Genomic DNA, 72,089 nt, shown 5'->3' with positions numbered 1-72,089 from the left:
TCTGTATATCAGACGCCTTTTTAGCAAGTGACATTTCACTCTCCAGACCTTGACGAAGAACCTCTCCTCTCTTGAATTTCAACCTTAATTTCATTACTTCTTTTTCACAGAGAGAGATCTAGAAAATAAATATTTTGGAAATTGAATTCATAGCTGCCATCATATCCCGTCTGAATTTGAAATACCTACAGTATTGCAGTCTTGAAACTGCACATTGTAGGTACTTTTTTTTTTTTAAATGCAAACTGATCCTGTTCCTAGATCATTTTTCATGCACCTTAAATATACCCCTCTGTTTTTCCAAACATACTCTGCCTTAAGAAAATAAAAGTTATAATTATATTCCAAAGGCAATTTTCTGGTAACTGTATTTAACAACTAGAAAAACATTGCGTTGGGATACTAGATTATCAGACACCTAGTAACTCATTACGTAAACACAAACTTCAGTTCAATGATGTTCAGCAGTCATCATAGCAGTTAAAAGCAGAATGCTATTAAACACAACAAACAAAAGGCTTCAAAGAGTTCTTATCTGTTGTAAGAAAGATAGTCACTGGTGCCAAAAACTGGACCCAGGAAACCACCCTTAAGCAATTTAAATGCAAGAAGGTGGAAAGTAAAACATGCATTTCTTCAGAGCATCTACAAAGCAGTAGCATCCTTATTAACAGGAGCTCCATTCATAGGAAATAATTTAACCCCATTACAAAGATTTTCCCTGATGCTCTTGTGCCAAACTAGTACCTAAATGAAGTAGCAGTGAGAAAATACTTCATCAAAATTTTCTTTAGTTTGAATTTTTATTCCTGCTACAAGTAAAAATTCTGCTCTTAGCAGTTGAGAGGCAGCTGGTGTGGGTGATCATTCATCTGTTTTCAACTAAATACAGGCAATAAACCAAGTCTGTTGATCCCTGTCCATTGATTTAGTGATTCCTGCTTCTTACACAGTGACTTGCTCTTGTCATGCTCCCATTGTTCCATCAATGGTAGGATAATTCTGTAAAATGTAACCCTGGAATTAACTGGGATTAAAACACTCAAAGAAACAAACACATCTTACATTGAGAATTCCAAAGCTAGAGGTGCAAACTATTCTTCTGCATGACTCTGCTCTTGTGTAGTGCTCAAGTTTCTCACACACACCTTTAACTATTAGCAATGACACTAAAAATTATATCAGTTCCTGTTGACAGGCATGAGATGTCTGTACAATGCTACTATTTTGTGATTTTCCAACTGGTGACTGTGATTTTGATTCACCCTACAAGAGGACTATTTCAAGGAAACAAATTACATGTATTCTAAGGGCAAAATGAAGCAAACAAACAAACATAAAAAACTCCTTACCTCTTGCTTGTGTTGATTGTTTAATTCCAAATTATTTTTCTCAAGCTTAAGAGCTTTCTGTCTCAGATGTTCAACAGGGTCCATTTTTGATTGATTTCTATTCTAAGGTAACCGTGACCCTTAGATATCATTACTAGAGCTGAAAAATGCATTTTGAAAAAACATGAGCATTCCTTTGAAGTTTTAAGGCTTCTTTACTTCAGTCACCCAAACATGGGCCCAGAGTTTTAAACATTCACATAAACAAAATTACTTTATGCAGTTTTCACTTTACGATTGCTCTTTGAAGAAAGGATTGCATAGAATTCCTTATTTTGCAAGATATGAGAGACGTGGCAGCAGGAACTTAAAAGAGAGATTCACTTTGGAAAAACAAGTTGATTTCGGCATATACATTTGTTATTATTTTTCATTATCTTTGTTTCAATAATGAACTTCCATAATTTTTGATAATTAACTTCCAGGAGGCTTAAAAACATAATTCCAATCATGCAAGTTTAAAAAACTGGCAAGCTTTTTGTGTCCACAACAAGTCTCATTTTTTAACATGAGTTATCATCTCAAAACCATCTCTGTCATGAACAAATGCAGGTGTGATAGAAAAACCTCTCTTTTACACACTTTCTCTTCTGAGATACATACCTTCAAACCACAGACATGCAACTGATCACAAACATAACACAAATTGAAGGTTTAGTCCTCCAAACTACCCTGTTTGTTCATAATTTTCACTACTATTTCAGTTAAAACAAAATCTACTTGGCAATTAGCAGAATCAGCCCTCGAGCACCACACACAACAACAAGAGAGTCAACACCAAGTTCCTATATATAAAGTGAAAAATTATACATAGAATATACATATCTTTATATATACACACATATAATATGTATATATACATATACATATATATGTATATATAGCATATGCATATAAATAGTATATTTTATAAGTATTTATTGACCATTAAATAATTTTCAGTTAGATTATTATAACTTCAAACTGGACAACTTTTCAATTCATTTCAGTTCTTGAAAATCAATGTTTACATTATTTGATATGTTCGTTTTCACATTGTTTTAATATGTAAGACTGCAACAATTATTTTATCCAGACAAAATTGCAAGAGTTTATGGGCAATAAATGTGAAATACACCGATAAAAGAAACATGATAGAATTAAGCACTAAACTGGTATCATATAATACAGGAAATGTAAATACCAAAATACCATACCTTTGTCTACATGAAGTATTTTTTACAGAAATACATGCATGGTACTGGCATTTAATTATTAGATCTTTCTAATAAAAAGTGACCACTTTACCCCTAGATTTGTGTATAGGCACTATTAACAATTTTCATCACCAAAAATTTACCTGATGACATATTTTTCTCACTTTTTTTTTTTTTGACTGGCCACAGAGACACAAATACTAGCAATAAGGGGATCTGTAACTTAGATTAAATCTTGCCTTTAAAGACATTGCCTGTCTTAAAAGATGAAATTTCAGTTTTTTAGCGCAGACTGTAAATATTTTATAATTGAATAAATAGTAATTATATCCCTATTTAAAAAGAAGACTTCATCTGTCAGATCACAACTAGTATATGTCATCAGAAATTGTTCCACAAGGTGCCATGTTCTTAACACATTTTATGTATTTAAAAAATGTAGGAGATAATAATGATTAAAACCTTCATGCACTGCAAGAAAACCACAAGGTCATTGTTAGTTTTCAGTACTTACTACCAAAGTCCTACCCAAAGCAAGCAACATGACTCAAAGTGCAAGAGATCAGCAGCAATGAAAATCACTATTTTTAGCACAACTCAGCTCCTGCAGTAAGAAGATTTGGAAATAAGTAGAACCTGAACAGCCAGAGCATCTGTAAGCTGAATAAAATCTTGTTTGAGGACATCATGTAATAGGTTTGAGTGACCCTTTTTTCTCCCTTTCTGGGGAAAGTACAGAAGAAATAAAGGCAAGTAATATTATTCGGAGAGGATGAATGAAATATCAGTGTCAGCTGAAAACAGCTGAAAGCCAGACAGCACCAAGGGGGAAAAATGAAACCCAAAATGAAAACTGGGGAGTATTTGGTCCAAGAAACAAGGGTTATGGAAAGGGTAACCATTTCTTTGGTTTGTAGGCAGCAGTGAAGTAATTTGCCTTCTTTAAACTTGGTGAGATGTAATGTTATTTTCATGGAGACCACACAGAATAGAAGCAAGAGAATCACTGCTTCCTGTAAAAACCTTTAAGGCTTTAATTAAATTACATTGGTTTTTAGTCAGAGCTAAAGAAATCAGTTTCTTTCAGCTCTTCTATGAAATATCCACCGACAAAAATCATAATGGAAAGACACATTAAAACTTACTCAAAGGAGAAACTAACTATGCAATTAACTATTCTGCTTAATTGAATCTGTGGGGGACTGTGGGGGAGAATAAAAAAACCAAAACCATACCATGCACAAATTATGTGACACCACAAGAATTAGCAAATTAAGGACGCTATGGAAATGAAAAATATCTATTAGAGCATTAAAAGGGATAACATAATACTAAGTACTGGCAAAATAAGCATTAGACACCTTTTGAAATAGCATTTTATGCACAGCTGCTGAAGTCACAATGCAATTGGTGGAAACTTAAAATATATATATATCAAAAAACCCTAATTTTTTTCTTAGTATAGAACAAAAATAACCCCAACCCAACAAAAACAAACAATTGAGCAAAAAAATTCCAGCCAACCAGTGTCAGAATTGTTGAACCATTACTTGTGTTGCCCACTTCATTTTGGTCTACTTACACATTTTCAAATAAAATGGAAACTAGCCTTAAGAATTTTTGTTTCTGTGATATTTTCTTTAATTGTCACAGCAATTAGGTGGTACTGCATTTGTAGTACTTTCATAAAGTACTGCATTTGGCCAGCAAATGCAGTACTTTATGAAAGCTTCCTACTACCACTTCTAGATTTTGCCTCCCATCTTCATATAACAGCTAGAAGTGTTACAACTGTAAAGCTGTCAGAAAATTCAGTCAAAGACAAAACCACACAAAGTCCCTAGAAGGTTTCAAAATATGCACAATTTGCAGTATAACAAAATTCAGAGAATTTTTTCTACTTTCATTTTCATATATTAGTAGTTCATCAACCCCTGGTTTTGAGCTAAAATACACTTTTTACCAACTACAGCTTTTAATAAGATACCATTTTTATTAAGACACCATTTTTAACAGGAATTTAAGAATCTTTAATAAAGCATATGAGCAGGTGGAGTAGCTCTTGAGTTCTACATTGCAGAAGGTATTTTGTAACTCAAAACCCAAATTCCCAGTTTTCACTTCACAAGTCTGCTGGTTACAGTCAGCATTGGCCATTGCAGGAAAGCAGCTTTTCACTAGCTTCAATTCCACAGCTGGCAGAAAATGCAGAGTAGTTTTGCAATTGAGAGAAATGTTTTTGCACTTATGACCTAGCAGTGTAATTTTGCTAAACTTCTGCAGCTAAGGGAGCAGACTGCAGAAGTTTTCTAACCAAATTTTCTAACCAAACTCTGTATTTGTGGAATTTTGCAGTTCCCATATAACTGGCAGTTTTGTACAGACTAAAGAGAGACAAATAGTTTGTGCCAAAGATCAAACTCTTATCAAATTATAAAACACAGGGCTCATGGTAAGACTTAAAGCCAATCTCTACCACTTTAATTATTGTGGAAAACCCTCCTGTGCCTCCTGGGCAGGACTCCTGCTTGCTGGCAGAAACTCTCTCTCCCTCCTGATGACTCTATGACAGCTTACATGTATCACATCATATCCGTTTCTTCCCCAACCTGAACTCTATCATTTCAGGCATGTAGAAATAAATAAGCCACAAAAGCAGGAATTTAACTGCTAAACTTAAAAATCCAGAACTGGACCTCACCGAATAGGTTCCCTGGAAGTGGCGTTGTCTGAAGGTGGTGAACTCATGGACTCCAAATTGTGGTTTTTTAAGTATGTAAACTGTGGAGAATTAAGAACACACATATAACCATATATACTTTTACTTGATGAGCTTCAAAGATTAGTCTCTTCTATATCATTAAACTATCAAGGGCTCTAGCAGAGGCATGCTTTCCTTTATTTGTCAACCTACTAAACTATTGACTTTTTAAAGCATTCATATTACCATGTCACATGAACAATTACCCCAACTGCAATTTGAGATCAGCTTTAGAAAATAGAATTGTATTGCTAGTCTTCTAAGCCTGACTATTGTAGAGAAATAAATATATATATAGCAGAATATCCCCTGTCAGAGTTTTCAGAACCCCAATAAAAAAAAGTTATGTTTGTGTAGATTGAGCTACATTCTCCTAAGCAGATTACAAACTCTGCTTCTCTTCAAAACAATTCTACACAATTCTTAGGGAGATAAATCAAGATACTATGATTTTTTAAGAAGATCAAATATCCAAAGTTGCCAACCTAATAGAGCACTTGCTATGTTAAAGGCTGCTAAGCTCTTCACAAACTGCACAGAATTTTTGCATTAAGATGTAGCCCTGAGAATGAAGAAATTAGTTTTTCATAACATCATTCTTTTTATTATGCAACTTACACCAAAATCTCATCGTGAACAGGGAAAAAAATTGTAGTTTCATAACGGAATGGAAATCCACATCATTCTGAAATTTTAAAACTTCTTTAAATTACCCTGAAGTCACATAGTGGAAAAGAAAAAACTAAATCTGAAGAGTGTCACCTGAGAATGCTAAAGATTTTGAATATGCAATATTCCTCTGTTAAAATACAATCCAGTAGCTTACCAGCACACAAAGGTATAAATTAAAACAAAATGCTATTGCATTTAGGAAAAAAAAAATTCCGGTGCCATGGAGCAGCTTGTAGGATCTCCATAATTAAACAAAACAGCATAGGAGGTTTTTCCTTGGGGAATTATATTCGATGTGTCACTAAAAACTTGCGTCAGTTTCTTCTTGCAAACGTCTGAATATTTGCTGAATGCTTCACAATAGGCCACTGATCTAGATGTGAGGAATAAATTCTCCTCAGTGAGGGTGGTGAGACCCTGGCACAGGGTGCCCAGAGCAGCTGTGGCTGCCCCATCCCTGGGGATGTCCAAGATCACGCTGGACAGAGCTTGGAGCAGCAACCTGGAATAGTGGAATGTATCCCTGTCCACGGCAGAGGGTGGAACAAGACGACATTTGAAGGTCCCACCACATTTGAAGGTGATGGAGACCACCCGAGGATAAATCCAACCGGGATCTTAAGGGGCACTAACCTAAAACAGGCAAAGCCCCAACCTAGTAACAAATCCTCAGTGAGCTACAGAAACTCACCGGTCTGTCTGCAGCGGAATTCTGGAGCTGTCCCGATGGTGCTTGCCCTCCAGCACGACAAGCTGGGACTGCCGCAGGAATTCCAGGGCTGGGACCTACTGGGAGCCCTGGGAATTCCGCGGGTGCCTGGATACGGGCGGTGATGTCACAGTCCCCCGAACCCAGCGCGGGGCTCTGCCGGCGTCCCGCCTCTCTCTGCAGCCTGCCAGACAAGTTTAAAGGTTTAAAGGGGCTCCCGACGGTAAAATATAACTGCAGGAAATCGAAAGGACCCGCTGACACCAAAGCCAGGCTGAGATGTGCGTGTCCCCAGGGCAGCGCCCAGGTTATGGAGAGGAACAAACTGCCAGAAAGTTTTGAATGTCTGTGGACAGAATTAAAAGCAGGGGGCTCTCTGGACCACAGAAGCACATCTCTCTCGATGAGGAGGGAGTTAGGGTTAGGGAAAGGTTTTTGTGAAACCTCTCAAGCTGAGAGATTTTGAGCCCCAGGTGTGAGCATGTGTGTCAAAAAAAAACTGAATAAACCCCACCCTGCAGTATCCTGGGAAAACACTTTCTCCTTCTCCGAGCACTTCTGTACTTTCTGTAGCTCCGTTTTTAAAGTTCCTGTTAAATTGTCTCTCTCTACACACTTAGAGTGCAGATGATTTAACTATTTGTTGGCACCAGCTACAGTATCCTGAGCTTCTTACGGGTTTTGTCTTATGGCACACATCCATCAGGATACCCAGGATATGTCCTTCAAGACAGAAGGTTTTAATTGCAAGAGATAAAAACTCCACAACATTCCAAATTATCTGGGATAACTCTCAAAACTTCATTTCTCGTTTGTGACCTGATCTCTGTAAATGGCTTTCAGCCATGATTTTGTTAATTCTGTGTCATGTAATCATTTTAAAGATATTGTGCCAAATGAACTAAGGGGGGGATGGAGGGTGTCTTGAGTGTTTAATTTTTTCATAATTGTTTCCCAGAGATTTTATTGCACAAGGTTGTGATTTTAAAACAAACAAATAATAAAAGTAGAGAGTAAGACAACAAGTTAACTTCATGGACAAATCATACAAAAGTAAGGTTTAAATCTGGATATCTGAAATAAAGATTGAGTTATAAAATGAAGACTTTCTCACAGTTGTCTTCTATTTCCTTTTGTGAAGAGAAGTTGTCAGGTCCGTGGCCACGCTCTCTGTGTCATCTTTTAGAGTTTCACACAAGGCTTGGCTTTAATCTGCTTCTTCAGTGGAGTGCAATTCTAGTTTTTTGTTTGACTCCTGTAGCTGTTGCTCCTGCTCATTCGAAAGAGACTGCCTGATGCTTCCAATGTGATGCATTATTTAATTCTCCTACACTGTCAAACCTCTCACAGTGTGATGAATTTTTCCCGAAGCATATTTAATTGCTCTCACAGGCTCTGGGCTTTGTCAGCTTCTTTTTTTCATCTTACTGAAATTCCATTTGAGTTCTGCAAGTTGTAGGTGTAGTGGTGTTCCATCTGTGCTGCATGAAGCCTTCCTCCAAATTCAAATATTGCCTTCTGCAAGTATAATTTTCATACTGGACAGTCTGTCACACAATCTACACTCCAGACAAGGACTCTTTCTCCAGATCAGTGGTGCACTTGTTGTGGACTAGTGGAACTGACTAGTGGAACATTTTTACATTCAGCTTATCCATAATTTCTGAAAAGGAGTTTCTGGCTGCACCAATTTTTAAATGTCCACAAAGCCCGGACTTTGGTTTGTTAACTACATTCTGCTGTTCAGTCATGAAACTGATTATTGCAGCACGGAAATTGACACGGAAACCAGGTGAGTGCTTCAAAGCTCTCGATTTCCTCATTTTCACAAACTGGCAGATTATGCCTGTGTTTGGATTCTCTTACACACACTTGAAATTTGGTGCCTCCTTTTAAGTCCTTTTGTCCAGGTGAAAAGGGAACGAGAAGACTGGGCTAAAGCTTTAAGCCTTTTAGCTGCCACAACTACAGTCACAGCTCCTTGGAGCACATAAACCAGGCCTTTGGTTCCTCTTTTCCTCAGCCTTGCTTCATTTGTTTTCCTGATCAGCAGGGAGAGCATTAATTAGGCTCCTGATTTTCTGTTCCACTGATTTGTGGATGTTGACCCAGTCCTGGAGAGTCTGAACAGTAGAGAGGACACAGCCATACCACGCTCCTTCTTGCCCACTCTTGTCACAGACATGTCTTATGAAAAATCCTTTTCTCCTGAGAAGCCAAGAAGCCTCAGAAACAAAATGTAAACAATAATTATCTGCTGCTGTGGAATGCAACAGGTGGATCTGTGACTGGTCTCATGTGTTTGTTTCTAATTAATGTCCAATCACAGTCCACATGTCCAGACTGTCTTGGTCAGTCAGAAGATTTTATTATCATCCCATTCTCTGCTTTCCTTTCAAGCCTTCTGATGAAATCCTTTCTTCTATTCTTTTTGTATAGTTTTAATATAATATATATCATAGAATAATACATCAAACCTTCTGAAACATGGAGTCAGATCCTTGTCTCTTCTCTCGTCCTGGGACCCCTGTGAACACCACCACACAGTCCTACTTGTTGCATTCTCTAAATCCTTTTTTAAATTGCCTGCTAATGTCCTGGAGATTGCCTCAAGTTCATAACTAAGAAGAATTAGCAGCTTATGGAAGTTTTCTATACATGGAGAGCAATAAAAAATGTCACCCTTAAGCAAAGTTGCAAATAAGAAAGAATAAAACAAAGAGCAACTGCCCAGCCACTGTTGCATACAAAATATATGAGATTTTGTTTCCAAGACCCAGCTACTGAGGATTTGGAAGGCAGCAGATCTGTTTGTGGCAGCTTACCATTACTCTGGAGCCCAGCAATCACATGCCCTGACTATCATGGTTATCCTTTAGAGAGAAAACATGCCAGAGAAAAATAATTTTCTTCCAGAGGCCGCTCTGAATTCTGCAGGAATAATGATGGTTTCTTTTGTTCTGATCCAGTTAGCTGGTGGGAAGAGAAATCCTCATGAAAGCATGGTAGTCATAAATTGGACAAATTAGGACTGATCCTAGGAAGCTGGGTTTTGAAACATTCATGGACAGTGCAAATTGAGAGACAGGAGGAGAATTGGAACAGAGAGGTTGGAGATTTTGGGGTTGTTACACCAAGCAGAAAATGTTGGAGATGTTTTAGCCTTAAATCCTGCTGCTGAGAGCGAAACCTCTTACTTAACAACCTTGTTATTCTCTGTTGCTTTTGCAGATTAAACCTCTGTTGCAGCCAAGAATTTTAGAGACATTTAACCCTGAGTTCAATTTCCCTGGTGCTTGTGGGGGAAGGAGCTGTTTTCCTTGCTATAAATCATGCCCTGCATGCTGTCATCACTGTCACAGGTGCTGGTAGGGCAGAAGATGCCTTTGGGTTTGATCTCATCCACCATATTTTCAGCTGCAAAAAAGCAGCTTAAACATCACTGAACACTGCTGAAATTCAAGATGCAGTTTTTTTAAGGTGTAAGAAAATGGTATAAGTTTTTGTTAGAAAATAATTAATGTCTCTCTAAGACATCAGGAGATATCTATCTCCTGTAGGATAAAGCAAAGCTCTAAAGAGCATGAGTATTTCTGATACATAGTCTTCTAATTTCTTGGCTTCCGTCAGGGTCTCATGGAGCTGATTTTATTTTGGGTTTAACCTGATGCTCATCCTTCTCCTTAGTCTTGTAGTGATGCTCTCAGCATGTCTGGGGAATAAGAGGTTCCACTTTGTTCCCCAAAATGTTCCTCCTGGTCCTGAACACCGACAAGTCAGCCTGCTTTGGGGTGATGCCTGAACTCCCACCAAAACTATCCTGGTCAATGCTTGGTGCACCAAAAGCCAGTCTCCAGCAGAGCCTTATGGAGGTCCCTGAGGATCATCTCTCCAGACTGATTCCAAAGGGCTGGGATGAGGGGCTCAAAGCCATCCACAGGGCCTGGGGACACCAGAGAATCCTTCACAGCAAATCTGCTTGGAGCTGCCAGGACTGAGCCTTGCAGGTGACACAGGGACTCAGAGCACCTGGACTACAGCCCAGGGAAGCACTGCAACTGCAATCTTCCTCTGCAGTAAAAAGGACAACGTCTGCCTCTCCTCACCTGCCATCAGTGTGAGATCAGCTCTGCTGCCCTCTACCTGAGCAGGAAAACAATGGAAAATTTTCCTCAACAAACGATTCCTTGTAAAAGTGGGCAAGATCATTCTGATGACTCTTTTGGTCTCCAGGCCTCCAAATATATTGGGAGTTGTCTGTGACAGGGCTGCAAGAGGGACACTGACCTCCTGTCACAATTACAGAAACTGCTGAATGGTGGAATTACCCCAACATCTTCAGCAAACTCCCAGACATTCCTGACCATGGTTTCTGCCTGGGTCAAACCCCATAAAATGTCACTACCAACCATCTGAGTCCACTAAGAATCCCTGACTCCCACAGCTTCCAGAAAGAACATAGAGTGAAGCTGGCCTGATCTTCTATGCTCACAACTGGGCTCCGCTCTCTGCTCACACTCGTGGCTGGAGTCCTCACCCAGCAGGGCCAGTGCTGCACAAGAGAGCAAACCAGAAAAGTCAGAGATGCAGATGGGAAAGAAAAACCTCCAAGTGACATTTGAAATAAGCACTCACTCAATAAGAAAATGGATTACACGTCCACAGCTCCACATTTCTGCAGGAGGGAAGGAGGGAAAAAGCAAGTGCAAAGAGCAGGAGGGATTGTGCTCCCCTAGCTCATCCTCAGGCTCGGAGCTCCATCTCGTGGGTGCTAGCCACCAGCAGCAGCCACTGGTCAAGGGGTCTGGAGGCCACTAAATCTCTTGGGCATCTGGAGCTCAGCAGGGCTCTCAGAGCCATGGACACGCTTTCTGGTGGCCTTTGAGTTATTACTTTTTAATGGCACCTGCCTTGCATTTCTCAGCACTGAATCTCTCTTAGTATCCAGCTCAGAGTCACTGATGGACAAACCTGCCTGTCTGGCAGGGCTGTCTGTGAGTTCCTCCTGCTCTGCCATGGCTCAGGGCTGCTTTGTCTCAGCACAGCAGTGAATGGGAAAGCATTTGTCATCTTTGAGCTGAGGTGTTGCCCTGATCCTTCCAGAGGCACCAGGTCACACTCAGACCTTTCCAATAGGTGCCATCTCCATGTGTCAGCTGTGAAAGAGTGCACCCTAAATGTCATGGTGCTGTAGGCACATCACCTACAGCCTTTTCTTCAGAGAGAACCAGGACAAAGTCATGAGTGACTGGGATGGAGCCTCTGTCAGATGTGTGCACTAGGAATAACGATGGGGCAGAGGTCAGTGGAAAGCTGCTGGGGAAACACAGCGTATGGTGGACAGCTCCATGCACATTTCCTGCAGAGGAAATCTCTCAAAGAAGAAAGATGTAAAAAGCTGAGTAGTGGCGAGCATTGCTGACATGGGGGCATCATAGACAAAGTGAAGAAACCCTACCCTGGGAAACAAAAGGTGTAATTTAATCATCTGGACACTGTCACTCTGGACAGCGAGTATTCTTAAAGCACAGCCAAGCTAAAATAGCTGTAGTTCTTTAAGGATCATTTAAACACATCCATGCTAAACTATTTACAGAAGAAAAAAGAATTTAAAAAAAATTAAAAAGCCATCCCTCTACAGCACAAATAAAAGTGCAGAAGCTAAAGTTTTCTAATTAAAACAGAAGTTGATGGCAAACACCTAGGAAAGATTCACCTGGCAGCATCTGGCAACACTTCCCTGGGTACAAGGGCCTTTGGAGAAGATGCTGGAGCTAAGTCCACACATCAAATCTCACATACTCCCCAAAAGCAGAGCTCTCATTTTACCATGTCACAGAGATGTGTCTGGCTGCCAACCAAGCCCTAAAGAAAGTAGCCACCTGGACCCTTTCCAAGATATTCTTAATTATCAGCTGAGCCTGCAGGCAGCTTTTTTCTCATCTTCCATGGCCCTTGAAGCTCTGGCCTGTTCCCTGCACACACCTGTGCCTTGACCAGCAGTGTGCCAGGCCCACATCTCAAGGTGCTGTGTCTCTGGAAGGATCAGGGCAACATCTCAGCTCAAAGATGACAAATGTTTTCCCATTCACTGCTGTGCTGAGACAAAGCAGCCCTGAGCCATGGCAGGGCAGGAAGAACTCACAGACAGCCCTGCCAGGCAGGCAGGTTGGTCCAGCAGTGACTCCGAGTTGGATACTAAGAGAGATTCAATGCTGAGAAATGCAAGGCAGGTGCCATTAAAAAGTAATAACTCAAAGGCCACCAGAAAGCGTGTCCATGGCTCTGAGAGCCCTGCTGAGCTCCAGATGCTCAAGAGATTTGGTGGCCTCCAGACCCCTTGGCGACGAGATGGAGCTCCGAGCCAGCACCCACGAGATGGAGCTCCGAGCCTGAGGATGAGCTGGGAGAACACAATCCCTCCTGCTCTTTGCACTTGTTTTTTCCCTCCTTTCCTCCTGCAGAAATGTGGAGCTGTGGACGTGTAATCCATTTTCTTATTGAGTGAGTGCTTATTTCAAATGTCACTTGGAGGTTTTTCTTTCCCATCTGCATCTCTGACTTTTCTGGTTCGCTCTCTTGTCCAGCACTGGCCCTGCTGGGTGAGGACTCCAGCCACGAGTGTGAGCAGAGAGCAGGGCCCACTTATGAGCACAGAAGATCAGGCCAGCTTCACTCTATGTTCTTTCTGGAAGCTGTGGGAGTCAGGGATTCTTAGTGGACTCAGATGGTTGGTAGTGACATTTTATGGGGTTTGACCCAGGCAGAAACCATGGTCAGGAATGTCTGGGAGTTTGCTGAAGATGTTGGGGTAATTCCACCATTCAGCAGTTTCTGTAATTGTGACAGGAGGTCAGTGTCCCTCTTGCAGCCCTGTCACAGACAACTCCCAATATATTTGGAGGCCTGGAGAACAAAAGAGTCATCAGAATGATCTTGCCCACTTTTACAAGGAATCGTTTGTTGAGGAAAATTTTCCATTGTTTTCCTGCTCAGGTAGAGGGCAGCAGAGCTGATCTCACACTGATGGCAGGTGAGGAGAGGCAGAAGTTGTCCTTTTTACTGCAGAGGAAGATTGCAGTTGCAGTGCTTCCCTGGGCTGTAGTCCAGGTGCTCTGAGTCCCTGTGTCACCTGCAAGGCTCAGTCCTGGCAGCTCCAAGCAGATTTGCTGTGAAGGATTCTCTGGTGTCCCCAGGCCCTGTGGATGGCTTTGAGCCCCTCATCCCAGCCCTTTGGAATCAGTCTGGAGAGGTGATGTGCCTCTGGCTGGTGCATTGAATCTGGGCCCTGCTGGTTTTTGGATCAGAAGGCACCAGCTCCAGCGATCTCTACTCTAAATGCCAGCATTTTAGTAGTATATGCCCGCTGTCACTGAGTTCACATTCCCCAACTGATGAGCAAGAATCTTACGTGTATTTTTTGTGTTTGAGTGATGCAGAGTGAGTACTTGACCTCAAACAAAGGTAAACCTGGGGGAAGTTAAACACATGTCAATAAAAAATAGTACATTTTCTCAGATCACAAGGTCTGTGCTGTACTACAAGTGTTTTTTCATTCATTACTTGCCTTTCACCTTGTGACAGGCTGTCAAGTGGCAGAGTCACCTTTCCTGCAGGGATTTAAAAACTATATAAACATGGTGATCAGGGACATGGTTTAATGGTGGGCTTGGCTGTGCTGCTTTAACAGCTTGAATTGAGGATCTTAGGGGGCTTTTCCAACCTCAATGATCCCATGAGTCTGTGTGGTTATACATTGCCCACTGTCCTGGTTTAGGGCAAATTTGGGAGAGAATCCCCAAAAAATGCTTCTCAAAAAAACAACCCACACAGCCCACCCCCCAACCGGTTCGGGAAGAATTCCTCGGAGAGAGGTGGAAAGAACCTGTTTATTTGACAATCACAGCACCCCCCAGCACACAAAATGAACAATACAGGATAACACCACTCATTCACCGCTCTGAGAAAGATGACAAATTCAGAAAAGTCTCTCCTGGGGGTTTGCTGTTGCCAGTCCCTCCGGCGCTGAGGCAGCTGCTGCAGTCACAAGGTGTAAACTCTCTCTCTGTGTTCTGAATCCCAGTCCGGAGCAGGCAGCAGGTCCAACGGGGTGGGGGGAACAGTCCAGAAAGGAATTTGGACTGTTTAGCTAAAGTAACTAATGAGAAGGGGGGGAAAAAGCAAGAGCAACAAAGCAGAAGTAAAGCAGAAGCAAGAGCGAAAGAAAAAAACAGGGCAAAAAGCAAAAAAGCAGCACTAAGTCCTGGTGCTATCTGGATGTCTCGTCAAACTCTCACTCTGCCAGTCTTAAAGGCACAGAACATAATATCCAGCATAAATTACATGCACACAAATGGGGATAGCAGCATCCTAACGTCACCCTAGGACACCCACTAAAACACCATGGATGATATCCATTTTACTGTGGAAGCAGTTCCATTTAGGAATGGGGAAGCAGAGGCCAAGGAAAAATGTTTTCAGCTGGAGAGAGACTTGTTGGCCATAGAGAAATATGAAAGGATGGAATAAATCATGGCATTGATGAACCTAGGGAAGGCAGGGGAAACCCTGCATGCAGCTAATGATGAGGTGGCATCCATCCTCATTTCAAGGTCATGCTTTAATTAGAAATGAAACATATGGCCTAGACCAGCTGAAGAAAAAGGTGCAGAGCTTTTCCTGCATGGGAGCAGTTCCTTGCAAAGGTCCCAAGGTAATAAGAAAATTACAAAACAGCTTTTCAGCTCTTCACAGTAATATTGTTTTTTTGCTCCATTTAACTGATGCTGAAATCAAGACTACTATTTTAACTTGTATGCTGCAATTGTTGTACAGATAGATAAGATGATTTGGTAAGTAGAAAGAGCAAGAGGCTTTCATGCTGATAATACATTATTATTGACAATTTGATGCTTTTATCAAGTAGTGGTAATCAACCTTTACTTGCTTGATAAATTCATAGCCCAGAGTGTTGATTTTATCAAAATTACCTTCGCAGTTAAGGGTGTAATTTTCTGCTGGTAAAATGAAGGATGTTCTCAGTAATTCGTAATTGTCCAATTATTTGGTATAATTTTTTTAATGTTTTAACATGTTCCATGAGTTTCAAGGCAGCTTGAGTGCTCTGCATGGTGTGTCAGCTAGCTGAATACGAAGGCACCTGTCAGTGTTTTTATTATACACAGTCTTCTTGCTAACTAGGAAAATAAGACCTGAGGGTGTTTTTTATTGCTGACTGTGAAAAACACATCACATTTTCTCACACCAGAACACAAAACAAACATTACCCAATTCCCCTTCTTCTTCAAAAATGATGTTATTTGTTAGTGCCTACCAGGGGACAAAATGATGCCCAGTTAAAAGAGTTCTGTTTCACTGAGTGGGGACAGCTGCCAGCAAAAATGTGATGATTCTGGGTGCAGTGTTATATCTGGCACCACTGGTGCACTGCGTACCTGTCTATCCAGAAATAAAGACTCTCCTGATAGAGACTGCAACCCCTGGGGAGGCTGGTGCTTCCCCAGGGCAGGAGGAAGAATTTGCTGACAGCATGGGCACTCCCTTCAGATCAGTTGCTGTCAAGTCCAGCAGCAGTAGAATGAGAAAGGGACTGGCTTGCTACAGCCAGCTGCAATGCACAAGATGACAAGTAACACCAACAGTACCAAGGAACCCTTCAACCAAACCTGAGCTGTGAGCTGCAAAGAGGGAACTTTTCTTAATTTACCTCTATTTACCAGCTTCATATACTTAGCAGCTGCTTTCCAGCCTGCCTTTCTCCATTTCCACCACAGCTTTTCCTACATTGTTACCTGAAACAGCAAGGAACACATCTAAGGGTTTGCAGCTGAACAAGATGAAAACCAAACAGCTGTCTGAAATCTGTATTTTCCTCTGCTCCCATGTGTCCTTGAAAATATTTCTCCAGTAGTAGGTTATGCTTAAGAAACAATACCCTGTCCCTGATAATTGTAGCAGATGAGCTTTGTCACTATGCAAGGACTGTCTGGGTCTTAGCAGAGAAGTGAAACACAGATTACACACCTTGTTTCCTACCACCAGGAATTCAGAAGGCCAAAACCCCCTGAGCAGTGAGCAACAAGTGTTGCCTGGCAGTATTACTGGTGTTTTTATTCTGAAAGAATCCAAGCCAAGGAAAGCACTAGAGGGCACAGTTGCAGGAGAGCAAAACCAACCAGATTTGGACTGCAGTGAAACACTTGACACACTGACGAAATTCCTCTCTGATAAATTAATGTAAATCAGGCTTGGAAAGAACATTCTCATTTCAAAGTTGGCTGAAGGACCAGAACAAAATGATAGGTGACAATATAGCAAACTGGAGAGTGTTTGTATAATACAATGGCACAGGGATAGGCGTCAGGAGTTGCTCTATTTAACACCCTCATCAATGATTCAGAAGAAGAAACAAGCAGAAAGTAATGAGATTTGATACTTGGGAGGATTAGTTAGAATTGGAGAGAGCTGCAAATTAATGCAAAGCAACAGACACCAGAATCACAGGCACAGAAAAGCAAAAGGCACAAAGCACACGGGTGGAAAGCAAATTTTAATAAAGGGAAACCTGGGGGAATTGCAGGCAAAGTAAACATCAATCCAGCGAGAGGAAACCTAGGAAAGGGTAACATGGGAAGTTATCTCAGCAGGAGAGCTGACAAGTTATCACAGGCCAGGCTGTGCTGTGAAGGTGCTGCACTGCCCATCGAGGAGCTCCAACACCTCTGGGTCCTGCCACCATACTGGGAATTAATTCCCACCATCGTGCTCAGCTGCCCTGCCCTGCACATCTCTGCTGCAGCTGGAATTCAGATGAGACTAGTGGGAAAGGAGCTGGGTAACTCAGTCTCCAAGAAAAGCCTGGAAGTGCTGCAGCTTCACTGCAGTAGAACAGGTTGGGGAAGGCACAGCTTTGGAAAGATGATGGGGAAGCATAGGAAGGAGGCATAGGAAAGCAAAAGGCAGCTGGGAACACTAGAACCAAAGCTTTGTCTGCTGAGCAAGGAAGATGGGACCCTTTCCAAAGTATTTGGGCCATAGTGTACATGGAAATTCCAACATTTCAGAATATAAGAGCAATCTGAGTAAATTGTTATGACAGAGAAAACCTATGAAGTCCCCTCAGTGGAGGGACCTGTCTGTTCAGAACTGCAGACTGGTGTTGCAGAGGAGCAGCAAAGGCAGAGAGGATTATTCTGTGTCTGGGCAGCAGAGGGATGTGAGTTTCTCTGCCTGTCCTGAGCAGAAAGCAGACATGTCAAGGAAGCTGCTGAGCAGCATCCAGGGAGAAAGAGCTCTGGAAGCTGGCAGCCTTTCTGTTAAGAGCAGAAAAAAGCAAGTCATTCACAGAATCCCAGAATCCCAGGATGGGTCAGGCTGGAAGAGACCACACTGGGTCATCTGTCCTAATGTCCCTGCTACAGCAGGGTGATCCCAGAGCTCGTGGCCAGGTTCTGGAATATCTCCAGTAAAGAGAAACTCCACAGCCTCTCTTGCAGTGTGTTCAGGGCTCAGTCACTGCACAAGGAGGGAGTTCTGCCTCGTGTCCAGCTGGAACTTCCTGGGATCAGTCCCTGCCCATTCCTCTGGTGCCATTGTCCTTACAGAGCAGGGTCTGGACCCTGCTCTGCCCCTCCCTGCAGACAGGGATCCCCAGGGATGAGGCCCCTCTCAGCTGGGGCTCCTCTCCAGGCTGAGCAGCCCCAGCTCCCCCAGCCTTTCCTGGTGAGGGAGATGCTCCAGGCCCTTCCCCAGCCCCACAGCCTTTGCTGGTCCCTCTCCAGGAGCTCTGTGTCCCTCCTGCCCTGAGGAGCCCAGAGCTGGACACGGCCCTCCAGAGGTGCCTCCAGGGCTGGGCAGAGGGGCAGGATCCCTCCCTGCCCTGCTGGCAATGCCCTCCCAAGGGCACTCCAGGATCCCCTTGGCCTCCTTGTCCCCAGGACACTCTGCTGGCTCAGGGACAGCTCTTTGTCCCCCAGGACCTGCAGGTCCTCCTCTGCAGAGCTGTTTGCCAGCAGATCACCCTGGCCTGGGCTGGTGCTTGGGGTTATTCCTGCCCAGGGGCAGGACCCTGCATTTCCTTTGTTGAATTTTGGCATGTTCCTGACATCCTTGGCCAGATTTAATTCCAGATGGGCCTTCGCTTTCCTCGTGTCATTTCCACTTACCATGACAACCCGTTTTGTGCTCATTCCGAGTGGCCTGGCCCTGCTTCCATCTCCTGTGTATTTCCTGCTTACTATTACATAATGACAGGATCTTCTTGTTCATCCATGTAGGTCTCTTGTACCCTTTTCACTCTACTTCTTGCTTCATTCTGCTCCAGCTCTGGTCTGCTCAGTGCAGGCAATGTCACACAAATCCTGTCTGCCAGCTATCTCCTGCAGCCAGCTTCATCTTGTTCCAGGAGTGTTTATCAGGACAAGGCCAAAGTTTTTTCTAGCAGAGGAAAGCAATGCTGGGAATTCATGTATTACCCAAAGCCAAAAAAAAAAAAAAAAAATTTAATCTGGCTGAGGGACTTCTGGGCAACCCTATTTGTCAGCAGCAGTACTGAGGATATGCCAAGCATTACCCCAGATCAGAAGGTTTTTGAACAGCAGTCACACAGATGGCACAATAAGCTATGAAACATGATATGTATAGGAAGATGACTCAGCCTTCCCCTCTTCAGGCAACAAAAGGTGATCCTGACCCCACCTGTGCTATTTTTCTGGTTAGCTGAAGTGCTAGTGCTCATCTAACAAGAGTTTTTTTCCAGTATATTAATGACAAAAACCAATGTAGAAAATCATGTTGCCCCATTCCAGGATGAGGATGGTCACTTCACAAACAGAGACACAGACAAGGCAGAGGTGTTTAACACACCCTTTACCTCTGTCTTCAGTATGGATGATGGACCAGAGGAGTCTCAGTGCCCCGAGCTGGGAGACCACAGCTGCAAAAACAATTAACTCCCAGCTGACCCTTATGTGGGATCTGCTGCTCCAACAGGATCCCTGCAGGTCTGTGAAGCCTGTTGGGATTTGTCTGAGAATCCTCAGCTGCTGATGTCATCCCAAAGCCTCCCTCAATGATTTTTGAGCAGCCAGGAACTGGGGAGGTCCCAGCTGTCTGGAAGTGGGTGAACATTGTTGTGATTTTCAGAAAGGGCAAGAAGGAAAACCCCAGAAACAACAAGCCTGTCAGTCTCATTTCACTGACTGGTAAAATCATGAAGAAGATTACCTGGGAGATATTGAAAAACACCTGAAGAACAGTGCCAGCATAGCTTTATGAGGGGAAAATCCTCCTTGCCAAACCTGATTTCCTTTTACAACAAGATAACCACCCCTTGTGGATCAAGGGAAAACAGCTAATGTAATCTTTTTGGATTTCAGCAAAGCTTTCCATACTGTCTTTCCCAGGATCCTTCTGGACAAAATGTCCATTCCACAGCTGGATAAACACATCATGTGATGAGCGAGCAGCTGGCTCATGGGTTGGGAGGAAAGAGTTACAGAGAACCAGGTAACATCAGAGTGGTCACCTGTCATTAGTGGGGTTTGCAGGGCTCCATCCTCGGGCAGGTTCTCTTCAACATCTTCACAAATGCAGACCTGAATGTAGACCTGGAAGGAGCACAAAGTCCAACAACAGCATTTAGCTGGGAGGAGCTGCAGACGGCCTCAAAAGAGGAGAGGCCCTGCAGAGGCCACCTTGACAAATTAAAGGGCTGGACAATCACCACCTGTGTGAAGTTCCACAAGGGAAGGTGCTGGATTCTGCCCCTGGAATGGTCCTGGAGATCCTCTTTGATGGCCAGCTGGACAGGAGCCAGCAGTGCCCTGGAGCCAGCAGGGACATCCCTGCCCTGGGGACAGCAGGCCCAGCATGGCCGGCCGGGCCAGGGAGGGATTGTCCCGCTCTGCTCTGGGCTGGGATGGCCTCATCTGGAATATTGTGTGCAGGTCTGTCATCACAGCATAAAAAAGGCATTAAACTGCCAGAGACAAAGGATGCCATGAGGATGATGCCAGGCCTGAAGGTGAGGAGTTTCTGAGGATATTGGTTTGTTCAGCTGGAGAAGAGGAGACTGAGGGGAGACCCCACTGGGGCTCCAGCATCCTTGCAGGGGGCAGGTTCCAATCTGCTCACTCTCTGACACCAGGGACAGGACTGCAAGAAATGCCTGAAGTTGAGTTGGGGGAGGTTTAGGTTGTGTAAGAGCTGAAATGACAGACGTGGGACTCTAAAAATGCAGTTTGGGTCTCCAAAATGCAGTTTGTTCCATCCAAGATGGTACAGCCATCCAGAGTTGAGGGCGACAGGCAGGCCTGGAGACCCTTTGGTTTTGGTTACAATGCATTTTATACTTTTCTATAATCTATACCTTAACTTTTATCTATAGCCTATCATAACTAATAGAAATACCATATTCATATCCAATCGCTAAAAGTCAGTACATTATAGTTTAAGCTAGAATACATTCGAGTTTAAGGTAGAAGTTGTTTTTCAGTTTTCTTGCAGTGGAAAATTCTGAGACCTTTTTTCTGCTTGAAACATCTGTTGACTAGTTTGCTTGTGCTATCTTTCTGTTTTGTAAAAATATCTTGTTTGGGGTGAGTTTATCCTTTTCTCTAAGCCATAAAAACCCCTTCTAACTAACACACCCTTTGCCTTCTTGGTTATCCAGTAAGACTGGCTCAGCAATTCTTTTCTTCTATATCAAAACTTGCTTCCATCTCTATTCCTTCTTCAGATTCTGCATTCAAAAATCGTTCAGCTAAACATACATGTCTGTGAGACTTTCTTGTCAAACTTTCATCTTTCCCAACAAGGCTGGATACCAGGAATGGTTTTTCCCCAGGGTCTGGTTGGGCCCTGGAACAGGCACAACAGAGCAGTGGTCATGGCAGTGGTCAAGAGTGACAGAGTTCAGGAAGGATTTGGACATTTGCTCTCAGGAACATGATGTGACTTTTGGGATGTCCTGCATGGGACCAGGGCTTGGACTCAATGATCCTGATGGGCCCCTTCCAACTCAGCATGATTCTGTGATTCTGTGGTGTTTCTCCTGGCCATCTGTGGGCTGGGAGAAGTTAAAAGCCATGACAGCTGCTGGAACAGGAGGGCTGTGCCACTCTGGTCTCCATTTTCTGTCTACAAAAAAGTGTGAAGCATTGTCACCAAAGGAAAATTTATGTTACTCAAGAGAGCAGTTAGTGATGCTTATCTTTATACATTTTCCCCTGATTTAGGCAGAGATATATCCATGCTTGTTTGTGTATATTATGGGCAATTCTAGAGGACAATAACCACTAACTTCAAGATGGGTAGTTCTGTTTCAAACCCAACAGCTTTGTCTGTTTTGCAGCTTTCTGGTCCTGAGGATTTTTATTTTTTTTCAGGTTAGTTACTGTCTGAAGTCTGCTTTGGAACCTACAAGAGAACCATCATATGCCCACATGTTATGAGACCTGCAAATCTTGCAAACAATGTGTAAATCCAAGTGATGGAGATGAGAATTAAAGGCATGAGATACTGTTTTGTCATTAATTCCACTCCATCAAATTTGTCATTAATTTCACTCCACCCTTCACTGAGGGTGAAGGCTAAGAGGGTTGAGGGCAGCTTCCATGAAGCAAAATCCTTGCTGTTTTTAAATGTCTAAATCCCAGGAGGCTGTTAATCTTTTTTCATAATTTGGCTATTACTGAGGGACAGCAGTACTGCTGATGAAAACAAAGTGCCTGAGCTGATGAGCTCCACTTGTGACTCAGGAAAAGAGGAGATGATGGGGCAGGGTGATCTAGACATCAGGTGCAATGCTATGTGCAATGCAGTAAATCAAATCTCTTCCTCTTCCACTCTTACTCCCACACACAGGGAAACTAATTGTATGACTCCACACACAGCAGATGCAAACACAAGATATTTGGAAGCTGAGCCTTGACTTTGAGCTAACAGAACATTCAAATAGTTCAGTGCATAATCACAGCTGGAAATCCATATGTGGATATTTCATTCCAGGGAGGTGCAATCTAAGCTGGGTTTTAAAATATATCCAAAGGGGTTAATGTCTCAGATTCCACTGAAAGATGAGGAAAGATGGCCTTCCTTCCTTCCTTCTGCTTCTTTTAAAAGTTTTTGTAAAGACAGACCCTTCCATCAGCAAGCCTGGTGTGTGGAGGTTGTGCTTCTGATGGATGTCTGATGTGTTTTTTGAACAGTGCAACAAACTGAGCTCAGGAAATTGCCATTAGCTTTTCTGAGAAAGGTAAACTCTCATCATCTCTAAAGGTAAGGACATGTTGATGTCTGCTCCCAAAAATGGATAATGGCTTAGGCTCTCCGCTAGTATAAAATTACAGGGGTGAATTCAAAGAACCAAGCTCATTAACACAAACTGCAGATGAACCTTGAACAGCTGGAAATGCTGGGCTTTGGATTTTATGATTAGACTTCTGATAGGAAAGAGAGACATGAGAGATCATGAAAGCAATTAATTCTGTCACAAAACAAACCATATCTGACTCATCAGCATGAACAGCAGGAAGATCTAAAATTTGTCCTTTGAAGCCAAGGTACTGTAACAGAGCTGTTTGAATAAAGGGAATGGAAAAGCACAAAATGCACTCCTTCTTGCCCGGCTTTGTGTCCAAACTGCCATCTCTTTCTTTTCAGCTGCTGTGGAATAACACCCAAGTCAAATAATTTTCATCTATTTTCATTTCTCGGGTATGTGTGTGCATTCAGAGTGAGCCTTGCAGAATTACTCAAAATTAATAACAAAGCATCTATCTTCTGACCTTAATGCATCTGTACAGCTTCATAATATGAAAAAAAATTAATTGTTATAATACACTACACATGGTCTAGCTTCTTATAAATGGAGAGCATTCCCTGAGCTTCCAAAGAAGAGTAAGGTAGCCCAGATGTGAATTACCTGAACATTTGACATGTTTATTAAGGATGTGAAGTTATTATCTGACTGTTTTATTAAGTGTTTATTAAGGACTCTGTGGAAGTAAGGTCTCCAAATGTATGATGCTTGTCAGGGGCTCTGCAAGTGTTGTTCCCCTAATAAAGAAGGTTTGGCACACATTTCCCAGAGGGAAGGTGATTCACCACGCCAGGTTGAAACCCAGTACACTGCAATGTAAGCAGCTCATGAGACTCAGTGGCACAGTGTATGGAAATCCAGGCATGACTCACACACTCAATATAGGATTGCAAGGAGGTATTTGCAGTAATTGAGCAGAACTTTAGCATCATATCCCCCCTGTTCCGTGCAGAAGTACCATGCAAGAGTAATCCTTTCTGATTCAGCCGAGTGTTCTGGGAGGTACTTGATCCCATACACGTACTTTAACAGGACAGGAGACTGATTTAAGCAAGTAAATAGGATTAAGTGCAGGCTTAATGGTTTTGCATCACACGCAGCCTGTGCTTTAACGACTTTCTAAAGCAAAGAATGCCTTTTGTTTTCTGAATTGATTTTTCTCAGGCCTGGGGGGTTGAGGAAGGAGAACAATCCAATTGCAGAGACAATCTTGGACACCAGTGGGAGATCCCTGCAAGTTTTCTGTAGCCAACAGTGGACTGGAGTGCTCCATTGTCTGAACACACAGGGCAAGAGCTTCAGCCAAGCTTTACAAAAGGTGGACTCAGCATGGCTCAGCACCATCCTGGGAGCCAGAAGGGGGAAGAGATAAGGGCAACTGCCTAAGTGTAAACACATGAATTCAGTGCCTGAATGAAGAGTGTGATTCACAATTGCTATATAGTTCTGGAGACAGTCAGTCTCCTACATAGTGTGACTCAGAATGATCTCTGGAACCTATAGATGCTCTACAGGAGGCTATGTAGATTAATTTTAAAGTAAATACAAGTAATTATTCAAGGTATTATGAATACTTCTTCCTGAATAGCTTCAAATTCGAAGCTCAAAGTCTTGAAAGAATTTTGACTGCAAAGTTTTTGCTAGAGATCCAGTGTTTGCAGTGCCCAATACACACTTCTTTGCTGTGTCACAAAGCCAGCAATGTTTAACTGTCTAAACTGGTCAAAGTTTAGAGTTCTGTCTAAACTGTTCAAACCCTTCAGAGTTATAGCTATCTTTTGCATTATAAGGGTAGAGTTATTTTTCTGTTAGATCAATTGCAAAAACACAGAATTCTTTGGGAAATTCTTCACCCCCAATTGCTAAAGGGACAACCAAACAAGCAAATCTCCCTTCCTCTTCTGTCCCACTCCAAAACAACATGCACTATTAATGCTACTATGATGGAAAATCCAAGCTGAAATTTAGCTTTAAACTCTGTTTTACCAAATTAGTGCTGCAGCTTCTTCCTTCTTGTTCTTCCTGCTTGGAGTTGCTACATTCCAGCATCAAAGAGATTTTACATGGAGTTGTACAAGGATGGAGTTGTTACATGTGCATTGTGTGTATTGTTCTAGGTAAAAGTGCAAGCAACGAACTGCATTCAGACAGCTTGATGCCTGAAAGTCATGGATGAAATGGTGTTTTTACTAACTACTTGAATTGTCCAAAAAGTTTCATTGAAGGGTGGTGCACCTCTCTGAAGTGAGGTAATAGAAATACAGTGTAAAAGAGGAGAAGCTCACAGCAGAGAGTTCGTACTAAATCCTCAGTTTTTGATGTCCCTCATGAACAGTGAGTGAGGATGGAAGTAGCTGAGCTCCCTGCTGAACTGTGGGGCCAAACTTCTTCCTGAGATCCTGGATGTTCATGGTGCTCTGCACCCCACCAACATTATTCTGAAGATTGGAATTAATTCCCTGAGGCTAATGGGGCTGGTATTTGGCTCTCCTCTTTTTCCAGCCTTTATGGATCTGTTTCACATGAGCCCTTGGTGCAGCAGCACAGGCAGAGCTGCACGCCCCTTGTCCTAAGTGCACTTCCTTATCAGAATATATGGCACTGCATTATGCTGCATGTTTATGGTTTGAAACACTGGCTGATAATGCGGCCACAGTCAAATAAAATGCTGCATGCAACAGCATCCAATTAATTTGTTTTAGGGAAAGAATATTACATCAGAAAGAAAGAGATATGTGCTTAGCTACGTTTGATTGGATGCAGTCAAATAGCTGAAATGATGTAAACATTAGGATGTATTTTCCATAACCACCCACTTTGATATGTTATCTATTTATTTTTCTCTGGTATCTTAGTGGGACTTGGAACATATTAGATGTATGGTTTTTTTCAATAGACATTAAGCGCATTGCTGGAAACAAAATTTCTCATTCTTTCTGATTACATTATTCTCACAAATAGCAGTAGGAGAAGTGATATTTTTAATGGGCGCTTGTGTAATTAAATAGAAGAATGTTCACAGAAATCAGCTTTATTAGTGCCTAGAGTGATTGGAGTTTGAACCTTTTCAGTCTGCAGTTAGACATGTTAGCTAGCCAATTGATTCTGAGCAAAATACACTTTTCTAGAGTTTTCCTTTTCTAAAATGCTGCTGTGAATGGAATGGTCCCTCAGAGCTTTGAAAATGGACTTCCTGAACGGAAATACTTGGTCAAACAGAAAGGGTTTAGGCTCTGCAGGTACTGTGTTGTATAATAATTCTTTATTTTTCTCCCTGTATTTTTTCTTCTATAGTTATTTTCAGAGCTATACTAACTCAGATGCCAACTTTCCTTAGATCTGTGATGTTTGGAAATCTGCAGGGGCAGAGGCTGGTTTAATGTTGCGGAAGGAGACTCTCAGGGACAGTGCAGTCCCTCCTGTTGATCTGATGCACAAGGAGTTAATTGTGACTGTCACTTCCACAGTATGATCTATGCACAAAAAAAAGGAACAATCAGGTGTTTCTCCTTCCCTAACAAACAGACCATGTCCTCATTTAATCTATGACACTAAGATAATGCAATAAGAATTACTTAGAGCTCAAATTTATTTTTAACCCCCCCCACCCCCCTTTCCTCTCTTAAATTAGCCTTCTATTTACTGAAAATGCTTATGTTTGCTTTCAGAGTGAAGATGAGAGGGAGAGATAAGAAAGAGGACACTTCATTTGAAAACTAAATTAACAAGTTTGGAATTACAAGATGTGACTTATCAGAAACTCTGCTTGGAAAACTCAGAGCTGGTGAAGGTAGAAAGTTCAAATGCAGCATTTCAAAAGCCAGTCAGCTTGAGAGAAAAAGTGCTATTCAGTGTGGAAGCTAGGTAGTTTTCTCTTAAAGCTACCTCAGAAATCCATTTTTTGTGTACATTTACTGTAAGTATTTCTCATAAGGGAATGTATCCATTGAAATCACATTAAGAGTGTTTTAATTATCCTTAGGGCATTTGACAAAGCAGATGTAGTAATTGAAAGGTAGTTGGTTGCACTGTGTACGGTGTACAAGGGTTTAAGGGCTCATTTCTCTGCTAGCTTTAAATGTGAGTAGTAGTGGTAGAGGGAACAACAATTATTTCAACAGTTTTCACGTAAGGAACTGAAGACCCATGTGTTTACCTTGACCCCATGACTCTTTTTGCTGCCTTGTTTCATTTTGGTGCTTCTGGCACACACATCTGTCAATTAAATAGGCAGAATTCTTTTAACTGTTGGAATTACAGACAGTGCTACTGTCAGTGATGCCCACAACAATACTTACTTTGCTGCTGTTGTGAGAAGGAAACAAGTGAGTGTTACTGCTGAAGAGATCCCTTGAAAGCCCTCATTTTCAATACATTCCACATTTCTTTCCACCCAATCCTGGTTATTTCCCCAAGTCATTATTTTTCATTCTAAACTTAGTTTCCCATTCCTTTGAAGTCAAAAGCTTGATTTTATCTTACTGTTTTCTTTACAAATGTTAAGACCACACACTGAGCTCTGCTAACACATTGTATTATGCTACTAGTAGACAAATTTTAACATCACATCACATACATGTTGCAGTTGCTGTTGTAACATGCCTTTTAAAAAATACGTTTATTGGATGAAATTGTCTCTTTCTCAAGAAAAAATCTGGTTCTTCAATATAATTTATTATGCCTTTTAAAATTCTGTCTGTTCAATAAAATCTTTGCTATATTATAAATACCTGTAACGAAAATATAATTTAAAATTCTGAGAGAAAACTCTTTTTTTTTTACTTTTACATTTTTCACAAAACCCACACAGGCACCAAGGAAAGACTAACAATAAAAATAATTTACTCCTGTACAAGCTGATCTGGGTTGGAAACATTCAAAAGAGAGATTTTAAACTGGTCAACTGTTGAGACTTTGGCTACAGCATAGGAACTAATCTTAAAACAAAGGAGGGTCTTTTGTTTCCCACCCTTTTAACCTGAACATTTCTTTCAAGGCCTGATGGAGTGTTGTTAGTACTTTCCTCACTGTAATTTACCTGAATGAGGACTGGCTAAATTTGTTGTTATCTAAGGGAACCAGCCTCTAAGCTTCATTGCACAGGACTAAAAGTGGCCCTTACCTTGCCATATGAGTCTATTCTGAAAATTAAACACTAGTGAAAAGAAGTGCTCTCATTCTGTAATAGCAGCAATTAGAAATTTTCATGGTTTGCTTGTTCATTAGTTATGCATTGCCAGAAAGCTTTTGCGTGGGAAGGACAGCAAAGGGAAAGCTTTCTGATCTGGACCACTTGCAGGATTTTTTTTTTTTTTTTCTTTAATGACTTCTCTTCCTAAGCAAATTTCTTAGTAGAGAGGGAGCGATTCAGTACAGTAGCAGAGATGTTATCCTTCAGCTGCTGACTAGAAGAATATTAAAGAGTCCTTAAAACTGGCAAAAAGGCAGGCTAAGCCCAAGATAGGCATGAAGCCACCACAAAGAATGTTTTTTAAATCTTACATTTGGTAAGAAAATTTTCAAGGTGGTCTTTAGAGGAGTCCTTTTTTCCACAGAATTCTTAATTAGTTACAGTAAATAGGTTTACCTTTAAATTACAGGATTTAGTGTGAAGTTTGAAAAACTTTCATTTGAACTTATGGATTATGAGCAAAATGTAAAATTCCTGTCTTAGAGACACTTGCATAATTTTAAGGAATAGACAGTGAAAAAGAATCTAATCAAATATTTCTAGAGAGTCTGCAAAAACACATTTCAATAGTAGGCAAGAGGAAGAAAAGTCAAAAGCAGTCAGCACTTTTTTGGGTTTTCTTTAGCACTTCAATGAGATAACTATCCCCTGGGAATCTTCATTTCCTTGTTCTAGATCCCCTAGCTTTTCTTAACATCCAACATGGCTTTTTTTTTTTTTTTTTCAATTATTAGAAGCAAAAATATAATTTTGACTCTTGTTAAAAAGGTATGTGTGGAAAGCTGCTAATGTTAGGGGGTTGCTCACCCTAGTTGCTTTCTGACAGCCACCTCTGCCTCAGCCTCTTCCTCCCACTCCACATTCCATGCTCACCCTTCTCAGGGTACTACTTTTTTTTTTTAATCTCAGACAATTTTGCCTTGTTTTCCTAGATGTTTTTGGGAATTTTACAGTAGACTTTTCTGCAACATCTAGCCTCACTGTTCCACTTAGCCTGGCTACTTGCAGATGTGGACATCTCAGAAGGCAGCTTGGTACTACTTTGGAGACCTGACTGAGGCTCAACAGGTAGGAGGTTGGAGCCCAAAGCTCATGAAATTGACACAAACAGATCAGTACTCCATCAGGTGATTCATAACTTGTGAAAAGAAAGCCAAGTGCTCTGAAGTGAGACTCTGTCCTCATTAAACACAAACGGCCTAGAAAGACCAGGCTCATAATTCAGGCACTTCACTTGGGTAAAGTTCCAAGTCTGCTGGAGAGAATGCCATCCCATGGTCTGGAATACCTCAGTGGGGGCTCTTTTTTGTTAGTGCGTTTCTGTCTGTAGTCTAAATTGTGAATAACTTCATCAGTGTTCACTGATGCCCCAGTCCAACCCCAGCCTCCCAGATGTTCCTCTACAGGAGAACAGAAGGGCAAGGGAGCATTGTTTGGAGGAGGAACAAAACACCTATGATGGAAGCAGTACTGGCTGCAAGTATTAAATCGGAATAAATGACAAATATAACAAAGACTGCAATATTCATGACAAATCCATGGATGAGAATATATCCCCATAGCTTTGGCAGTTTGGTTCAAAACTGCTTGGTAATTCAGGTTTTGAATCCTACTGCATGCTTAAGTGAAGAGGGTGGAAGAATAAGAATTGTGAAAATTGTTTAAAATAGAGTATTAGGGTTTTCAGGGGAGTACTATTGCATTTCATGCCTGAGGGGGCAAATCTACTCTGAAGAAAGGTTTTGAAAAAAGATAATACTAAAAAGTGTTATTTTCCTGTCTTATCCCCTCACACCTGTTTTTTCCCTTCCTTGATATTTGCATTAAATATGAAGCAATCAAAGCAGCAATCACACGACTAGAGCATACACAGACTTTGGAAAAAAAAACTACAGGTGGGGAGAACGAATATTTCCAACTCAGTGCCATACCCTACAGTTAATTTCCTTCATTTATGATATCGACCAACGCTTGCAGCAGTCTATCATCTCTATGCTTGTAAGGTTTGGCATTGTAAAAAAGATCAACGTAGTCACTGTACAGACTTTCTTCTGAGCCTCTTAACTGGGAGGGCTTGTTCAATTTTTTGAGGGCTTGATAGAAGTGTTCGTAGGGAATGTTTAACTTCTCACTTGCAGTCTTCTTTGGCAGCTGCTTCTGATCCATCTGTCTGCTAAAAGCACTTTGCAGTAAATGCAGCATGGCTTCTGATGGGATTTTATCTTCTGCTTTGTCACTGCTGCTGCTGGTTTCTTCTGTGGCCTTGGGTTTTTCACTCAGGCTCTCCAGTGTAGTATGATCCTAGAATACAGATTAGCATGAAAAAGGGTCAGGTGTCAATGAAAGACTGACTGGATTAAGGCTTGCTCTGGCTGGTGATCTCCACCTATGTGTGGGAAAATGTCATTTTTTTCATTCAGGAGCCACTTGGGCATCTAGGAAACAAGCAGACCATTATCAACCAAAACAAACTTTTGAAAGCTCTACACTGTAAAAAACATCAAATCCTCATGCAATATAGGCATTTATAAATTCAGATTCCACATTGGCAGGATACAACATGTCATTTTATACCAGTATTTGTCCCAGTCTTAGGAGGTAATTCTGGTTATGTCATGAGACACAGCACTCTAAATGAAGGAAACATATATGCAGTGGTGATGGCAGTTCCGATTGTGCCTTGTACTCTTAGGAAAAGGATGGAACCAGTGTTTCCATGAAAACTTCTCTGTAGATGATCCCATCTGAGAAAAAGGCAGTGAAGTATGGCAAATGGGTGGTCATAACACATACCATGGAGACCTTGGAAGACTTATCCCAAGTACAGGTTCACAGAGCAGTTGGTGCGAGGCATGATCTCATTTTAATACCAGTATATGCCTGAAGACCTTCCTCATTCAAACTAGAACTGTATTTCTAACTGAACATATTTTATGTTCATGTAATTTTTACCCATGTTCACCCATTTTCTCCTATAACACCTGCTGAATCCACTTTTACTTTCTTCCCATTTGTTTTTTTGCCTGTGGCTGACCTGGGGACATTTATGTAATGGATTTAGAGACCATTATCACACCCACCTTTCATAACCTGTCTGAGGAAGGTTAAACTATCTGTACTTTATGGATGTCCTAATTACTTAATGGGGAGACAATTTGATGTGATGGGATTATTTTCTGATGCTGTTGACGTAATCAAGCACTATGAAAATGTGCATTACTACCATCCTGTGCATCCTGAAACCCAGGGTCACCCTGCCTTGTCCCCACCCTGTATTTTTAGAGCGCTGTGATCTGTAGGGTAAACAGGGGGTGCTAAAGGATCTGGCAGCAACAGATACACTGAACCAAACCTTTTGAATCAGTGAGTCCCTGATTTTTCTCAAGCCCTTTGCTCCTGAAATTCCTTGCAAACTCACCGGAAGCACTCCAGCAGGCAAAGTTCCTTTAGAATGTGACACTTGTTCTCAGTAGAATTACATACATTTAGTGTGCCTGTCAGAGGTGTCTTCCTCCCTCCTTCCACCAGCAACTGCATTAGCCACAGAGTTTCTAGCTTTAGGAGCAACTTCCTGTTATCATCCTAAACTCTTTATATTTTGCAATTTGAAACAGAGACTAATAAAAATATCAGTTGTTGACATGGGCAAAATTACAATATACATACAAAACCAAAATGGAGTTAGATTAAATGAATACAAAATAAATATGTGTCTTCTTACTAGGCAAAAAAAAAAAAAAAAAACCAAAAAAAATCCAAAACCAAAAATACCTACCAAAAAACCAACATTTTCTTATAAACTGAAAAACAAGTAAGGAATAAATGTATTATAACTCTACCTCTACAAGATCCGTCATCTTCTCCACTCCCCTTCTGTCATTCTGCACAGCATTGTAGGATGTATACACACGTGGCTGCTTCATGTGCTCAGGCTGGGTAGCAGTGCCATGCAAAATCAATTTCCAGTTTACAATCCTCCCCTCATTTTGTATTCGTCTGGACTGGAAAACAAGCATGGCATCAGAATAGGCTCTCAGGACATAAAAGAGCAAAAGAGACACTTGAATGCAAAGTACACAGAAGCTACCAAAGCAAATTACCAGGCTTTCAATACTTACCTATAGAGTATTATTCATAAGCACAAAAACCCCAGATGTAGTAGAGACAGAGTATATTAGAATATGGGATTTAATACAATAGCTTAACCACTCAAAATATTCACATTTTGATGTAACATAATTATTAATTCATCATGTAAGCATCAATGGAGTTTTGTCATAACACAGAGTGCTAGAAGTTACTGAAGTAGTATTTTGTATTATTAGAACTTTTTCACTAGGCCATTCCTTGGTAATTTCCTTATAAAAGTTACTATTGGAAATGATAATGTGAAATACTATTATTTTTTATTATGTAGTATATAACAGCAATCTGAAATACAGCATGTGGAAGCAAGCAGCAAATGTTTATTTATAAATTTTGGTGGCAGTAGAAGTAGAAGCAGTAGTGGAAGTAGAAAGTGGAAGAGACAACTAGAGGAAAAACCTACAAGGCAAGGAAAGAGTATATTATGCCTTGAGGACAAAAATCTTGCTTTATGGCAAGTTTCAGAAAGTTTTCACTTGAAATGAGAGCTAATTTACCAACAAAATGCTCTTCTTAACTTTGTTCCACAAAAATGCATTTAAAGAGCAGGATATGTGTAACCATGGGGCTATCTATAAGCCTGCAGCATTAACACTACACTGCTGATAGTAATATTTACTCCTGGTGTATTGCCCATCTGCTCAGCTCTTGGCAATAGCCTCCTTTTTACAATTTGAGACCAAAAGGGGCTGAAGGCTCAGTGTCTAACAGGAAGCTTTCAGTTTCTGGCAAGATCTGACCCCTAAGGACAAGCTTATTAACAGACAACTTCAATGAGATGAGTGAGCTTGATCACTCTCTCTTTGAAGGGAATTATTTTTCAGTTGCCTACCAAGAAGCTTAGTTCTGGTGTCTTGCTGTTGTAATCCATATTCCCCAGGTAGCTTTAGTAAACTGATTTATTTCATATCTGTAGACTACTTAGCTTTAATCCTTAAATGTTGTTCAGCACTAGATACTCCCAGCAAGAAATTAGGGAAATGTATACATCAGAATAGATCGCTGAGATCCCTCAAAAAATCATTAGTTCAAAAGGTTCCCAGTTAATGAAAGCTATGCACGTGGACCAAGAGAAGACTAGACCCACACTGTGTTCTTTTCTGCAGAAAAGAATTTCCAGTTAACCATGTGTTAATTTTATTTCTTATTTCAATCCAAGAATCACAGAAACTTCATCAACTGAATAATTTTGATCTGAAAAAAACAACCATGAATTTTTTTCCAGAAGTACGGGGCAGTGAAATGAGAATGCTGTCTTGCATGCAGGTAAAGAACAAGAAAATCTGACCCTACCTTTTTTCTTTAATCCTTAACCCAGCTGGATATCTTAAATAACCCCTCATTTAGCTTGCTTAATGAGCAGGCTCATTACTCAACATGCTTTGTAGTGATGAATGACCATTTAATCTGTTTTAGCTCCCAAACACAGCTAGTTAGCATACAGGCATACTCACCATATCAGTAATTCTCAAAATCCAGGTGCCTGCTGGATTTTCCCCCCAGGTGTGGACAGACATGAAGTCCCAGTTCTTGAAGCCATTGGGAGATTTGTCCCTCTCTCTCTCAGCCAGTAAGACAGTGCTGGTCCCTGTGTGGGTGCAAGATCAACACTCTGATTGTCCATGTTCCTACTCTTCATATTTGTCAGCTTGCACACTGCCTAGAGCAGAGGTGACCTGGAAAGTACACTGTTCAGAAGTGCCTCCTTTAGCAGTGGTTCCTGTAATTATTTTTACAGCAGTGCTTAGGAGTGCACAAGCTGTTAGGTCACACCAAGAAGGTACATCTTGTTCAGTGTTCTGTCTCTGGCACAAAAAGGTAGCGAATGCACATAAAAGGAGAAGATGTCAGGCACAACCCGTCTTTCCCACTGATGAGCTGTTCAATAAATTTCTGAAATGGAAGTTTTGAAGGTAAAACTCGTGCAGTATTGTGAAACCACAGTCTTATCATGATTTCATCACTGGTTCAGGGTTTTTTTTGGTGAGTGGAAGTATATTGTCAAAGCCTGGTCCTCCACCAGGGTGAAAAAATGCATTTGCATTGTTATCATTACAAAAGTGCTGCAGCTCACAAAGCATTTCTGCAGCAAAAGAGCTTCTACTGCACAGGAAGAAATTTGTTTGGCTTGTTTATGTATAAGAAAAAAAGCAAGGGAGCAATATTTACATAATAAGGAGCCGTGAAGCCCCAAGGAGCCTTGTCACAATTTATAAATATATTTAAAGGTAACACCATAAATATAGAAAAGGAATGACATACATTTGCTACTAATGCTTTGCAGGAAAGTAGAAAAGCAGCAAGAAACAAGGGAAAAACAATTTAACCATGAAAGCAAAATGATAGTGCAGTGGAGGCAGCAGTATTTGATGATTGCTACCTAGAAACAGAAAAATTAGATCAGCCTGATATTTAAATTCATACGTGAAAGCTTGTCCTTGTTTTTTTTTTCTTTTAATACCAGTTGATCTAACAGACTTTACTCTTTTTTGTTTATAATTTTTTTTTTTTTTGTCTTAGTATGTTGTTTCAGGACATTGTCAAAACATCTTGCCATATTCTAGCTCATTTAGTACAGTTGTACCTAACAGAAACACTTTGGTTTTTTTAAATACACCAATGGGGAGATGCATGAAATGAAACCCAAGGAATCAGATATCCTCAGTTTTCCATTAGTCTGCTAAATCACAGGAAGTCTGATAAGAATTATTGATCTATAATCTGTTGTCTGCCAGGAGCCCAGAGGTTTCATAAGTCCAGCTGCCTCTGTGAAAATGTTCTGTGCTTTCATTTTCTGAAGTATGATTTTCAAATCTCTTTCCACAAAAAGAACCCAGAACAGGTGGAGGTTGAAGAAGAGTCTCTATAGCTCCCTGGATACTTTATCCTCACTGGATTTGTCCAGTGATATACTTAGCTCTCTTTAACAACTGAAAACCACATTTTTTTAATGAAGTAAATGTTACACACTACAGCAACACAAATGAAATATGTCTTTGCCTCCCATACCTGATGGAGAAACCAGAGTGACATGCAGATCACCTCTGCGGGAATACTCAATTGTTGCCTCGAGCTGCACGTGCTCCAGAGATGCAATAGAGTTCTCTTGACCCTCACAGGCTTTTGTGGGAATTTCAATAATGACTTCTTCATTTGCTCTTAATAATCTGTCAAAATTAAAGTAGTTTTTTGATTACCCACAGGAACTCTTGATTCTGGGTCATGAATGGCATGTTTAACAGCCATTTCAGAATGATGAGAAAGGGAGAGTCAGAGCCAGCTCAATACAAAAAGGTAATGTCTGCTGTTCTTGCTCGGCACAGAGAGAGACTCTGCATAGCTTTCTCTGCACAGTTCCCATTACTGCCAAACAGAATGGGTATCTAAATCTCCACATAAATAATTCTAAGCTCGGTATCATGGGATCTTTGTTTTCATAATGTAACATACAGGACTGCCATAAAAACACATAAAGAGCAAGAGTGCCATACATCAGTAGTGGGTCAACATTCTGTTGACCCACTACAGACAGAGTCCATAAAAAAAATATGATAGTGAAATAGCATAAATAATAAGATTACCAAGCAGTGACTTTCCAAAACACTGCAATATGTTTCTGCAGACAGGCCTTTGTTGCAGTCACATGGTATAATTTCAGCCTTTGAAAGAAATAATTTTTTCTGAATAAAAAATCTGTATGCCAACATGTAGAGACAAAAAGAGTCTAGATATCCTTATTGATTAACCAGCTTAATGACTAATGATAATGAATCTATCTGTTCAGATTCACTGTGCTGTTGGCACGTGGCTCATAATACTTTTCAGTGAGCCTTTGACACACTTGTGTTTCGTAGGAGAAATGCTGCAGACATTATTAAAGTTAAATATATCACCTTGATTACAACATATACCAGCCTGTCACAGGAGAAGAATTGCTGAGACCCATTACAGACACTTTTATTTAAAAAAAAATCTTTGTGAGACATCAGTATCTTTTTATCTCTCTTCTGATGGTTGTCTAAAAATTCACAGCCTTGCTGATTGGGCTCAGCCTCACAGTATCATTCTTTTATACACTGTCTGCACAAGCAGACATAATAATCTTAGTCTTTGTTAAGGCTTAATGCTAGTAATTTCCATCAGACTTACACTAAAAAAAACAAACCAAGAAGAAATGCTGCTTGCCTGCCTTTGGGGAATACAGTCTGGCAAAACTAAATGAATCAAAAGAAGTCCCTTATTCCCATTCAGAGCAATCTGTGAAGAATATGATCCTTCAGGCTTCATTACAATAGGTAACTGGTAATGCAAATCCTTACCTGGGTTCAAAGCTCTTGTCTTTGACAATACACTCTCTCTTTTCTGGTACACTTTTCCACCTCTTGGGATCAGCTAAATCCACCAAGGCATTGGCATTGAGTAGCCCAAACCCAAATCGGCTGTTGACCATCAGTCCCGCTCCATTTTTTTTCCATCCTGGATTTCCAGCCAGTGGATCATATTCTGAGGTCCACACTACCAAGTGCTGCATATCCCTCCATGTTAGATCTGGGCTGTTTGGAAAATATTCCTGGTTAGTTGTTTCAGGGCTATCTGTCATTTTTCTATCAACTGTTAGACTGAAACAGAATGTGCTTTCAATGCATGTGGCATCCCATGTTTTATAACACACAGCATGTTGCACTTATCCTCACAATACTTCTATGGGCAGACAAGATTTCTGTGTCCATGAAGAACAGATATCTAGCAAGAGTAGAGTCCAATCCTCCAAAGCAGTTCAGGTATTCAAAGGTAGCTAGCAATACTAGAATTTCCTACCCATCTTTTTAGAACCTGGGCTTTGAAAACTGGGTATTTGATTCCACTTTACCCTATAAAATAATTTTTAATATCTCATATTTAATATAGGCTCATGTCACCAAAGGGGTGTGCAGTAGCAAATGGAGCTGAATCTACATGATACAAACATTCAACTTATGCACTACTGCCTAAAGTGTTTTCTGTAAAAAAAAAAGTCATTGTCCTGTCCTTTCTTAGCTTCTCCAAGGCCTAAATTCTGACTACCTGCCCTACAGGATCCAAGCCTGGCTGCTCCCTTCCTGCTCTGACAGACAAGCTCGGGCACCTTCTCTTTTATGCCTCATCACTGGCAGAAATTCTCCTGTAAATTGGCTGAGGCTTAACTTGAACTTCTGCAGCCTGTTGTCTTCAAATCACATTCTCCTAAATCCATGTGTGTGCTCACTTTTAGGTACATCTGACCAGAAATCAGCAAATGCTGTTGCCAACACACACAAAATATTCCTCAGTCATCATGATTTATTCACATTGGTTCTGCTTTTCTAGGAAGGTGTTGGGGCAAGCAGCTGCTTATTTTTAGTCTTCAGCCTGAGCAAGTCTGACTGACAAAAAGTGGAGCTGCGGTATGAGGCAGTGCCTCTTACAACAATCATTCTGGGGAAGGCAGTGGGGTAGTTGAGAGAAAGAAGTTTCAAAGGTCGTGGTGTAACATCTTACTTTGCTTCCAGTGCCAGAGCAAAAATTCCTGCTGCCAAAGGTGCAGATGCAGAGGTGCCTGTGTGAGTTTCTGTGCATTCATTGTGAAGATCAACACTTGTCTGATAGAACATAATAATAAAAAAAAAAAAAAAAAAAAAAAAAAAAAAAAAAAAAAAAAAAAAAGCCAAAATAAGTATAAATAAGCAGTTGTAAATACCATCGTATCCATACTCACAAACGTAACTATATGTCCCTTACTTGGTGCCTATTAATACACTCCTCACCAGCAGAAAAAGTGATGAGTGTTTAAATCTGTTCATATTTCAATCCACTCTTTTTACTTCAACTATAATTTTAGTATCAAAACGTTTTTTGTTGGAACAAAATACTCCCACTCTGAATATCTTATTTTAGTCTAAAGGTTTCACAATAAGTGTTTCAGGCTTACTGGTGATTCATGAAAACAGATCATTGTGTTGGGCCTAGAACATTCAAAATTACTGCTTACTAGGAAATTACTCATAGGATTAGCATTGGTGTTCTGCTCCCTCTTCAGCAGAAGAACTATAATTTGTAATGAATAAACACCAAACTCATCAGCCCATTTATCTAAATCTCGACTATAAAGAGAAGCCACATAGTAAGGACTGATCTCCAGCTAACTTGGAATGACGCTGTTTTAATCCCCACCAGTGCAGTGTGCTGTAAAATTAACATCTACCAGGGCTGGGCAGAAATTACAGGTATTTCAGCATTATTGCTCCACAGCAATTTTCTTTAGCACAATTAAGGAAGGCACACAGACTGGTATGCCTGCTTGCCGAGTTTGGAATGTTTGGAGGCTCTGTTGTTGCTGTCTCTTGCCTTAAGAAATGTAATGACAAGGGTATAACAGCAGCTCTGAGGTTTTCTTTTTCCACTGAATCTCTCTTCATTTGCCCTTTGTGAAGAACAGTGCCATATCAAAGCATGCAGAGACCATTACAGAGACCACAGTGTTCACAAACCACAGACAAATTCAGCACGTTGATTTAACTGCAGTGACACAATGATTTTGTTTAACCATTGCTTTAAGGTAGAAGAATAGAGGAATACAATCACTTTTTGGATTACAAATCCCTTAAAGTTTCCAGACAAAAGCACTAAGAACATAACACATAGCATAAAGCAGGCACTGGAAGCCAAGCATTCGAGAGGTTTTGTTTATTATTTGCATATATAATACCTTTCTGTTTGTTCTGAAGCTGGTAAAAGCAACTTACAATTCTTTGGTCAGTATAATCCCCGCTGCTGTATGCTGTGGCCAGAGTTGAAGAGCACTTCTCTGCATACCAGGGAGAAAGCCCTTGCTGAGAAGCGCTGCTAATGGAGATGGTGTAGATGCTATCAGTGTAACCATCGCAGTCGCAGTTGTCACCCTGACGACCTCCGTTCCCTGAAGCCCACACGAAAATGGAGCCTTTCCCATTTCGACCCTAGGGGAAAAAAAAAAAAAAAAAAAAAAAAGGAAATGAGCGTTATCAAAGGGATTTCACATCTCACAATGTGTCCTTAACAACTCCTTTCCACAAAAAGCCTAATATAGCAAACATAGAAGAGGGGCAATTTCCATAAGCACTGTAGAAGACAGAGACAGAATAAACCAGCTTTTTCCAATATCCCACTGCTCACCCTTCAGCACAACTCTTAATCTCACTGGTTTAGGTTTAGTGTTCCTGAAACAGTAGCTTTCCCCAGGTTTTCAAGTTAAAAACAGAGTCTGTGTTCAATGAGTAAATATTTCCACATGCTGCTGTTTGCTCTTCACCATTTCTAGAAAAAAAATGCCTTATTAAAAAAAAAAGAAAAGGGCAAGTTTATCAGGGGTTATTTAATTTTCCTCTCCTGTACTCACAGAGGTATGAGTTAGGAGTATGAGTGATGGACACACTGAAAACCCTCCCTTCTCTCACAGATCTGTGGGTCAGCATCACCAGCCTCCAGGCATAACCATGTAAAACATCACAGCTATCACAGAGGAAACATGCATCCCTATGCAATCTTAAGCTCTACTCATTCTTCAGAGGAAAAAAATATGTTTCATGTGACAAGCAAAATTCCATGTGTTGTTCATTATTAATATAAGCACATTTAATATTCCACAGCTGTTGGAATACAATTTTTTTTCTTTATCCTTCCACTCAGGTGAGATTTGAAGATATTTATGCAAATGATAAGATATTTGCATCACTTAAAACATTAAAAGCAAAGAGAAATAACATGTACTCTGTGATACAAGTTTTACATTTGGAAAGACAAGCCACATCAACTACAGAAAATCATATAGTGTCTTTGAGAGCAAAGGCTGCAGTCCAGAAAAGCACTGGTGTTTCCCAGCACCTGCTCTGATTTCACTTAGAGCGATGGCAACATTTCCTTGGTTCTTTAGGTTAAGCCTGTGCTCAGGTGCTTCAGTGCAGAAGTGAAGAATCCAGGGATTAGAGCTGTTGTCAATCCCAGCACTGGATGGCTTCAAGCAGAATGGAAGCCCGAGAGACCTTTGCAAAAGGAATCCTTGAATCCTGAGAGACAAACAGCTAAATTTGTTCCCCATTAGAAATAAAACATGCTGCAAAAAAAGATACATTCTCCACCAAAGACCCTGACTTTTCAGAGTAGGACCAATTAATATTTGTTGCCTAACTTTTACCTTAAATTCTCCCTCTGCTCTTGCTACCTACCTATGGGCATATAACCTGTAAAAAGCTCTCTCCTCTGTCTCCATTATTCCTTCATATTGTCTTTGTCAGCTGAAAGCATTTAAATTGTTCTCTCTTTTTCTCCTTCTGCCCACTGATGTTAATTGCCCTTTATCCAAAATTTTCTGTTTGTTTGTCCTTCAAGCTATTTCTCTCTTCTCCCCTCTATGGTTCACTCTTCCTCTCTTTATTAGTACCTGTCTATCTTTAGATGTCTTTTCACCTCACTGGCAAGAGCAAGAATACTTTACTAATAAATTCATGGTAGCTCTCAGTTTGCACCCTATTTATCACCCAACAGATCCAAAGAGTGTAAGAAGAAAAAAAGAAACCCGTAAAAACATTGCTCCCAGTACTCCTCATCATGCATTTGTGCTATTTTCATTTTAATTGGATCATGACATGCACCAATTTATAAATTAATGCAATTAGCACAATACAAGCTCATCCACAGAGTGCTAAAATGCATCACTATTTCACATAGCAAAATATTCATGAAGCAGGAATTTTGTATTAAATTTTATGGGCTTTCAGTGCAGAAATCCAATTACTCTTCAGTGTAAAACAAGCAGCAGAGAAGGGTGGGTGTAGGGTCAGACCAAGGCAGCAAAATTAAGGATGTAAAAAAAAGCTTATCCATGAAGACTAGCAGCTAAAACACAGTTTAGAAAGCTCTAATGGTGTTTTCTCAAAAGTCCTTTCTGGCTGGAAATTTCTCTCAGCTGTACTATCAAAATACATTATGCCCATTCAGATATATTTGAGCAGGGACAGCACAAACCATTTTCATTTCTTCTCTGGTATCCACCATTTTAAAACTCTCTTTGCCAAATTTTTTGCTTTATTTTTCCCTGAAGTATCGTACCTGGTTTATCCCATACTCGAAAGCTTTCTGTGCCAGTCTCCCAGGTCCCTCCACAGTTTTGCCATCATCATTAGGGCCCCAGCTTGCACTGTAAATATCCACATGTTCTGGGTTGAAACCGATTGAACTGGCCTCAATAGCATCGGTGACTATTCCATCCAGCATTCGTATACCTTCACAGGAAAAAAAAGAAGATGCAGACTGGATTTACTTTCTGTTCCCTCCACCTTGTCTTAGTTAACTGGTTTTAATGATCCCAGTAAAATTAAGCCATAAGTGCTGCAAGTACAGCTGACTGCTGTTCACATAAAAAGTATTGAGGAAAGCTCCTGTCAGTGTAAAAGAGTACAGTTAGACTTTATTTGCAAAGCTCAGTGTTACTCTACAAAAAAAAAAAAAAAAAAAAAAAAGAGGCCCTTAAAATCTTCTTAGCCTCCTATTTATTTTTTCTCTCCTTCAACAGAGACCAAAGAAGATGTCTTGCTGACTGTTCCTGGTTTTTTCTTATTACATTCTCTTTCTTCCTCCTTCTTCTCTCTTAGATCTGCAACAAAGACTTCTCAAACTGCGAAAATGCCACTGGAATTAAATTGGTTTTACCAACATTACATGTATCTGTAAGAGTTCTGAGAGTTTCAGTTCAAAGATGTAGTTCTGAATGTTCTGACCAAAGCACTTGTCCCTAGCAGTCATTAAAGGTTTTGCTGTCTCTGTGACACTGCAATTTCACCAGCTCTTCAATCTCCACCACAGAAAAAAAAAAAAAAACCAAAACTCACTGTTTTTCTACTGCCATGTTTTTTTCTGCTGTGAGCAATCCAGAGATATCTAGTCATTAACAATTTATTAGGAGCTGCATGATCTAATCTCCTTCAGAGCAAGCCTGAATTCAGTGGTACTTAAAATTCAGGTGCAGGCAGTTGCTCATCTGCACTGGATCTTTTGCTGTGCAAAGCCAGAGCTCTGCAGTGGGGCTGCTACTGCTGTCCAGTGCTGGAGGACAGCAGAAAAAGCAGAAATCTGGCAAAATTCCCACTGTGGCATGGCTCTTACAGCAACAGCAGCAATATAAGAGTCACCTCAGTCAGGATTCAGCCTGTGTTTACAAGCAATAAAAATGTCTGGGTTCCCTTGGATTTGGCAGGTTAGTACTACAGCAGCTGCACCATTGCCGGCAGTTGGTGAATTATAACTACTCATTTTCTAGTATTTTCCACAAAACAGGGATTTTGCCAAAGCTCAGCAGGAAAAATGTAGTAATTCTATTTTAAAAAAAACCCAAAATACCCAAAAATACCCAAAGCAAAAAACCTCCAACCTTACCCTTACAGCTCAGTGTCTTGCTCTTTTTTTTTATGCTATCAAGCAGAGGAAGAAAAGACTGCAAGCATAATTCTTTTCCTGAATGGCTGACCTCTTAATACTCCTAATACCTCCGAGATAAAGCTGAGCTTTATTATTTCATATTCATTAGTGCTGAAATCAGACAAAGGAGTTAATCCGCTCTACCACAGCTGCTCCACTATCACTCACAAAGCCTGGAAAAGCACCAAGGTATATCCTGTGCCTCAGGTACTAAAATACCACTTACCCAGGATTGTCTTAAACTCAGAATGGTTTGATTACTCTTTTTTTTTCTGTCCGCTGAGAATTACCAGATTCTCTCATGCCAAGCAAAGATTTTCTGTGTGAAAGTGACTGCAAGCCTCAGGTGAGAGCTTGCAACACATAATGAGACAGTGGAAATGTGAAGAGTAATGTGCACATACTTCCCACAGAAAAAGACAGACAAGTCTGTAGATAAATAATGTAATAAGGGGAAAACAAAGCAAAACAAAACAAAAACCAAAAAACCCCCAAGAACAATGACTCCACACTGATGAAAACAGCTCAAGGAAAAAAAATCACTGCCTTGCCTTCCTGATCGTCAGAAATCCTGATTGCTCAAGTCAACTCAGGGATTTGATGACTGCAGTGATATTCCCGTAAGCAGATTCCAATTACATCCTCTTGCATAAACTCTTTTCTATTCTTGCTCCCATCATCAGCCCCACAAAATCAAAAGCAGACAAAGCCCAAGGTAATTTCAGACACACATATATATGTATCTGCCTGGCAGAAGGGCTATTTTTAGCAACACGTCACTGTGCACGAACTCTCAGCCCAGTCCTTTGTAAGATGGAGCTTCTTAATAATTTAATTTCCATGGCAGCACCATGGAAATATTATAACACAGTGGTACGGTCAGGTATGCACGAAAATACTCTGATTTTTATACCAGAGGTGGTTGATACACATTTCTCAGCTCTACAAAGACCAAGAGGTGAATGTTAAAGGGCACTGAAAGGTGTCACTTTGAAGACTGGCATGAAGAGTATTTTTTTCTTCACGTAGTGCACAGAGAAGCCCATGGTACTCACAGCCACAAAGTACTGGAGAGGCTAGTCAGTGTTGCATAATAGGGCTGGGCATTGATGTGACTGGAGGCAACACTCAGGATTGTTAAACTCAGTACTTTCACGGAAAACTAACAGCAAGAAAAATCAATGGAATGTTTTGTTTTACTCCTCAAGGCGAAGCTAAACCAACCTGTGATGCTGAAGGTTGGAGAGCAAGGTATTCCACATTGTCAGGGTTTCTTTCCCTGAAGCAGATATTTCTGACTTTCAGAGAGAAAGGACTGGCTGTGAACCACTGGATTTGTCCAACATGGGAACTGCTACAAGCAAACAGCCACTTAAGGAAGTCATCCGGAACTAATGTCAAGTAGAAGTGAACAATATGTCATTCATGGATTAAAAAAAAAAAAAAAAAAAAAAAAACAACCTCTGGAGAAATGAATCTGTGGAGCTTAGATCATCAAAAAAAAGCTTCCAGCATTTAGCCCCTCCAAATTTATCTGAATCTTTTGAAGACTTCTCTTATCTTCCACTGCTCTTTAAAGATATTTTTCTTACACCCCTGTCTGGGTGTTAATCAGTCTGGTCACATCTAACAGCTCACAATTTCTTTCAACTTTTCCATTCCTCCTCCTCTTCCCCCCCGTCAAATATACATTGCTTGCTGGCTAATATGGATTGCTGGACTGCTTTTCCTGCTGTTATTTCCCTTTTCGAGATAAATCATCCTGCATAGATGTGTAGTTTGCATTTGCAAATGAGCACAGATCATGTGCAAATAGCTGTGGAAGAACCTCCTCTGTAGATGCAAGAGCCTTAAAATATGGGCACAGTGGGAGTTCAGACATCTTGGCAGCTTCATCCATTTTGCCTTCCCTTGAAAATCTGACGTCTTCATATTATGAGTGAGATATTTTATTTAAACAGATCATGACAGCATAATGCATTATGGCAATGGCAAACTGCAAAGCTGACATCCATGACAGCTCAGTGGAGTAACTGGGAGGCGACAAAACACCATGCTGAAATGGTGGGAACGACAGTTATGGGTGTCGATTTCCACTCGACATCCCGTCGTTTAAAAGGAAAAAGAGGGAATAATGGAAAAATAAGGACTGTACAAATAACTTCCTCTGAGCCAAATAACCATTTGTAACTGATACTTGCATCATGATTATTTCATAAACAACTAACAGATTGAGTCACTGATTAAAACCCAAAAAACCGATATTGATTGGTGGGCAAGAAAGAATTTACTTGTTCTCAAATTTAACTTGTAGTGACAGGAGAGAAGGAAGGCGTTGAAACAAAAAGGACAGCAGTTTGCATGACTTGACTGACATGACCTTTTGAATGTGATTGTGTAAATGGAAACAATATGCTGCAAATACTGATGGGTATAATTTTGTGTACTCCTACTTCCATTCTACAAAATTCCTCTCCTTCCCTGGATAAAAAATAAAAAGTAATTAGTCCTTCATTCCTTAAAAGATACTGTCTTAACTCTAGGTAAATTATAAGTTGTTGCTATTATTGATGTTTTTGTTAATATTCTTAACATTATGATTATTAGTTTTATTACTATCATCATAATCATCATCATCCCACCTATACTATGGCTGCTGTTGTTACATATTCTACTTATCTATTTCTAACCAAATTCCAGACTTCATTAAAGAAATCCTGTCATGTACAGGTGTAACTCAGCATTGCTGCCAGACAGGATTTTGAAGCTTATAATACTGCAAAATAAATGTTTTCTGAGAATGACCAATCATTCATATTTCAGATTAATGGTATCTGGTGACACTCAGCATCTGTCTTGTTTCCATTCATATTAGACATCTAATTATTTTTGTTTCCTTACCTCCAACCCTGGAATTGTAGGCCACTCCAACCCCGCATTTTCTGTTGTTGGCTTGCATGGCAATTTCTCCTGCACACCGTGTCCCATGCCTGAATAAATACAGCAAGAATAAAGAACACATCATAACAGCTTTGTAGCATTGTACAGAAGGACTCATAAAGGACCTTGATTTGTTCAAAATTCTTCCTTTCAATTAATGCAATGCAGTTATTGAAGAGCTTTTGAGTTGTATCTACATGATACAAAAATACTTACTTCTCCTAAGCTTCATTAAATATAATTTTACCTACTTAATGCTCAAAGGAATATTTCCATGAGATGATAAATGCTTTCTTTAATCTCACTGCAGATAACAGTATTTTGGTAGAGTGAAAAAATGGCATAAAATTATGGAGCTAAAAATTTATCTTCAGACAGGAATATGATACAAATATTTTTTAATCACACATTTAGATATGTCTTTTCTAAATCACGGCATTTATTTAGGATTTCAGAAACTGAGCCTTTAAAATGTCCCTGTATTTTCTTGCAACAAACTCTTTTCTATGCTTTTTGTTTTTCCATGAGTGATTCCTCAGTACAGAAATGCTTCCTATAAGTCTCAAGGTAAGAGCATTGCATTATGTAATTCTGCAGATTGTTATTCATGCTTCATGTTATTGACATGCTTCAATGCTTCTGGGCTGAATTCCATTTACTTATTAATAAAGCTTAGAGATAATACAGGTAGATTTAAGAGATAATGACATCATAACAAGAGGATAATGGCTTCTTTCTCTAAAACAACACTGTAAGAAAGTAGAAATGCCATTTTTCAAATGTCTTATTCTGGGATATATTATCCTCAGACTGATCTTTCTTTTTTTCTCTCATGCAATGAGTTATGTTGTAAATGCTACTGTATTGTCTGAGAGGAAACAGAGAACCAATTCATCAGTTTCTTGCTATCTGTACTGAGCAGTGGCATTCTAATTTGTTAAAGAAATTGACTATTTTGTGTACCAGCTTCTAGGGAGGTCCCTCCTGTTCTCTTTCTTATGAACCAAATCCATAACTGGACTATGATGGACATGCCCAGATCTGACAAACCCCTTGAGAATTTTTTTTTTTTTTTAATTTCCAGTGGAAAGCAGATATTGAAGTAAAAATATACTTTGGGAGGTATCATTCCAGAAACACACTGACACACAAGAATGGATTATTCCCTTCACCTTGCAGAAATACCTCAACATCTTGTATGTGACATGAAGAAATTCAGGACATCATAGGGAGATTACAATTATGAAGTTCTCCATCTGGGAATTTTATCCCTGTGTTTATATCAATGTAATTTGAGAATGCTCCTGCAAACTGGAACACAAGAGGCTCCTCCTCACATCCAATAGTGATTCTTTACATTGAGGGCAACCAAGCACTGCCTCAGGTTGCCCAGGGAGGCTGTGGCCTCTCCCTCCTTAGAAGTACTCAAAAGCCATCCTGATCATCCTGGACAACAGCCTCTCGAGCTCCCTGCTTGAGCAGATGACCTTCACAAGTCCCCTCCAAACTCAAGCATGTGCTGATTCTGTTACACAAATTCTTCCTCTTGTAACATAATCAACACAGAACACCTACACAGAAATTTCTCTACTTGTCTCTTCTAACACTCAAACAAACACTGTAATGTTTTGTTCTCTTCAGACAGCTGGGGAGCTACTCACTTGTTTTCATTTGTTGGGTCATATCTAGGAAAGGGGTCATGGTCATTGTCGTTGAAATCGTAACTTGCCTTTGGGTCCTACATATAAAAAAAAAAAAAGAGAAGCAGAATTAATTCAGACAACTAGAGAAAGTATTTCTAAAACCCATTTCTAAAATGGGTTATAGAGTCTGTATTTATTCACTTGATGTGCCTCATATTGGCTGCAATCAAGCTGGTAGAATTTGATGGCCATTAAACATTCCATGACTTTTTCATGGGGCTTTAATAATTTAGCAATAAACCACTACATGCAAAGGTGTCTGGGAACTAAATCTACTGCAGGAAAAACAAGACAACAAAATATCCACCCCACTACCATTGCTAAGTGACATTCAGCTTCCTGTGACACAGACCAGGCTCCAAATAATGCCTAAGGCAAGTATTTCAGTCTCTGTACTGCAGGAGCTGACTTACAGTACAGACAATGAGCTGGGGAAGAGTGTCTGTTTATCAGATTTACAACTGGTTAATCTATTCCATAGCATTCTAATGCTCAAACTTACATAGTTAGCATAGATGTCAGTGTGATTCCACTCCAATCCATCGTCTAGGACTGTGATGACAACTCCCTTGCCTGTGAATCCTTTCTGCCACACAGGAATAACGTGGAGATCCAGTTTGGGCAGGGATGGAGTAATTCTTGTATCTTGCTGTGGGACAGAACGGATTCAAATATATCAACGTTTTATTCATTTATACCAAACAGATCCAAAGTCATATTCTAAGGGTCCTGTAAGCAATCTCAGCCAGAACTTGTGTATTTCTCTCAAATTTTGCAAATACAAACTGAAAATTAATTTCATCAAATACTTGTGGGACTGAAAGATTTACCCCAGTGCTTGAATATCCCTGAAGACCATTCCTGAACAAAAAACACCTTGTATTTTTGGCAAGTAGGCAGGAGGAGCTGAAAGGAGTGGTGGGGATGCACTGATGGACCTTGGAACACTGGGTTAATAATCAGACCTGCTAATGTTTGTTCTTTCTATTTGATGAGGAGCCAAGACAGTTCCCGCAGTGCAGTGAGCTGGATTTCCTCCAAGCGTATTTTCTCCTTGGATGTTAAAGTTAGCCAGAGCAAAATAATTAATGGGTAAAACAATTAAGGTAGTTGTTTGGTTGGGAACAACTGTGTTGAATCACAATTTTCTCTTTACTACCCCTCATTGCTGCTCCTGTGGTAAATCAGCTGGAAGTATGAATCATGTATAGTCTTCACTTCCCCAGCAAGTTTTTTGAAGAGTATCTCCTAAATGGGTAATTTTCCCCCTCTAATACCAAAGGAGCAGTACATACATCTTATTTAGAAAACATGCTAACAACCCTTTCTTTCTGTTTCTCTGTGCACAATTACATTAGCTGATGACAGGTTTTCTGTATGACTTTGTTTCCAAAGAAATACTGCATAAAACACAAGGTTTAGGAAAAGAAATTTGTTATGGGGATGAAATTTCTTTCATATTTTGCTATCTGTGTCTGGCTACCTCCATTCAGGAAATTATTTGAGATTTCAAGCTTTTTTCTCTTGAATCCATCAAATAATATTTTTTCTTGGTGATGTGAAAAGATACACAGAATAGAGCTAAAACTCTTGCCATCAAATCATAAAAATAAAGTAATAGTTATTCACTACAAGGCAAAGAACATATTTTGGAAGAAAATGTCTAACACTCTTATGTATTTAATCAGAAAAATCCAATGTTCATTGTGAACAAGGCTAAGCAGTATGTTTTTGTTTCTCATGTGTGAAAACTAGAGGGAAAAGTAGTGAAAATCATAAATAGGGAAAAGACACTAAAATGGCAAAAGGAACTAAATCTCCTGGAGAGCAGAACATTGCCAGGTTTTTTTTCCCCTGACTGCTTTTATGAATCATGTGGGTGTTTGTGTATTTGTCTAATATAGACATCTTGGAAATGTCCCGCTTTTTTGGATACAGGCAAGGAAGCAAACAGACATTCTGCATCAAAGAAAAGCTAAATTCTTACAGATAACAATATTTTTTTCTGTTCAAAAGAAGTCTGCAGGAATCTTCATGGAAATATTTTATGCTATGTGGTTTATAATTCATCTTCTCTAGCTCAAAAGAAGGAAAGCAGCTTAGAATTTGGTATGATTTCTCTAAGATGAGCTGAGAAAAAGTGTTTCCAGCCTCTCAGGCCCCAACTGTGCCTGACCTTTCTTTCTGATTTGTTATACTCACCCTTAATCCCATCCCTATTCTGAGTGAAAGCAATGAATCCCAGACTGAAGCTACAGCTAGATGCACAATGGAAACCCAGGCTTTTGGAAGAAACCATGTATAATCTAAATGATCAACTGTATTTCTCAATTGACACATGCAGACAGAAACTGTGGGGCTCAGGAATTTTTTCCCACTGAGGTTTTGAGCATGTGAGTGAGCTTTAGAGACCTTCCAGCATATAAATCCTAGTCCATATAGCTGAAGGTGCTTGTCACATGCATGCAGATGGTTTTGTTTTCTGGTGTATGTATTCTGGTGTATGTATTCTGCACTACTAATTTTAATAAAGAAATAGATGGCCAGCTTCAGATATGGTAATGGACTTCTTACACAAAAAACCACAAATGTTTTAAAATTATCAAAGTGGTTTTCAACTGCTAACAATTTGTGATATCACCCCTCTCCTCCATACTAAATAGAAGCTGGATTGGCTTCTAGAATCTCTGTAGAAGTGACATTCCACAGAAGAGAGAAGGTTGTCTGAAAATGTTTTGCACCGAGATCACTCATTTTTACAGCATACACTAATGAAACGGACTCTTTATTTATTCCCCTGGTGCAGCCTCTCTGATACTGGTGAAATAATGCAGCTGGTGGCACAATCACCATCCTCTGTTCCACAGGGCAAGAAATTCTTACCAGATACCACTGCTGGTTCCACATAGGGTCGTTGAAAAGGCTTTCTGCTGAGTCTCTCATGGCAGCACGCTTAGTTCGCTTTTTTTCATACTGCTGCTCTGCCCATGACACCTGCAATTATTTATAAAGATATGACAAGTGAACCTCTTCAATCTGGGACTTTTTTAACCAGGGGTATAAGGGCTTTCATCACACAGAGAGATTTTGGTGTCTAAAGCAAAATAAGCAACATTCAGTACAGAAAAGGGGATTATTTAAACTGTAGTACTGTGAGATTTAGGGAAGAGAACTTGGTGAAATCACAATACTGTAGAATCAATTCAGAGAAAAATCACTAAGTAGAAGTTAACAAGGAACTCTTGTGAGTGACACAAGGGAAGTTTTTACATCAAATAAAACCATGTAGTATGGCTGGAAGGTCATCTAAGCAATGGTGCTTACTGAAACAAGGAAAACCATGACCTGCTTCTTTCTCCTACTTATCATTTATTCACTCTCTATTGGGAATGAAAAGGAAAGAAAAAGATTGTCTCTGGCTTCAGTCTAGCAATCATAATGATGCTGTTACTCACAGACCAGCTGGACCTCCATGTCTCCTTCCTAGTGGTGTTTTGGAGAGAGGTCAATTAGCAAGCTATGAATATTAGACTAACTTCATCACCAACAAAATTCCACTTAAGGCACCCGAAAGCCAAAATGCTTCAGCATGCTTTAATAAAGCATGAAAAGAGTTGCACAGCCTTTGTGCACAGACACAGAAGTCTCTAAGGCACTAAGTTGTATTTTAAATGTGTATCGCCCTTGAATGCATAACTGAACCCAGCTGTGATGAAATCCTGATGATGATGCCTCTGTCTGTGTTGTGTGCTCTTTTTGGAAAGGGAATAAAACCTTATTAGTTGGTCCTTGTATGGTTGGTCCTTTTCATCCCAAATTCCAAGCAGGAAAAGCAAACTCAGGTTCAGTAAGATTGCCAAGATCCTGTGACAAGCCTCACATGGAGGGTGCCTTGGATCTAATCTTTTACTTTCAAGCTCTGAATAGATGCTGTTCCTTTTATCTACTGTGCTTGAGCAGCTTTATGATCCTGACATCTATCACCATATATGAGATAATAGTGACTCAGAAGTTATGATTAAGAAGTATGATTTTATTAAAACGCAATTTTCTAATGAAAGCCTAATGAAAATTCACTACAAGAACATAAATCCCTTTAAATGGTATCTGCATTAGGCATGTTTATGATTCTCTTTGCTATATATTTACTCCTAAACCCCCTACAAACCTTGGTCATAGAAGATGAATATACCCATGCAAGTGTGGGTATTTTAAACTGCTCTATTGATATCTCAGGCCACACATACTTGTGCACACATTGGAGCAATTACCTCTATCTCTCTTCCCTGCCCACAGCAAATCTTGACCTCTTCACCACCCAACAGTAATTAGCAGTTGACAACTTCCACGCTTGTTATTTCTTTTCACGGGGAGCAAGCGCACTGAAGGGAAATGAGCTGAAACTCCCAAGCACATATGTCAGGCAAACAAGCGAAATGTTTGTCACTCAGCAGCTGGGTGAGGCTCCAACCATCCATCTCCAGCAAAAGCTGAAGAGCCCATGCCAAATCTCCAACCGCTGATACATAAAGCAGTAAAAAAAATTTATCAGTTCAAATCTACTTGCAAGAAAGTAGATTTGGAATCTAGTGCAAATACTAGAAGAAGTTAGGTAACCAGTTAATTATATCCCTTCAATGTATTCACAGCCTTTATCTGTTTTACAACAAACACTATAGGAAGCAGATAAATATTCAGATTAGAGCCAAGTTTTACCACAACTTTCACACTTAACATACCGTAAAATTCCTGAAGGCGTTATACAAACAAAAACAGGATTCTCTTTTCTCTCTCTTTTTAAAGGTTGAATCTAAATCTTCTTAAGTAGGCTGCTGCTGAACAAGAGCAGCTCCTCAGTGCAAAGGTCCCTGTGTAGCTACACAGCATTACATGATTGCTTTGTGTTTATACACTTACATAATGCATAATTACATCTCATTTATCCACAGAATTAATTTACATACTGGATGGTAAATAAGATGGAAATTGGAGTAAATTTAGCAAATCACCTGCAGCAGTTTGAATCTAAGAAAGCAAGGATGCAGTAATGTCTGGTAGCAATATAATACAATCACTTCCATTCTGTTACAATTTTAGAATGTGTTGCATTGAACACTCTCATTCTTCCTTGTGTAACAGATTCATTTGATGCAGTAAGCCCAAAAAAGAGAGTGACTGCACCCAAAGCCATGGAACATGTGGTCATATAGGCATAAATTGCTAGTTTAGACTGAATCTGCAGGTTTGAACATCCCCAAGTTAGGATTATTTAACTGTTAGAGCAGTTCCTTTTTGCAAGGAAATAGGTGAGATTTTACAGTTTTGAAACAAAACAGGAAAAACAAACACCCTGTCTTGCCACACAGACTATTTCCTCCTAGTTGACATTTGCATCTAAAACCTCCAGATAGAAGATTACTCATTCTGAAGTGATTTGTCCTTATATGATAATTTGCTGGTTTTGACAACTAGGTTACTTCATGGTTTGGACAGCTCATATTGTCACAATGATTGTTGCAACAATGCTAATCTTAAAACCAAATGTTGTTGTTGTGACATTTCCCAGAAAATAGTTTGTAAGAGAGGCTGACAGCTTTCTGGTCTGCTCTTTAAATTTGTCATGCACCTCAGTTTTTCATTATGGTTGCAAACAGAAATGCTTCTCTCCGAAATAAAGCCAGACAAACGAGGGGTCTGCCTCACCAGTGGGTTGTACCTTAGACCCCTCTCCAGTTTGCCTGTTCTCTGATTGCAGTGGCAGATCATTGTAACAAAAGGCTGCAAGTCTGGAATGTGTGATGGATCTTTTGAGAAGGGATTTTAGCTTGCTGTAGAAGCCAATCCAGCGGAACATCAGCCCTTTATCCCTGCTTCTTCTTTTTTACTTAATATTCAGTCACTTTAAATCAAACCTAATTCACATGGTAATTGCACAGACGTGGCCTAATTAAACTTAGTGCATCTATGGATTTTTACTTTGAATCCACCCCCTTGGTTCCCTGTTCACATTTTCTTCAGCGGCACATCAACATCTGAAATTCCGGTGCCACACATCTTAAATCTTAATTTGGAAAGCTCTTGTAAAATATGTGGTAAGGGAGGGTCAGACTCTGCCCATGAATGACAGAATAGTTAAGTATTATTCAGCACGAGTATGGATGGCTGAATATATTAGACTTGCAAAATGAGGAAGGCCTGCCTGTGACCTCTTTACGAAGCTAGCAGTAAGGAGACAGAATAAAAACATTAACAAAAAAAAAAAAAAAAAAAGCATGAATGTAACACTTACCCGCTCATCATCAGAAAGTCTCTTAGTGATATGAATAGCACTTCTTCGGGACCGTCTTGGGTGACTCTTATGTCTGAATAAGTAGTGGTTTTTCAGTGATCCAATCTGTAAGACACAGGCGTGCTTTAATTATCAGGAACTACTTCCCCACTGTGAGCAAGTACCAACAATCAAAACCTGAAAGAGTTCACGCTGCCTTAAAGACAAAAGAGAAAGAAACTAGCCTGTAGATATTTTAATCCAAACAAGGAAGCACTCTTCCAGTAACAAGTGCTTCTCTCAGCCTGTGTGCTGCTAGAAGAAGCCGGAGGAGTAATTTCATTTGGGCTATTCAAGTGCAGTCATTACTACTGCAGGACTCAAGTTACACAGCACTTGCACTAATGACCACGACACTCATGGACTCTCCTTGGCAAGGCCACATTTCGGTGGGCAGGTCGCTCACCAGTTTTATTTGCTTTCCCTGTGTTTCAGCTGGACAGGTGTGAAAAGATTTGCACGGCTTCAGACACCTCACTGCAGGGCTGTGTTGTACAGGCGCCCACTGTAGCAGCATTTTCACTTGCTCAGCAGCCAGCCAGCCTCCGGGCAAGCCAAGAGCACCCCGCTGGCTTTGAACACCTCGCTCTCCTAAGAACGGGCTCTTTGACAGCTGTGGGGGCCGACGTACCGGCTACAAGGGCAGAAGGACCAAACCCACACAGGTGGGATCACACATAGGTGGGATCCAATTTCACGTAGCTGGGATCACACCTACGGATTTGGGAGCGGGTTGAACACGGCCGTGCCCTAAAGCGGGGCTGGGCAGACGGCCAGAGGGAGCTGCCCGCGGACAGCACTGGGGGCACGGAGAGGGGTTGACGGCCACCCCGACCACGGGGCCGGGCCAGGAGCAGCAGGGTCCCAGCGCTGGGGGATGGCGTGCCCGGCACAGGACCCTCGCCGGGAGGTGAGACGAAGCTGCTCCCTCACGGCGGTTACTCATCCCTGACAACGCTGACGTCACGGCATCCCAAAAAAAGCGCCCGAGGGATGGCTGGAGAGAAGCCCCGCGATGGCGATGGAGCTGACGGGGCGGAGGCGGCGCGGGGTCGCAGCTGACACCGCCCGCGCCCTCCTCCTCCTGCCCGAACTGCCGGGGCAGAGCCGGGTTAGAGCCCTGCCCGGTCCCCTGTGGCCCTGCGGAGTGCCCTGCCGGTCTCCTCAGAAGAGCGGGGTGCCCTGCCTGACTCTGTCCGGTCTCCTCAGGGAGAGCCAGCTGCCCTGCCCGGACCCCTCCAGGGAGAGTCGGACCTCACGCCCGACCCTCCCGAGTCCCGCCAAGGAGAACGGGAGCGCCCTGCCCGCTCCGGTCAAGGAGAGACGGAGGTCCCCGCCCGGTCCCCTGAGGAAGAGCAGAATCTCCCTGCCCCGTCCCCTCCGAGAGAGCCATCCCTGGCCGGGCGCCAGGGGCGGACCCGGACCCTGGGAAGCTGCTGCTGGGGACCGGGAGCTTCAAACTCCCCGGAGCCCCGCGGGCGGCAGCCGGGCACAAGTTTGAGGGAGCGGGGAGGGAATGATCCTCGCGGGATGGGAAAGGAGCCCCGTCGCGGAGCATCCTGAGGGAAGCGCGGCGGCGGCTGTCCCCCGCCCGGCCGTACCTGCCCCACCAGGTCGTAGTCCAGCTCGTCCGCGATGGCTCTGGCAGCGTCGGGGCCGGCCGGGATCTCCGCTGCCCACTCGTTGAGGAAGAGCCGCCCGGCGCTGCCTCCTCGGGGCAGGGAGCAGGCTGCCAGGAGCACGGTCAGAGCCGCGCACGGGCCGGCCCAGCGCCGCCCGGCCATGGCCGCGGGACGCGGGAGGGATGCGGGATGCGGGCGGGATGCGGGCGGGATGCGGCGCCGCGTTGCTACGCGATAGCGCGGAGCGGAGCCCTGCCTGCTTGCCTGCCGGCGCGGCTGCCCGAGGCTCACAGACCCTCCAGAGCCGGAATGGAAATGAGTGTTTACACGTCAAAACGACGACAGCCATCCTGACGTCAAGTGTACCTGGCCCCCGAGCCGGGGGGGGGTGATTCCCGGGGGGGGGGTGGTGCGGAAGCGAACGGGATGGAGGCGGGGGCGCGGGGGCGAAGCCCGGGGGGCCCCGGGGGACGGGGACGGGGGATGGCGGGGGTGGCAGCGGCTCGGCGGGACGAGGGGTGCGGGGTCTGGTCCCTGAGGGTCGGGGGGCCGCGTCGGTGCCGGTGCGCGATCGTTTCCATTATCGTAGGTGATCGGTGAGACCGTGCCCGAGCCGAGGTGAGGCAGGAGCGTGGACCCCGCCCGCCCCTCGCACCCTTCCCGTCGCGGCTGGGTTTTCTGCCCCCAGCCCGCGTCCCCTCTCGCCTCGGTACGAGGGCAGAGCGAGGTGAATTTAGCATTTTTTGTTCAGTTGGGCTTCTAAGCCGGGACCCACCGGGCGGCACAGCACGATTACGGCGCATTGTCCCCCGACGCCTCTGACCACAGACGTGCTGCATTAATGGGCACCCTGCCCACCCTGGTGATGGGGGGCAAATATGTTTATCACCAAATACAGTTATTAATTTTGTATAATTTCTCGTTTAAAAATAATTTCAATTTTTATTCTAATAATCACAATGCGGTGGTCTGCACGTTGTACTTTTTAAACAATTGCTTTATTTTGTTAAACAGTTATTTACACATTTTCATTTTGCATCTGCATTTCCCCAGCCCCTTCAGTTTTATTTAACATTCCCTCTACCTTTTCATTATCTTTTCACGTGCTAGAAAATTCCTCTAAAACTTTCCTGGTGTTCTCTAAATGCCCTTTGCCTCTGAAAGAAAACCTTTTAGCATCTTCACTTTATGGTGCACTGTATTTCACGTCTTGATTCTTCCAACTTTTTAACTGTAAATTTTAGCAAGCTGGTTTTAGATCTGTGCTTCAATACTGGGCTTCCTTCCATTTATTATGTAGTGACAGATATGCCTGCCTTGCTCTTCACTGGCTCCTAAAATGGGAAAATAACCAAAACATAAATATGAAACAATCAGGAGAGGAAAATATTTTAAAATATCATTGCTTCGGTGTCTGACATCTCATTCCCAGACATCACCATGAGAGTGGATATGGTTCTGGGCATCTCCATGGACCCACAGGGATCAGGGGACTGCAATCACTGCCACTGCTCTGCCAGACATAAGAGTAGGAGCCTCAAATAACAGGAATATGAATGGATCCACGAGAGGGGGAAAGGGTAAGTGTGTAGTAAGTACACTAGAAATGCCAAGAGAATATCAATAAATATTGATATAGAATAGAACACTGATAAAATGGCACTGGGACACCATCCTCTTGTTCTCCCACATTTGCTTTCTGCAACATGGTGTAACAACCGGTCAAGGTTCACCAAAGCTGAGGCAGCAACCAGGGCATGTGGTTCCTGTTCATTTTAATTTATTTTATTCTCTGCATGGTTTTCTCAGTGCTCACTGCCAAAAATATAATTTCTTCACTTTCCTGGACAGATGCCTTAAAGATCCCTGTGTTCCAATTTTAGAATTGTTTCTTAGGCTTTATTTAAATGTGGCCACCTCACCAAGCAACTTCTGATTCCATGTGGGTTTTTCCTGTATGAGAGTAACCACCAGTGATAACACAAACTGCTTTTCACCTCTCATGTCTCATCACTGGCACTGCAAACTGGCATGGCTTTTTTGCTGCATTTCGTGTTAAGGAACTCTGCAGAAATATTGTCTCCATACAGAAATGAAATCAGAGTCATATGTATATATAATCACAATTTATATCCTCAAGTCAGAACATTCACATCCACAGGAGTGTTTTGAAAGTCTAGGCACTCTTTTCTAAATTATAAATTCATTCACATGTGTTTGGTTTTTAAGAAATCCATCATGCAGGATGATGGGCTGTGTGCAGAGCTCTGGATTGTGCTGGAGAATGAGTCTGTGCTACATGGACTTGGTTATGTCATCCATTCAGGAAAGATGCTGTCCAATGCACAAAATTCCCATCTAATAATAGCACAATAAATAGGAACAGCTTGCTCAGCAGCATCAGGTGGAGTCAAAGATAATTGTTTTATGCTTCATAAACAATTTAGGCTTGTTGTTTATCAGTGAAATATTTATTTAGTCCCTACTGCACCCAGTGGTATTCTATCTGAGTGTAGGATCTGAAACAAGGCTGGTTATGAAAATATTATTTCCTCTTTATAACTTCAGTTTAACATGGAATTCAAGGTAGACCTGCTTTCAGGGATCCACATCCCAATCTGGACCTGGTGCAGAGTTTTTTTCAGTGGGAATCGTTGCATTCTCCAAGCAGAAATATTCCCTTGTAGATCTACTGCAAAATATTCCTTGCACATAGGTAAGATATCCACCAACACAGCACGTAACACTGAGGATGAAATCCTAAGTTACAAGGGCCAGGAGTTTACCTGAGTGGGGTTTCTTCCCTTATTGTCAAAAGGCATGCAAACACTTGAGGTTGTAGCTGTGTTTTTGTACCCACATTTCTGATCCTTCAACGACTCATCCCTGAAAAAGGGAGACAGGCTGGTTTTGAGAAGCCAGGTGCTTACACACAACACCCTATTTCCTTGCTTGTTTGTAGACATAACTTATTTAAACCTGGTAATCCTTATTCAAAGTTCAAGTCCATAACCTCGAGTCCAGCTCTCTGCTGGCTCCCGTGGCACCTCTCCAGACATCTGTTCCTGGTGTGGGCATCACTCTCTGCAGCTGGTGCCCTGTGGCTTCACCACGTCCACACTGATGTCCAACAAACCCATCCCTCCAGTCAGAACTGTGCAGTGGGTAAGCTGAAGGAGTTCAGGAGCTTCAGCACCTCTGAATAGTGGCCAGAGCTCCATGAAATTTATCTGTCACAGAGGTGGGAAGCACAGGCATGAAACTCTGCCAGCTGTGAATTGAGAAAGCTGTCACAGAAATGAAAGTACCCCAGGAAGGGATAAAGTGAGAAAAATGTATTTCTTCTTCCTCTTTGTGCATCTTGTAGAAGAGGAGCAACTGTCTTCTTGCTGAGGCAATTGAGGAAAGAGCAGAGACAAACAGGAGCAGGACATACGAAAAACAAAAGGCAGGTAAAAGCAACATGTTTGTCTGCAGAAAATTCAAAAGGGTTCAGCAGGATGCCACTGTTTTATCATCTCGTTTTGTTGCAAGTATATTTTGGATGAAGGAAGTTGTTATGCAATGACATTTTCCTTTAGATCAGGGACAATGTAAAAGCCAGGCAGAAGATTCATCTCTGATGTCATATCTTGATCAGCCCATTTGATTTTGTAAGATCAAGCCAAGCACATTTTTTCTACCCACAGAGATTGCTTTCAATACGTAAGCTGAATTTGGGTTAAAATACTGGTAGTTCTAGGTGGGTAAACAATAAACCCTCTCTGTGAGAAACCAAAAGAGGTGTGTTTAGGGAGCAGGAGGAGCACATCCTGAACATGTTACTGAGTCCCTGCACGCACTGCTGGGTTGACAGAGATAAGACCAGGTCTTGACTCTTCCACCACCGCAGACAACTGAAGCAGAGACTTTTCCTGCTCACTGCAAGCCCTGCTGTGGCAGGAAGAGTGATGCAGAGACCCATGCTGGGGGGGACAGACCAAAGCACAGGGATCAACATTCAGCCCAGGCCTAAATTAAGCATTTTGGCTGCTGGGTATCACCAGCCTTCCCCTCTTAAGGGTGGCCCTCCAGCTGTTCAGCCACCCTTCTTTTATTTCTCCTGCAAGCGCATTCACCCAGGAGAAAAATATCTTGTCAAAAATCTGTTATATAAAGGGACCATTGACATTTCTGCCTGTGCCTCATTCCAAAATCTTCCTGGTTTTAACACTGCAAGGCCAGTAGGTCTTACACAGCTGTTGGAAGCTAAATGTTTTTTTTCTCAACTCAAAACTTCAGCCTGTGAGGTATAAAAACAACAAGGAGTTGATACTATTTTACTGTTTCTATTTGGAGGGTCCAATTTGAGGATGTTAACTCCATTCAAATGGGAATTTGTGTTATATGTAGCTTTAATTTGCAAAGTCAGAGCACCACATTTTAAAACAAGAGTAGCTGGAAATGCAGTTTGATGCCTGAAGTGCTTGTGGTGGCTGCTGCAGTTTAATTAGTTAAATACTAAAAAGGGCTGTGGTGCTTGTATTTAATTTGGCTGTAGACCGAAGAACACTCTTGAAACCCACTCTTTTACAGTAACACTATTTCTTTTTCTGCAGGAGCCAGCACTACAAAGCAATTGGAGGATGGCATAAAAGAGGCCATATGTGCAGGCAATCACAGAGGATAAGGGGGAACACCTGTTTTTGCATCAATTACAGCCTGAGAGCTCACGGGGCATATTTATTCTGGGGGCATTACATTTGCTTGGGTAATAGCCCATGACACATTTCCAGTTTTACAGCAGACAAGCCCTGGGAAGGAGCTAATCATGTCTGTACAAATGAAACACAAACATGCCCTCCTGGCCATACACGTGGTTAAAGAGGGGCCCTGGTGACAGCAGGAGCCACCCGGGGCCAGCAGGAAGCAGTTGGGGAACAACCACCCGCTTGTGGCCACCTGGATGGGTCTGTTTGCTGAAGCCAAGCCAAGCAAAAGCCCTGGGAAAAGGCATAGGTGGGACTGTAGGAGAGGTGGATGCCCTCAGGGAAATGGTAATAACCTCTCTGTTTAGTCCAGCTCAAGGGTTTTACTGATGGCAATAGAAAGAGGTATTATTGGGGTTTGTATTTTGGTTTTTGGGTTTTTTTATAGAAGACGTGAACAAAGGAAGAAAATATTTTGAGGAAATATCTGCAAACCTGACATTTTAAATTTCTTCATGCTTGCGTTACACTTGTAATAGTATTTTATTTATGGTAATGATTTTATTGTACTCGCTTGCAAGCTCTTCAATAAATCCCTATAGAAGAATTAATATATTCATAAATATGTTGTTGATTTTTTTAATAACAGCATAATTAATATTTAGCCTTGTTGAAAACATTTCTGAGAATTCAAAATTACTGTTTTAGTTACATGTTTATTTTTTAAGAGGGTGGTTTTGTATGAGTATTTTTAGAAGACTAAGCACATTGATTAATTATTTTAAATGGCTCTTAAGCTGTGTTCTTCCTCCTCATGTTCCATTTCAAGTAGGATGAAACAGAAAGGACCGGAAAGAACAAAGAGCATGAATACATGAGAGAAGAGAAAAAATACATGGAAAACCAGATTAAACCCCATTCAGAGCTATATAAAAACCCACATTTAAAAAATATCTTGTCCTTTTCTCTCTCTTTCTTTTTTTTTTTTTTAAGCAATGAGTGGATAAAAATAATTACAGTAAAGGATTATTTTAGGTTAAAATTTCAGGAAAGCTTTCTTGTTGAGGAAAGGGTAGTCTTGCTGAAGAAAATTGGGAGAAGCTAAATTGCCAGTGCTCCTTACCAAAGCCAGTACTAGATCTATAATATACACAGATAAGAAAAAAAAAAATCACAGAACAGGATGACCAGCTTTGGAAAAGACCCTTACGTCCAGCCCAGCACTGCCAAGCCAATCACTCAGCTGCATCCCTAAACTTGCTTAAAATTGGTCTAATTTCTTCATTGAGCATAAAATTCCTCTCCTCATCATTTCACTGCTTAAAGGGCTTAACTTTGGCTTGTATTATGCCAATGGGGAGTATGTCTGACCATCTTTACACCTAAATTAAAACATCCCTGTGTTGGTCTGGCCAATACAGCATCAGGCTGCAGATAAGCCAGGCCTGTGCCTGGGTTTTGCTGCTCCTTGGGGCAGTATCTCAAATGTCTGTGCTGCACAACCTGCCCTGCTTGGTGACACTTGGCCACACATCATGATTTTGGGTGCTTTTTGATGCTTTTGGATGCTTCCAAGGGCTGCCTGTTTATTGTTATTTAATAACTCAGGTGCTGTTTCCATCAAATTATTACAATCTAGCTTTGAGGTGCAAGAGTTTAACCTACTGAAGTACCAGTGACAGTTGGAAAATATTTTTTTATATATTCTGAGGGTCCAGGTTCAGCTATGATAGAGCAAAGTAAATCACTCAGCCCTGTCCAAAGCTATAACCACACAAAAACAGTCCTTCTGCTTCTGTGTCCTGCATGTGGTTTGAAGCATTTTTACCAGTGCTATGGCAGCCAAAGCAAACACAATTTTTAAGGGTAGGGTATGCATTTTAGAAAATGCTTCAAAGATGCAGCAGCAAATTCAGAGGTTTTCCCCAGCACACAGTCATGCACCCCTCCGTCCAACTCTGTCCCAAGGTTCATCCAGGACCTCCAGGTTCCCTGGGTCTCCTCAACAGAGAGTTTACCTGGACCCAGAAAGAATGCCAAGTGTGTTTGTCTTGTACCATGTACACACTCATCCCATCAAAGACATCTGGATCTTGCTGTGCTGGGCCCTACATCTGTTCTACTGCTGAATCCTTTCCCAGGGGATTTCCTGGAGGAGTTTTCAAAAACTGGAAAGGAAATATAAGCCCAAAATTACAAAAAAAAAAAAAAAAAACCAAAACAAACCCAAGGTGTTGCCCTAAATAAAAAGAGTGCTGATGGCACAAAGTTGTTAAGTGTCTTCATTTGTGTGGTGGGATGGCTCTCTCCCTCATCCATCTCCAGAGGGTGGTGGGAAAGAAGCAAGCAGCAGCAGCAGCTCATGGGTTGAGATTAGGACAGGGAGATCACTACTTGCCAATTGCTGTTGCAGGCTAAACAGATACAACTTGGGGGAAATTAATTTCACTTAACTAATTCAATTTAATTGACAATAATTTATTACTGCTTGAAAATAAAGGTGGGATGGTGAGGAGCAGAGATAAGAAGGAAAACCTGTGCTTCCCACTTTGTGGGCTGAACTGCAGGATCCTGTGACTAAGTGTCCTGTGCCACAGCAAATGCAGCTGCCCTGGCCCTGCTGATCTTAGGGAGACTTCTGAAACCAAGAGGTCTTCTGAGAAGTCTCCTCACCCCTCTGTTGGGACTTGGCTGTGTCTTTCCCAGCATTCAGCACCATTAGAGGGGCATGGCTGAGGCAGGGACCCATGCCAGCAGTAAATACAAAAGAAGGGACCCCTTCTGAGCAGCTGTCTTCCCCTGCAATTTTTGCTTGGCCTTTCAGTGTAGAGGTGGCTTCACCCTCTCACTTTCTCATGTGTCCTCCTGGGCAGTAGGAAGAGCAAGAGGATGGTGCCTGGATCTGCTTTTTCCCTCCAGTTAGGAATAGGAAGGACCTGGTCAAGAATTTAAAATAAAGACAAGTAATTGGGAGAGTTAGTGAACCAAACTTGGACTGGAAACAGCCAGAAGAGTGGAATAATTGTGGGGGATATTTTATTATTGCAATGTTGTGAGGGGCCAAGCACTGGAGTTTTATCATATTTGTAAATTGGCCACTTTTGTTGGTGCTGTCATGGAATTACTTTAGTTCTGGTGTGAGGAATATTTTGGTGTGGGGAGAGGTGCCTGTGCAGGGGCTCATTCTCAGTCAGGAGCTCATGGAGAGGACCCTGGGATGGGCTTATCTGAGGGGCTGCAGCCCAGGGAAGGGGTCTGTGCTGGAGCAGAAAGGAAGCATGAGGAGCAAGGAGTGCCAGAGGGAATGTTATGAGCTGATGACAGTCCTCATTCCTCATTGCCTCACCTTGCTTGGGTGGGAGGAGGAAGAGTCAGAATTGAAGGGCTGAAGGAGAAGGAGAAGGATTTTTTGGTTTCCATCCAGCTGGGATGGAGGTCACTTTCCTCACAGCTCCGTGTGTGAGGCATTGCTGTGAGCTGTGCTGCTCACCCCACATTGAGGTTTCCTCTCTCTTTCCTCCACCTTGTCCCAAAGCAAGCAGTCTGGGAGTGGGATGGAAGTTAAGAGGGGACATGGAGATATTCAAGCTGACCTTGGGGCTATCCCATGCCATGTGATGTCAGGCTCAGCATGAAAGCTCAGGGAAAGGAGGAGGAAGATGGGATGTTGGTGATTATGGTATTTGTCTTTGCAAGTGGCCATTAACCAAGCTGAGGCTTTGCTTCCCAGGAAGCAGCTGGACATCTGCCTGCCAGTGGGATTACTGAATGAATCCTTTATTTTGCTTTGCTTACATGAGCAGCTTTTGTGTTGCTTAATAAACTCCATTATCTCAACCCAAGACTCTCTTTGCCTCCTTCTGAATTTTTTCCTCCCCATCCCCAGCAAAAGGGAGTGAGTGAAAGGCAGGGTGGATGCTTGGATGCTGGCTGGGTCAGCCCACTACAATGTGTCATCAACAACTATAAATTATCACAAAGGTAATGTGCCTGTTGAGATCCAGGGTTTATAACATTTGCCATGAGAGGCAGGGGAGCCAAGAGGAGACATGAGACCCTTCCCCACCTGTTGTGTCTCAGCACCCTGTGCTGCCACGTGAAAGGGCTGGAATCCCCCACAAGCAAAGCAGAACCAGGAGCTGTCCAAGAAGCAGTGAACAGTGCTGGTGGGGTTCAAAAGGAGGTGCTGCATGCTTTAAGCAGGCAGGAAAACTACCCCTAGGCACATGTATTGACATTTCTGAATTTACTGTGTAACCTGAACCCATCTCTTTGGGTTTGTTTGTTTTTTTGTTTTTTTGGTTTTTTTTTAATGTTACATTTCACACAGTGTCTGCCAGTTATCTGAAGAAATATTTCCTTTGTCACCTACAAAAGTAGCAGCTTCCTGTGACACTGGATGTTTTAATCTCATCCTGTATTTGGGGAAAGCCACAAAAGAAGAAGAGGTGTGTATGTCTTAAAAAGCATTCCCCAAATCACCTTTCTTGTGCCAAACAATCACAGAAATGTATTCCTCCTGCACAGAAAAGACATTGGGATTTCCCCAGCTGCCACTGTTGGGTCCATGGAAAAGCAATCTGTCATCCTTTCCTCTAGGAAAAGACCATTCAGGCAGAGCACGGAGCCACAGGATCGGGGAGGACCTTGCAGGACAAGCAAAGCTGACCACGTAAGCAGAGAAAATTCAGCTCCCAACAAGCTAAAATTAATTCCAGTGACAGCTGAAAACATTAAGCATATTCCAAGATGATGGTGTCTAGCCACAGGCAAAAATGTCCTTTCTGGGGAATACAGCCACTCGAGTATCATCAGAAAAGAGATGTAAAAGGTTAGCAAAAATCAAAGCACATGCATTTGAAACTTCAGTACTCTCACAAACATGTTTCAGTAGTCCTGAAAAAGCCACCAGACTGGGTGCAGAACAGAAGGTATCCCACCATCATATTGCTGGGGAGCTGAATGGAACTACATAAATAGAAATACTTGGGGTTTCTTGGAATTTTACAGAAGGTTTAACAAGCCCCATTCTCAGTAATGAGGCATTATGGACAGCCTGCTTTTATCTAAGCTGCTTTCCATCAATCCATTTCCTTTGTCTTCAGTTGCCCCTGATGTGTTTGAACAGATGTCACGCAAAGATGTATTTAGCCACATTAAAATCAAAGCCTTTGTTTAGATGCAAGCAAGCACTCCCAGTTAGCTCCCCACAGATCAGATCCTTCAGGTTTGTATTTTATTGTTCAAATCTACCACGGTAAAACAGTTCCATCCAAGATTAATACCAGCAATATTTCCAGAAAAGGTTATCCTGAATCATATTGTTGGATGTTTTTGTGTTTTTATATAACCCACATGAGATCCTGTTGCTAAGCAGAAAGCAAAATCAATATAGAAGGCAAGCCATACCAGCTCCTCTTTGAATTGCTGGAGACATTTCACTTTCTTGCAACTGCTTCTCTTTTAATGGTTTTCTCCCATAAAAATCTGGCTTGACTTTGTGACTAGTATTTCATAGCTCACCATATCCTAGAATATATCACACAAGACATTGTGCTATTTGGCTTAAATGTACCACTTTGATGAAGTTGCTAAGACATCCTTCATTATTAAATGACCTTCTCTAACTAAGGAGTGAAATGGGATAAATTTTAATTAGAGACTCCTTCAGCTACTCTGCCAGTATGTTTATGTCTCTTTCTCCTCTGTGCAAATCACAGCAACTTTTGCTGAAATTATGTACTGCAGAAAATTCCTAATTTTCAGTGACAAGAACTGCTTAAAAGCTTGCCTTCCATCTCAAGTAAATAAAAAGTTTATTTTGTTTTTCTGACAGGATACAGATATTTAACAATCAATCTCCTGTGTCACAGCTGTCAGAAAGGGTCATGCAGGTGAGTAGAGCTCTTCCTTTGTAACTCATCCTTTCTCCTTTTCATGGGTCTGACAGAAGTCCTGGTCCTTATCAAGATGTTGTAGTCATAGAGGATGTATTTTATAGTCCCAGTAATTTTAGCCATGTTTCCTTTACAATCATAGAATCACTTGGATTGGAGAACTCTAAAATCATCAGGTTCAACCTCAACGCAGCTCTGCAAAGCCCACCACAGAACCATTTCCCTTAGTCCCTCACCTTCATGTCTTTTAAATCCTCCCAGGAATGGTGACCCCATCACTGCCTTGGGAAGCCTGTTCCAACACTTGACAACCCCTTCGATGAAGAAATTTCTCCCAGTTCCAAATTAAACCCTCCCTGCCACAATCTGAGGCCATTTCCTCTTCTCCTATTGCTTCCAGGTATTTATTCTGGAGTAAGATTATTGTTTGGTTGCACTGTGCAGTATTGGCTTTTGATATGAGAGTGTTGCTGGTTGTGAAACTCACCTTGTCTACGTGTTGAGTACTGCAATCACCTTCATACTTCATGAGTCATCTAGTGGAAATATCTTCCCACATCTTGATCCTTGCCTGAGGAAACAGGCATTGACAAAGCCTTTGGGAAAACGGCATGAGCCCTCAGATTCTGGAGGCTACTCCTGCCAAGTGTGAGGGAAAGGTATCCTGAGCTCTGGTTGTGCTGAACCCCTCTTGAACTGTGTCATCAATCCCTGCAATGTGCAGATTCTCTGCCCCAGAGTCCAAAATCGGTCTCCAGGCCTCATTTTCTGTCACTCCACCAGGCTAGCAGGGAAGCAGGACCTCCCTCTGACAATTTACTTGGCTGCTGCCTGGGCACAGTTCCACAGCAGGAACCCAAAGCATTCCCCAGTGCTCAGAAGTTCTTTTGAGAGGCTGTGCCCCACCTGCTCATGGCCATGGGCCAGGGCACTCTGGCAGCCCAGTCTGTGCCTCGTGGTGCTGCATGACTCATCTCTGCTCTGTGCTCTGAGCTCTGAGCTCTGAGCTGTGCACAGGTCTGAAGTGACCTGCCCAAAATGATACCAGCTCTGATACCTGCCCAAACTGATACCAGCTCTGATACCTTCCCAAAATGATACCAGCACTGATACCTGCCCAAACTGATACCAGCTCTGATACCTGCCCAAACTGATACCAGCACTGATACCTTCCCAAAATGATACCATCACTGATACCTGCCCAAAATGATACCAGCACTGATACCTGCCCAAACTGATACCAGCACAGCCCACTCCACAGCCCAGCACGGGCAACAGCATCACCAGAATGGTTAGTGACATCCCAACACCTGGAGGTGGTGCCTGAGTGTCCACACTCTCATCCTCAGCCTCAAGAAGGAGGAGATTGGACAGAGAAGTGTTGCTGGCTGTCTGGTGTGTGTGTCCAGACTCTGAGCTACAAGGACACTCATGCTATCCCACTGCACCTGCATTCCAACCTGGTGTGAAGCTCTGGGCAAACCCAACCAAACAAACAGCCTCAGTTCACCCTCTCCCTTCAGGCAGCAGGACTCACAGCCTTGCTGCCAAGTCTCTTTCTGTTGCAAAAACCAGCTGCTTTACTTCTTTAAGCTGGAAATTCCTCTCAGCACTTCTGGAAAAAAAAAAAAAAGAAGCCAAACCCAACAACCAAACCAAAAATATTCCATCCTGAATACCCAGAACAGAAATAAATGTCTCGTGATTGAGCAGATATAGCACAGCTTTTTCCAGATTAAAAGGATGATTAATTCATACACTTTATACTTACAAGTTATTTTGGAAAGAGCGTGAGCAATATATGCCTGGAAATTCCCAATTAGATTCAAGAGCATGTTGGAGTGAGCAAGCCCACGCCCACAGGAGCAGATGTTTGTTTGCACTATCAGAGTGCCATGTATCACCTACACAACTGATTTCAGAGCTGAGAGGGGTGGTTAAATGGCTCTGCAGTATTCAAAGTGACCATGGCATTCATTTGAACATTGCACTCCTCAGAATAAACAGTTCTTGAAGAAAATTTCAGGACAAAATGCCAATGAGAGAGAGAGAGAGAGACAGAGAAAGAGGAGAGAGGAGAGGGAGAGAAAGAGAAGAAAATTCTAACCCCATTTCCTGAGTGGAAGCTTGTGTGCTGATATTTTTCTTGGAAAAAAAAAGGTCGGGAGGGAAGGAGTGTAGGGAAAAATGGAGGAAAAAAATGTATTGAACATGGTGTCAGCCAACTGATAGTTTTCTAATGACTTCTGTGGGCTTTAGAAGGTGGATGGTGGTCTCTGTTACAATTCTCTGGTCTTGCTGGCATCCTGGCATCCAGCTCCCCTTCTGGATTTTGGGGCACTTCTGTGTCTGCTCCTCTGTCCATTTGCTTCTTCTCTTGCCTTGCCTTGCCTTGCCTTCCCTTCCCTTCCCTCCTTCAATGAACGAAGTTTAGGAGTGTTGTGTCAGCATCTTGGTGTTTTTTTCAGGTTGCTTCCTCAAACACAAACCCATCTGGGTTGCCAGAGCAGTGATGTTGCAGGCAGGCAGCCTGGAACATTTATCTGTTCCGTGCCCATCAGGTGCTTGTGTGCCACACCACGGTGTCCATCTCTCTGGGTGCCTCCCTGGCTGCAGATCCAGGGCAGTGATGATCCTTGGAAAGCTGGGAGAGGCTGTCAGTCCTCCTTGCTGCCTCTTCTTTTGGCTTGTGTGAATGATGGAAGAGGAGAAAGCACAAACACAGAGCTGCAAAGCAGAATTTTCTCACTGGTTCAAGGTAACAAAACTCCCAAATCTCCTCATGTATGAGGTTTCACCAGCACTTCTAGGACCAGTGTGCCAGCTCTTAGTTTGGAAAGAAAGCCAAAACTCACAGATCTCTTTCAACTGAATAAACAATGACATATGTTCTGGTTTTACAAATGCTAAGAATATCTTGAGGAGAAATCCCATTTTTTTTTTTAATACGTTCTCTGACAGTGTCCCATAATTCCTTTTGGGAGAGTGGCAAGTAAAGAGATAAAACACTAAGACAGCATGATTCATCAGCTTACTCTTTACAAGGAACAGAATTGTTATTTCTCTTTTGTTCAGAGGGAAACTGGAGGGACAAGGAGATGCCATGACTTTTCAGGGACCATGCAGCCAGACAGATGAAATCTCAGCACTCAGGGGACAAGCCAATGCTTTATCCAGACACTGAGTTAACTTAAAAAATCAGTTTCATTCCCCATATCCATTAGAAGCCAGTTTTCAAGCATTGAAATAACTTAGTTATCTCCCATTTTTTCTGCTGGAGCAAGTTGTTTTTTCCCCCTGAAGGGAGGAGAAGGTGGATGTTTACTGACAAGCAGCAATCACCACTGTGCAGAGCTTTGAAATGCCAGGTTCTACTCAGCACTTTGCTGATACCATCAAGAGTCAACAGACATCCACCAAACAGCAGCAATATATTCAATATTGGTAAAAGAAAAGCCCCAGCAAACAGCAAACATTAGTACTTACTGAAATCTAATTTCTAGGATTTCCTTCAAAATCCTTTTCAAGCTCTTCTGAGGACAGAGGTAAAATAATGCAGATGTGTCAAGTCCCATCTCTGATCATGTTGGCATCATTTTGGTTAAAAGGTGGCCTTAGATTTGAATTCCCCCTACAAAATCATAAAACCATAAAATCAAGCCATGTAAAACCATAGAATTAAAGAATCTATGATTGAATCAGAGGATCATAGAGTCATAAAATCATAGAATCATGGAATAGTTTGGGTTGGAAGGGACCTTAAACACCATGCACTTGTCCTGCCTGCCACTGTCAGGGGCATCTTTCCCTAGACCAGGTTGGTCAAAGCCCTGTCCAACCTGGCCTGCATCATTTCCAGAGCTGGGGTGTGCACAGCTCCTCTGGAAACCTGTGCCAGTGCCTCACCACCATCCCAGTGAAGAATTTCTTCAAATGTTTATTTCTCTTAAACCAAGTTTTTATCTTAAACCCGGAAAATCCATTGCTGTGTTGCTTTGACAGCAACCCTGCCTGGTTTTTCCTTGAGTGTCCCAAGGGGCTGCCCACACGTGTGAGTTCATGCCCTGAGAAGAGCACAGAGACCCTTGGGATACAGCAGCAAGGGTGCCAGCAGGTTTTTGGGAATGTGAGGCCCCTCAAATGCCAGTGGTAACCCCGTGAACCCCCAGGTCTGCTGCTGGATGCAGCAAAGGGCAGCACAGGGACAGAGGTCTCAGCTCAAGGCATTTGGGTCATTCTGAATCCATTTTTATCTGCTGCACTCCTGTGACATAAGAAGTGCTTGATCCTGGCCTTTTCTTTTTTTATTTTTAAGGATCCATTGTGCTCTGTCAGGGAAATGCTGGTTCTGCCCTGTTTTTCTCTTCCCTTTGATCTGAAATAGATGAGAATCAGGACTACCTCTGGCTCCTTTTCTGCTGTGCTAATAAGGTGGCTGCTGCAGAAGGCACAAGCAGGCAGGAAGGAAAAAAAAAAAAGGAGAAAAAAGAAAATAAATTACATGAGAAAAAGCAGAAGCCCTAAAGGCAAGTTTTTCATGTCAAAACACTTGTTGGCTGCTTGTTTGGAGTGCTTGGATTTAAACAATCTACAAAAGGCAGTGGCCCGAATCCTCCCAGTTGGAGCCTTGGGGAGACCAAGGGAAGTGCCACAGCTGCTGCTGCTCTGTGCCACTGAGCAGGCCACAAGATGCTCTTGTTTCAGTTTATTTTTAGATATGGAAACCTCTGCTTCTCTCCGATACTCAACATTGCTGCACCGGGAGGGCTGTCAGAAGAAATTCAGTTTCTGTGCTCCCTTTTGCTGTGACCTTATCATCTTCAGCTCTGAGCTCTGCTCAACATTTCCAGCAAAACCTTATTCTCCAGACTGTCTTGATGGTTTTTTTTAAGCACTGACGCCACTTGTAAAATTTCAGAAAAATAAGATAATTAGCGCTGCTTGTAAGTAACTTTTAGGGAAAACTCAGCTGCTCTGCTTTCAGCACATGCTCAAGCAGTGCTCTTCAAATGCTTGAAATTTTATCTCCAGCTTCCTGAGGATGAACAGGTCACATCTAAACTGTGTCATAACTGAAGTGCCACCAGAAAATTACAGATATCAGGAACCTTCAGTCTGTGTTAAATAGTAAAGACTAAAAAGAAGGAAATAGAGAAGGTGAAGTGAGATTTGTGGTGAGAGCATCGTGGTAGTGGAGGATACCTGTCTCTACTTTAGGGAGGTGTGTTTACCAGGAATTTTGGTGTTAGCTCTGATCTGAGTTATCATCTGTCACGGCTGAACAGTTTGTAGCTGTCCTCCTAGCCCTGTTTCTAGGGGTAAGAACTCTTGTGAGCCCTCCTGGTTTCAGAGCTGATTGATGGCTTTTTGGAAGGAAAGGTGCAGAGTAAGGAATAAGCCAGGGGTTGTCACTATTCACAGGACCTGGGCTCATTGCCAACATCTCAGCTGCCCCATGGGCCCCACTGGCCTGACAGACCATTAGCTTTCCTTGCTGGATTCCTAAATATTATCTCATTCTTCTCAATCACTGCATTAGCCCCATGCTCCTCCATGCATGCTTGAAAATTATAGAAGTATTTAAAAATAATGTTCCCAACATGAAGGTAAGAGCAAAGTAACCAAGCTAAGCAAGCTGCCAGATTAATAACATTAATTTATTTTTCAATGAGCCCTGATTCCTTTGAAATCAGTTGCTAGCTTGAAGGAAGAGATTTCTTTCTGTCTGCTGAGTCTCCTGCCTAATTGCTTCAGCTAACCCATTTCAGGCAGGCTACCTTTCCTCTGCTTGCTCCCCTTGAGAAAAGCAACAGCTTGTTCTTATGAAGAAGCATTTCTCTTGATCTCTGTAGTGCCTCTCATCCTAATTGCAGCTATCTCATTTAAAACGTCTCCTTATCTTACCAATTAGAAATCAGCCCCAGGGTCTGATTCCTGTCCTCTCAGCTCCCCAGCAGGCAGCTGGAGGCTTGCAATCAGGCTTGAGCCTTGTTCCCTGTCTCCTGAGCTGACAGGCTGGTTAGGAGGGACTGATGA

At 41.8% G+C, this 72,089-nt stretch overlaps 1 protein-coding gene and 1 long non-coding RNA gene across 2 annotated transcripts; one reads left to right on the top strand and one right to left on the bottom strand.

Annotated features, from left to right (window-relative positions):
- Nucleotides 1-28,639: 28,639 nt before the first annotated feature.
- Nucleotides 28,640-55,630, bottom strand: PCSK1 (proprotein convertase subtilisin/kexin type 1). The gene is made up of 14 exons (XM_030237216.2): nt 55,448-55,630; nt 53,808-53,912; nt 50,402-50,512; nt 48,021-48,167; nt 47,477-47,553; nt 45,777-45,865; nt 41,511-41,683; nt 39,170-39,382; nt 37,926-38,026; nt 36,728-36,961; nt 35,418-35,575; nt 33,863-33,996; nt 32,102-32,263; nt 28,640-30,563 (listed from the first exon to the last, which is right to left on the bottom strand). The coding sequence occupies exons 1-14, from the start codon at nt 55,628-55,630 to the stop codon at nt 30,201-30,203; spliced, it is 2,250 nt and encodes a 749-aa protein (XP_030093076.1). The 3' UTR covers nt 28,640-30,200.
- Nucleotides 55,631-56,523: 893 nt separating this feature from the next.
- On the top strand, nt 56,524-60,270 carry LOC115485111 (uncharacterized). The gene is made up of 3 exons (XR_003945855.2): nt 56,524-57,048; nt 58,836-58,920; nt 60,067-60,270. It is a non-coding gene; the product is annotated as an uncharacterized LOC115485111 (long non-coding RNA).
- Nucleotides 60,271-72,089: the final 11,819 nt, after the last annotated feature.

Source organism: Serinus canaria, chromosome Z, assembly GCF_022539315.1.
Source record: "Serinus canaria isolate serCan28SL12 chromosome Z, serCan2020, whole genome shotgun sequence".
Lineage (NCBI taxonomy): Eukaryota > Metazoa > Chordata > Aves > Passeriformes > Fringillidae > Serinus > Serinus canaria.
This window is presented reverse-complemented; position numbering and strand designations above follow the sequence as displayed.

Bases quoted from the DNA above. Each gene is read 5' to 3' on its own strand.
- PCSK1 (XM_030237216.2), bottom strand. From the start codon at position 55,630: ATGGCCGGGCGGCGCTGGGCCGGCCCGTGCGCGGCTCTGACCGTGCTC. The intron at 33,997-35,417 runs GTATGGGAGGCA...GCACCCACACAG, and splicing joins CACTCTGGTTTCTCCATCAG to GGACCAGCACTGTCTTACTG. The intron at 32,264-33,862 runs GTGAGTATGCCT...CTTGTTTTCCAG, and splicing joins TTTTGAGAATTACTGATATG to TCCAGACGAATACAAAATGA.